Raw genomic sequence first — 72,089 nt, 5'->3', positions numbered from 1 at the left:
GATCAAAGCTGGTTGTCAGGCACCTTTGGGACATGATGTTAGGGCTCTTTCAGAACAACATTAAAATAGCGTTCAAAAGTAGTCTAAACAGCTGACATGGTAGAAGAGTTATGCTATGAATAGCAGAGAATAAAGACACCTTTATCCTTTTCATTATATACAGTAGCTCTTCCTGATATACCACGGGTCACTTGCTGTTCAGATTGCAGATCTGGTTGTCAAATCTGGATTAGCAAAACAATCCTAGAAGATGGTACCCAGGGGCCGAAGGGACACTAGTCTAAAGTAGCCAATGAATCCTGGTCTGATCTTTAGGGTTTAGCTGACTGCAATGCTGACTGCAATGTTGATAAACCATATCAGTTTGCACTCATGGTAAGACAACCATGTCTTGTTGCCTGCCTAGAGGGCAATGATTACTTTAACATTGGAAACGCTAAGGATGACCTTGCTAACAAGGATTGGAAATAGGATAAAGACAATGCTATAAGACAATTGCAGGGAAAAAAAGTTAGATAGGCATGTTTATGCTGTGGTTAACTGGAAGTGTGGAAGGGCTTCTGAGAAACTTGGAGGAAGAAAGTCCTTAAAACAAATGTGAAGAACAAAAATATAATCTTTGACAGAAGCAACACAATCAGATGCAAAAAACAAATTTCAAAAAGAACTTGCAAGATCATTAAAACTCATTATGAAAATTCTTTAAATAGTTCTAAGAAAAACTATTTTGAGGCTACTGAACTGTTAGATGACATGGGTGTTAAAAAGTGTGGAAGAACAATAAAGCTGAACATCTATCTAGATACCTATTAGTGAACTGATTTTCATGAATGTGAATCTGAATATATGTTTCATTTGGTTTAAAATAGGCATTACAGTTTAATATATGCAAGTGCAAATGGTGTACAAAAAAAGAAAACAATTCTGAACTTCATATATTCTTTACTGTTCATGCATTTTGTTCATCCTGAACAGAGATGCTTAGGTCTCTCCCAACATGGTTTGGACTGGCAGAAGAAAGCATTTTTCTTGGAATGGTTCTATCTCTATGGAATAGTTGATTCCTGGAAATGTGAATGGTGCTTAGAAAAGTGGTGAAGACAAGATCCTTCCTTTTTTCCTTTCTCCCTCTTTCTCACAAAAAGGATTATGGCTGAATAAGAGATGCTGGATTTGGTTTTTGTGTATGTATTAGTAGGATTGATTGTATTGTAAACTATTGGAAAAAATTGGGAGTGGTTTAGATAAATAAAACCTAAACAGTCAAACAAATAATTGAATCTGAACTGGCAAAGACAGACTGAAAAGGGATCTAGGTCCAGGATCTGTGATAGCTCAATGAAAATTGTAGCTTAGTTTGGGGAGAGGAGGAGATGCTTTCCAATAGGAAAGGTATTAGAAGAAGGGCAGTCTTTCCTTCTCCATGCCCCACTTTTACCACTCTTTCAAATTTTGCACTGCACTGAATGTGACTCACCAGAAATACAGTTTTGCCTAGCTTTTCCTTGTTAATTTATACAGAACCAAAGAATAAGTCTTCTTCATCTGTTCCTGGCTACCTTGGGCCATTGAGTGGCTGCTAGAAACACTGGTATCTGTTGCCTTTTGTCAGGACTTAAGAGTCAGTGTTTGAAGGTAGCTAAGCAGACTTGCTTGGGAAGAAATGTTTAACTTTCAAGGATGACAAAGCAGAAAAAAAAATGCCTATGGAGCCTTCTGATAATCTGAAATGCATAAGAACTAAGAAGAAATTTCCTGAGAGTTAGAACAATTAATCAGTGGTACGACATGCTTCCAGAAGTTGTGAATGCTCCGACACTGGAACTTTTTAAGAAGAGATTGGACAGTCATTTGTCTGAAATGGTATAGGGTTTCCTGCCTAAGCAGGCGGTTAGACTAGAACAGGGCTTTTCAACCTTTTCACCCATTGTATTACTTTTAGGATATGGCAATATCTGAGTACCACCAGTCACCTAGCAAGGTGTCAGAAACTTGATGATAAAAAAAAAGGAAAGAAAAAAAATAATGAAGTACAGGTAGTTCTCAACTTACAAAAGTTCGCTTAGTGACTGTTCGAAGTTACAATGGCACTGAAAAAGTGCCCCCCAAACCACAGCCAAGCAAGACACCTGCCTGCCCGCCCGGCTGCGCTCTTCCTCCTGTCTGAGGTTTTCATTGTGAGCATTTCTGTTGAGGATTGGCAGCGGGGGTGGGGTGGGGGTGTTTGGTTTTTATTCCCCCCATCTGCTGGGTGGTTGCAGCAGGTTTTGGTCACTTCACATGACCCTGGGACGCTGTGACCGTCATAAATATAAATCAGTTGCCAAGCATCTGAATGTAAATCACAAGAGCCTGGAGATGCTGCAACATTCCAGCTGATCGGCACTTCTGCCAGGATCAGTGCTGCTTTCCAGTTGATCGGTGCTTCTTCTGAGCTCAGCAGAAGTGCCAGGATCAGCGCCGAGCTCCAGCTGGAGCTCAGTGCTGATCCTGGCGCTTCCGCTGAGTCCTGACAGCCCTGCAGCTCCAGCCATCTCTTGCTCAGGCTTGTGCGGTGTTGCCACCGGTTCAGCTCATTCCCCTCCCCTGGCTACCACTTTTCTGGGATGGTCATGTACCACCTGCCAGGTGCCAATGTACCACAGGTAGTACCCATACCACTGGTTGAAAAGCCTTGGACTAAAACACTCCAAAGTCCCTTCCAACTATTCTGTTCTGTTCTATTCTATTCATAGAGAAATACAGTACATTATTAAGCTTTTGTTATTCTTGTCTCATGATTTATTTGAGATAAATTATTGTAAAACTCCAAAAAATTCTAGAGGAAGTACTGATATTAAAATAGTAACAGTGGATCACTATACTTTCATATTTACAATTATAGGGGAATGTATCTCTACAAGAGAGGCAAAACGGAAAAGTAAAAACACAATTCAAAATAGCCTGACCCTGACCTTGTTGTCCTCACAAAAGGAGCAGTGGATATTTGGACAGGCTTTCAAGATTGTAGTAGCATATCTCTTTTTCAATAAAGTAGCATTCCTGGAATCCATGTGATGTTTGTTTTTTGAATTGACTTACTTTAAAGTGCTGACAACAATAATGCTTCCAGTATAATGGCTGTAATATCTTCATGGTGGGCCTTACAGTTTTATCCTCTTCTGATGTCGCAAATACATAATATTTATAAAATATTTATTGAGAGGAAATCTGATGTTAGGGTATGTATGAAGTGGTCAACTGGAAAGCATTATGCTGTAAATCAATTGTCTTCTGAATGCCTTTTTTGTTTCAAGATGTAGCTGAGAATTTACTTGAGAAGGAAGTTCCAAGTTATATTTTTGATTCAATGAAAATGAGCCCTTTTAATAAGTATTACTCCTAGTTTACAATAATATTTTTTCCTTTTTTTCTCTATTCAGATTAGATGGTCAATGTCAGGAAAATTGGCCATGATAGTATTTTCTTAATGTTAGCCTGATCCTATTTTCATAGGATTGCTTGCAGTTATATTTGAGACAAAGTAAATAGCTTCAAATAATAATAATAATAAGATTAATAATAATCTTATTCAATTAAATGAGTAGATAAGACCCCTATTTCTAATTAAGCATTGAAAAGCAAGTATACCATCTTGCCAGTTTTTTATTTCTTCACAGTCTGTTTTCCCATCCCCCCAAAAATCTGGAAAGTTAAATTTAAATATATTTTTATTTGGTTGGAAACAATTCTAAGTTTAAGCAACAGCAGCTTATTGCTCAAAACCCTACTAAAGATACTTGTATTGTACTTCAAGAAAAAACTTGCTCCTATGGAAGAAAAGATATGCTTGATATTTAACATGTGGATTTAAAGGGCTTTTTTTTCCTTTCAAAATGAGACACGTTATTTCTCATTGTAAACACTCACATTGTAATATTGTGGCATGTAGCTGTAGTTTGCTGTTTCTTTGTGGTTTTAGCCATTATGAAATTATGAAGCTCTGTGGTTTCTTGTTGCCATGGTTTTTGAGTAATGCTACATAAAGCTGTTTTATTCAGAGACCTGTGTGCTGCATGTCTTTGGAAAAGTATCAAAAACATGGTTTGTTTGAGGGAACACATCCAATATACTTTTGTAAATGACATGTGATTTCTAATTAATTTATCTCAGAGAAAATCAAATGCTGAATTTTTAATCTCTACAAACAACCCCTAAAATTTGAGATAATTAGGCTATGTCAGTTATAAATTGGGAATATAGACTTATCTTTGAACAAAATATTGAAGCTGAAAACTAAATGAGATTACACAATTGCACACTTGAAAATACTGCATTGCTTGTTTACAGTATGAGCTACTGGACCCAGTAAGATATAGATATTGCTTATACCAAGGCTTTTCAACCAGTGGTACGGGTACCACCTGTGGTACATTGGCATCTGGCAGGTGGTACATGACCATCCTAGAAAAGTGGTAGTGAGGGAGGGGAATGAGCTGAATAGGTGGCAGCACCGCACAAGCCTGAGCAAGAGATGGCTGAAGCTGCAGGGCTGTCAGGGCTCAGCGGAAATGCCAGGATCAGCGCCGAGCTCCAGCTGGAGCTTGGTGCTGATCCTGGCACTTCTGCTGATCTCAGAAGAAGCACCGATCAACTGGAAAGCAGCACTGATCCTGGCACTTCTGCTGAGCCCAAAAGAAGTGCCGATCAGCTGGAATGTTGCAGCATCTCCAGGCTCTTATGATTTACATTCAGATGCTTGGCAACTGATTCATATTTATGACGGTCACAGTGTCCCAGGGTCATGTGAAGTGACCAAAACCTGCTGCAACCACCCAGTAGATGGGGGGAATAAAAACCAAACACCCCCCCCCACTCCCACTGCCAATCCTCAACAGAAATGCTCACAACAATGAAAACCTCAGACAGGAGGAAGAGCACAGCCGGGCGGGCAGGCAGGTGTCTTGCTTGGCTGTGGCTTGGGGGCACTTTTTCAGTGCCATTATAACTTTGAACAGTCACTAAGTGAACTGTTGTAATTTGAGGACTACCTGTACTTCATTATTTTTTTCATTTCCTTTTTTTTTATCATCAAGTTTTTGCCACCTTGCTAGGCGACTGGTGGTACTTGGATATTGCTATATCCTAAAAGTGGTACAATGGGTGAAAAGGTTGAAAAGCCCTGGCTTATACAACATAGGTTGCAAGTTCCTAGAGGGGCACATCAAACACTCAATCTATGCTTTAATATTAGTTCAAGATGCTCTGCTTATAATTTCACTATAATTCAGCAGCCAAAAGTACAAATTCTCTCTCAAACCATGTTGACTAGCTGTATTTTTATAGAAAATTGGGAAGACATGCCTCTTCTGCCAAGCATTTGTGGGATAAGAAAACATCCAGAATGTTTTTAAATTACCTGTTATTTTACTTGGTTAGGATTTTTTTGAATAAACATTTAATTTTTTTATATTTATTGTTTTTAAACATTGTTAACTTTATTTAAAATTGAGAAATACAAAATGAATTTCTTTCAAAACAAAGTCCATATTTGGAGCAAAAAATCGTATGCATGGTTTGTATTAGGCCATGTTCACAGTTGACCACACTGCTTATTCCTTAGCTGAGTGATGGCGAACCTTTTAGAAACTGAGTGCCCAAACTGCAACCCAAAACCCACTTATGCATCGTCGGGTGCCGGGTGGGTGTGGCCCATTGGGTGAGCATGGTTGCAGTGGTAACAGCAGACTGGGTTGGACTAAAAAGTTCAATCAATCAATTCCATCTTTGCAAGATCTTTTTTTTTTCCCGTGAGAAGTTGAAATTGACTGATTGAACCTTTTTTTTTTTTTGCACATGGCAGTGGAGGCTTAAAGCGAAAAGGTTTTATAAAACCCAGCTGAAGGTCTAGGACTGGGGCGATGGCGTGCGTGCCCACAGAGAGGGCTCTCAGTGCCGCCTCTGGCAACCGTGCCATAGGTTCGCCACCACTGCCTTAGCTCATCCTTGGGGGAAAGTTTATGCACTAGCAAATTCTGGCAATGAAGAAAATTTGGATCTGGGCCCTATACTGCAGCAAAGCTTTCCCACTTACGCAACATTGAGCCTTAAATGCTGCAGGACATATTGGCCGCCTTGGGACATCTGTGACAGTCGGTAGATTGGGTGTTAGTTATAAATTGCTTTCTAAATATAAATATTATCATGCTGTCTAAAAACAATATGATTGGACTATGTAATGCTTCCTGAAAAATTACTTAACTGAGCCCTGAAATGCAATAGAAATTATAGTACACAAATCAGGTCCCATACATTAAATTGTCACGTGTAGTGATGTAGTGATCCATTCTTAGTAGTGGATGACAGTTTCCAGATAAAACCATGCACACTAAAACTCCTTTTATGGAATGTTTGGTTATATTCTTGTAAGATAGTAAAAATCATATTGCATATTGTTTATATTCTAAGGAAGTACTATTTTCTCTTGTGGTAATGAAAGAAGAAAATCTTGATCTTGCATTTCTTTGCTTCCAGTCTAAGAATATAGTGATAAACAAGTTTATATAACCAATGATTCTATATAAAATGTAATTTGATATGTGGGATAATCATATTTGGTGGTTAAATTTTCCAGTAAACAGAGCTTCAGATATTTTATTACTACTATTCTATATTTAGAGCACAATCTTTGGGAATAGGTTCTATTAAGCTCAGTATGTCTGATTTTAGGAATATAATTGTTGAATATTTTTGTGGCAGGTTTTAGAAAATACAGCTGTGGCTATTCACTGTCCCTTTGACCAATACTGTCTCAGTCCACTTAATAAATTACATAGAATTTTGGTAAATCATCTTTGACTGACATCTCAGTCCATATTGTACATTAATTACATATAATATATCTATATACAACTATACATTTCTGGTCTCTATCTTATCTCTTTACTGTGACCTCCATTTTTTTCCCCCTCCATCTATAAAATTTATTCCATGTTCGATAAAATTCTGTTTCTTCCTGATTTTTTAATCTTTTAGTTATCCTGCCTAGTTCTGTGCAATACATAATTTTCTTTATTAGTACTTCCCCACTCGGTACTTCCATTTTTGAGCAAATAGTATCCTTGCCGCCGTACCCACGTGAATAATTAAATATGTGTCCTCTTTATTTACATTTTTCTCTAGTATTCCTAATAGTAATGTCTCAGGTTTGTATTGAATGTTTTGCCTAGTCATTTCTATTGCCCATTCCCAGACCATACGCCAGTACACCTGTGCTTCTCTACATGTCCACCATACATGAAAAAAGGTGCCCTTTTCTTTTTTTACATTTCCAACACATAGATGAATATCTGTTATACATTTTGGCTAATCTGGCCGGAGGGAGATGCCATCTGTAAACCAACTTATACAGGTTTTTTTTATATGATGTCGCCAATGTGATTTTGTTATTTCGTTCCCATACTTGCTACCATTGATCCATATTTATATTATATCCTAGATCTATTGCCCATGTCACCATTGTTTCTTTAACCTGCTCCTCATATGGCTTATATTCTAACAGGTGTTTATAAATATTCTTTATTTGTTTTTTTCTCTGGGCCTAGCAATATTTACCTAACCCCATATCTTATCTGTTAATATCCCATTCTTGCTTATCCTTCATGTATCTTGCTTGTATCTGGAGATAAGATCATCACTCCATGTTTATTCCTTGTTGTTTTAGCTCTTGTTTTTGTTTTAAATAACCTTCTTCTGTCAAGATGTCTTTATATATAATAGCCTTGTCTTTCCTATACAGATTGGGATATGTGACTGCCTCCAATGGCAATAGCCAATCCGGAATCTTTGTGTAATATTGACATTTAACTATATTCCAGCTTTTTATTAATTCTTGCCGTCTTATGTCTTAAAAAATATTTGTGGTTTCTGCTTTGCCCCATCCATATGTGAGCATGCCAACCCTACTGGAGGTCATAACCCTCTAAATGTAAACATCTTTTATTTTCTAAGGTTATCCAGTCTCTAATCCATGTTAGGGCTGCTGCTTGGTAATATAGCTCCCAATCTGGGAAACCTAAACCTCCCCTCTCTTTGGCATCCTGTAATGCCTTTAATTTTATTCTTGCCTTCTTACCGGACCACACAAATTCTAAGATTAATTTATTCAGCTCCTTGAAAAATTTTCTGTCTAATTGAATTGCAATATTCTGAAACAGAAATATCATTTTAGGTAGGATGTTCATTTTCACTGCAGCATTTCAATTCATTTACCATGTTCAATGTTTTTAATTCTTTTTTTTCTTTGTACTCAATAAAAACTTTAAAAAATATTTAAAAAATAAAAAAATAAATTACATAGAATTTTGAATGTTTGTACATTGTTTGATGCAATAAACACGACCCTAAGTAGAAACATTCAACTCACTTTTTTCATTAAACTTAAACCCATATATTATTAATTCATGCAAAATCATCTTGCAATGCACTTTATGGCATTTTATAAAGTACAATCACTTTATGCAATTCAGAGTTGTTAATTGAACAAGAGATTGCAGAATGTGACATTGGAGAGATACAGTGGTTTATCTTTCTCCAGTCCTAAAAAAGATACATTTGGAAACATTCAAGTAACTGAACTGGAAAAAACTGGAAACGGCTTGGGAATCTGACATCTGCAATATTAAATAAAACCCGCTTACCTATTGCTAGCAATATTCTATAGGCTGTTTATAAGTATTGTATGGAGGTGTGGTGTCCTGTGTTTTGCCAGCATCATCCTGGTACCATAAGATTTTGGAAAAAACATTTACTCCTATGTTTTAGTGATGCCTATTCTCCATGCAACAAATTAGAAAATACTTTTAAAAAGATATGACCAAGGCTTTTAAATGATCAAGAATATGAGATAAATTATTGCAAATTAATTCTTGAGCAATACTTTCCTGACTACGATGTGTGCAGTGCAGTTGAAATTGCCAAGACAGCTGTCTGAAATTGAAATTGGAAATGGAGTTGGAATTTAAAATAGTGAAAGAATTTTCTGAGTCTTCTATGAATACCACTAACTATTATTTTAGTCATGGTCAAAATAATATCAGTTAGATGTATAATCTGGATTTATAATAATTGTTGAAATGTGAGTAAATTTCACCAACTTCCTGAAATATGAACTATATAGTGAGCAAGCTAAACACTGTAATTTAATATTCACCCATCATATTTTAAAATATTTTAATTTTAGTGCTATTTATTTATTTATTTAGATGCACAAATGGAAAATGTATCTGCTGTCTTTACTTCTGCTGGCTAATCTGTTGAATCCAGAAGCATCCAAATTGCAGTGAGGTGCTCATTTCCATCTGTGACACTATGTGTATCCCAAAAAGAACCTTCTGATGTTTATATGCCTTAACTAAAAATTTGGAAAGCACTAAATATCTTCAGATAACTGGACATTTGCAAGAAGCATAGAGGACCTACAGATGTACAGGTGTGCATATTTGTTCTCCAATCTATGTAAGATAAGAGCATGATTTTAAGTCAGGCTGCCATCTACAAATAAGTACTTATGTTATGAGGACAGTGGGCAGGTTCAAAGTAAATTATCGCCTGCTGAGATGAATATATTCCACAAGAATGTAGCAGCTTGCTAGTAAATATTATTGGACTCAATTAAGTAATACACCAACTGTGATTAAAGTACATCTCCATCTGTGTTGCCCAGTTATCACCCACATGAATAGTGTGCTTGAGATGCAGTTGGGCAATAGAAAGGGACTAGATAAAATGAAAAAGCTATTAAAAATCCTACCTAATACACTTTTTACATTAATTAAAAAAATGTAATAGAATCCTGATGTGAAGGGAAAAGAGTAACTTCTATCATAAAAAACCTTGTTGAATTATATGACAACATACAGTAAACGTAATTGCTTACTTTTTACTATTCATTTGATTAGAAACAATGATATTCAGTATACACATAAATGGATAACTGTCAAAGAAGTAAAACATATACACCTTTGATGTAAAAAGAACAAAAACATTCACCAAATTGAGGTGAAAAGAACACTGAAAAATCAAAAGGACCAAATCTTTCCAAAGTGCTTGAAATTCATGATTTTATAATAGTAAATTTATATAATGTGAAAGAAACCTGCATACAGATTGGGATAAAATAGTATTCATCCAGTTTCAAAGAAATTAAATATGACATTTTCCCTAAATTAAATATTTATTCGTGAGAAATGAAAAATGGATAATACAACTCCAGTTTTGACATAAGAGGGAAAAGGAATATATGAAATATTAGGCTAATGAATTCTGTATCTATTTCATGTGAACTGATGAAACATAACACAGCAGATTATAACAAACATTTATATTTTCATTACATATTGTCTGTGTTTTAATAATTTGTGCAGATCTTTCCATGAAATAACTGGCTTGGAAGATTTCAAAGGGACACAACTATTATCAAAACTTGATTTATTTGGTAAATTTAACTTAACTGAGCATTGGCAGCCTAAATATTGGTTCAGATAATTATTTGTGATGGAAATAAACAACTAAAGGAGGATTCCATATCAAACACTCCAACTTCTGAATATTTTCCAGGTGCTTAATAGGTAAGAAATATAAAATGGTTTTATACAGTTGTAGAAATGAAGGCATCATGATGAACTAACCTGGTCTTTTTTTAAAAAATCCTAAATCATCCTAGCATATTTAGTACCAATTTATGATGACATCAGTTCAGTTGATGAGGTACAAACCTATCTTGATAGAGACACTGTAGGATTTTTCTGCTACAGTATAGAGTCCCAACTGAACAAATTAATGTAGGGGTTCCCAACCCCTGGGCTGTGGACTGGCACCAGGCCGTGGCTTGCCAGAAAAAGGTCCACGCAAACAAACAAAGCCCTATCATTGGGATGCAGGCAGAACAAGAAACCATGCCCCACCCTCTGGTCTGCGGAAAAATCTCCACTGAACTGGTCCCTGATGCCCAAAAGCTGGGGGGGGGCACTGGATTAATGGCTATTCATGTTAAATTTGTTATGCCATACAATAAAACAATATGTCTTTCAATAGGATTAAAAATGACTTATATAATACATGCCCATCACCTATTCCCTTTCTGGGTAAGTCCCAAAGGTGTTTTTTCACGAGGCAATTGCACTTTCTTTTTTTCTTTGAAGATGTTTCGCTTTTCATCCAAGAAGCTTCTTCAGCTCTGACCGTATGGTGGGAAATGGAAGGAATTATACTCCTTGTAGAAAGGCTGGTCATTTGCATTATTTTAGAGAGTAGTTGATGCCACCTGGACGCTTATCTCTGTCATCAGGGTCACCTGAGTAGTGCAAATGGGTGTGGAGCCTTCTTGGAATTGATTACAGGATTGTGTTGTAGACTGAAGATAGATGTTGTATCTCTCCCTCTCTTTTTTTAAATAAATATTTTATTAATTTTCTACTTTTACAATCATAAGTACATAAGTACATAAACAACGTGTTGTCTTGGGTCCATTAGTAATTCAGTGGTACATATTAGCTTCTTCAATCTAGGCCCAATATTACACCATCCAATGCTTCCTCTCTTCTTCCAGTAGTACACATTTTCCCACATTAGGCAAATACAATTTTTATTGTTGTTAATACATATATAATTGAATATCAACATCTTTGTTACATTTTCTTAATAATATCAATAATGTTGTTTTAAGATATCTTTTCTAACCAAAATATATCTTAATTGCATTTGCAGTTAATATCCATTTGTTCAATTAATATCCTGTTTTCCCGCTTTTAAAAAACATTTTAATTTCCCATCAGTGTTCAAAATGTCTCTATGCTTATAATTTCTCATAATAAGTTATATTTGGGTAACCAAAAGCTTCCCTTATTCAAACCCTCTTAGCGTTTTCATATTTCCCTTCTCATACTAAAATATAATATTCTAGTTATAAATCCTATCTTTCTAGTTATAATACCTCTATTTCTAACGATTATCTATTCTCAGCCATGTTCAAACATCTGATTAATAGTATAATATCCCATCTAATGGGTCAAAACATCTATTTTCTTCAGTCTTACTCTAGCTTTCTTCTTTTGCCAACTAACTTTCCAAGTCAATGCATTTGAATCAAATAATTCCTCCTCTATTTTTTGTATATTGTTTGGAATAAGAAAGACAATTTGATTAAAGTATTTTTGGATGGATGCTCAGCTAATTGATATTCATTAAACAGCCTCCCTCCTTCTCCAATTTCCCACAATTATCCTAACATCTCTATCTTCCATTCAATTAGCTCTTCTTTCTTATCCTCAAGTGTGTTCTGAGATCTTGACAGGTAAGATATCTTTTCCATTTCCATATTATTGCTATATCTTCTAATTCTTCATTTGTCTGAATCTGTCTGTTCTTTAGGTCCTCCATTTTTGGATCTGCTTCTCTGATTTTCTTTCTATTTTCTGGGTTGCTAGTTCCTTCTTTGTAATCATTTTCTGAGTTTGTAGATTTAGTTTAAAGAATTGTTCTTTTATCTCCTTTGTATTATTTTGTATCATCATGAGCTAAGGCAATTGTCTCTTTTATTGATTTTAACATAGAATTTCTTTCTGAAATTCATCAACATTTTCTTGTTAGTATGTCAAGCTGGGGACTTTGGGGACAGGTGTTAGGGATGGTTTTTTTACCATTTGAAGCTAAGTATGGACATCCATTTTGTTTTTGTATGTAGTCTTTACAGTCCAATCTATTTAGGGATTTAAAAAGTTTTAGTCAATTGTCATTTGAACTCCTAATTATCCAGCTGGCCTATCAATCTGTCCTTAAGTCTCCCCTCAGCAAAATATAAAGAAAGTTTGAATTTTTCAATTTTTTTTGTCCAATGAAAAACACAACCTTTCTGTCCAGAGAGAGAAGAGCAATTAAAAATACTTCATCAATCAAAGGTTTATAATCCAAAGTAATTCCATTATCTCAATCAATAATGCATGTTTCTTCTATAGGGAAATAGCTTCATGACACAGCTCTAAAAGTCAGTATTTATATTTATAGTCCAGGCAGGCCAGTTTCAAAATAGTTTATTGTCTCTGCCACACATATATGCAGCCCAAGAGGTTCCCCCCTTTTCCCAGCTGCAGTCTTCAAAAGTGAAAGTTTCTGAAAACAACAGAGTCTTTTCTGAGTCTGGGCTTCCAGCCAAATTTCTTTTAGACATAATAAATTGTAGTGCTTTAGCTTGCCACTAGATGTCATTGACGCTGTCTTCCAGCTTTTTACATCCAAACTTATATTACAAGCTTTTAAAGTCTTTTTTTAAAAAAATCAAAAGCAATTTTAGTCCCCAAATTTCAAAGTTATATATGTGTATTGCTTCCAAATTAATCTTGTAATTTTCTCTATTTTCTCCCAAGCAATTAATTCACTGCTTTTCTTTTCCTGAAGGAATGGGGTGGAAATTCCCCTCCCTTTCTCATCAGGGAGGATTCTTTGCTTTGGGCATTTTTTTCCAGGAAAAAGTCTTAAAGTCATAAAGAGAGGATAGGGTCTCACCCAGTTCCATCCACATTGCTCGAAAGTTGTTGGTTAATGCTTATTTTCTTTGGTTGTCAGCAGCTTCTGATTGGCCACACAAATGTGGCCAGTCTTTTCCCCGTCAGTTTAGAGCGCTTCCTCGGATCAAACTGAAGGGCTGCCACCATCCCGTGATCAACAAGTATTGCCTCCTTGTCTGTCGCCTCTTCGGGGTAGCTTTTGACCTTTTTTAGGTTCACAGCGGGACAAAATCAAATGCAGAAGACAGAGTCCCATCTTACTGTGTCTATCACACCACGACGTCAAACCAGAAGTCCGTATCCCTCCCTGTTGATCTGGATGACTGAGAATCTTCGTAGACATTTTTCTGGATAAGCAACATAACACAAATCACAACAAAGGAGTCAGAAGAAATGGAAGAGAAGCATAAGCAAGAAAATGGGTTTAGTCTATCTCCATTCAATATTTCTTTCCATTTCTTTTTATACTTATAATAATAATAATAGTAAAGTTGGAAGGGACCTTGGAGGTCATCTAGTCCAACCCCCTGCTCGGGCAGGAAACCCTACATCATTTCGGACAAATGGCTGTCCAGTCTCTTCTTAAAAACTTCCAGTGTTGGAGCATTTACTGCTTCTGGAGGCAAGCTGTTCCACTGATTAATTGTTCTCACTGTCAGGAAGTTTCTCCTTAGTTCTAGGTTGCTTCTCTCCTTGATTAGTTTCCACCCGTTGCTTCTTGTCCTGCCTTCAGGTGCTTTGGAAAATAGCTTGATTCCCTCTTCTTTATGGCAGCCCGAGATATTGGAATACTGCTATCATGTCCCCCCTTGTCCTTCTCTTCGTTAAACTAGACATACCCAATTCTAGCAGGCTGGCTTTTCCTCATTCTCAGGACTATATAAACATTTCTGAAACTCCTATTTGTGGGTCTTTCATCCCTTTCTCTCTTAACAGCTTGTTTGTAGTTTCCCTATACCTAAGGTCAGCTCTAAATTCCTTTACATAGATTTGAGTTATAACTAACTAGCATTCTCAAAGATATTGGTAAAAGTCTACAAATATTAGAGTTGTAGCAAGATGACTGTTCAAGGGACTTGAAATAATCACTTGAATGTTTCTTTTGTCTCCCTGAATATTATCTTCTTAAGACTTACTCACTTTGCCCTACTTTTTTGCCTTGAAAATTTATGCACTCCAAACTAATATAAAAGGTGCACGATGTGATACAATTGTTCTTTTGTTGAATTGACTGTGTCAGCTAACATTGGGCTGAGCAAATGTTTTATAGAAGTTCTTCATCATTACTGTATTAATAAATTATGGACTACTAATTTTCTGATTACTATGTTTTCTGATACTGTGGTTTATAAAGGCATATTTATATTCTTATTGCCGATAATCTTTTTTATATTTATTTTTTTTTCATCAAAGATTAAATCTCCTTTGAAAAATGAACACATTCAAAAACATCCATTGGATTTCATATGTATGGTTACAATTTCCAGTTTGCAAAAATCTAGATGAAGGAGCAGAGAGATACAAAAGCTCTAGATTTTTTCTGTCATCTGGGACAGAAATCATGCGAGATAGGAATACCCATCTAATTTGGCTATACTAAACTAGATTAATCTGGCTAAACTAAAGACGGTATTACTGAAAATCCATTCATACCAATCTTGCTGTGCTCAGCTGAGTATCTATTCAACTATACATCATACATTGTCAGCAATACTATTTTTAATTTGTTTCTAATAAAGCCAGGTTGGTGAAATGGTTAAGGCACAGATTAGAAACCAAGAAACTAGGAGTTTTAATCCCATTTTAGGCATTAAGTTATCTGGGTGTCATTGGATCAGTTTTTGTCTGTCCACCTTAGAAAGAAGGCAATGGCAAACCTCTTCCAAAAACTGCATAAAAGTGCTGTGAGTATCTTCAATCCTTTCTCATAATGATCAGATTATTGTTCAGAAACTAGCTTGTTGGTTTTCTCAGGAAACAATTATCTTAATTATACTTGCCAGCTTTATATATTTGATATATTTGATTTTATAATGTAGTTTCCCCCCCCAAAAAACCTTCTAACATATGAGAGCATTATCTGATCATACAACTCTTTATGACTGCCTTTGAACAAGCCAGATATGAATCTTCTATATTTGTTCTTCTTTTCATCTAGTTAATCTGTATTCTCTGATTTGATCAGTTCTGCCATTATGCTATATTTGCACAAGCATTCAGGTGTTTCCTGGTCTATTTTTCAAATCTGATGTTTTTGCAGTAACATTTTCCACATCATATTTGGATATTTAGGTAATTTCTTCTTTTTATAAATATTTGTATTTTTAGGCTAGCATATTGAAAACTATGAGTTAGCTAGAGGGCCAGTATCCCAGCAAGCTATTTTCTCTTCATAAAGTGAATAATTGCCTTTCTGTTTTAGCTTGAATTAATAATTTCTCAATGTTTGCCACTGTAAGGCTTGCCAAGCTAATGATGTTCCATTGTTTGTAAATCTGAATACAAGATCTGAGAAGATAAACCCCACTTGGGAATCAAAAATTGTCATTTCCTAAATTGCGAAAAAATAACAGTGTATATTGAATTACTTCATACATGCCATTTTATTATTTTTTATTATATTAACTGTTCAACTGTTTCACTATTAGCCATACATTTATGCACATGTGAGTTTGTACATATGTGATGAGATGTTTAAAAATTATGTTTGTTCAATAATTATAATCTAATAATGGAAGATCAACATTGGATGCAGCTCAAAGTTCTAGCCAACGATCACCAGGACATAGTACGAACTGTAACTCTCAAATACAGTCTTAATGAAAGCATGGATATACACACATACACACATCCCTACACACTTATAGATGCATTGGCAGTCTCTGAGAATCAGACATGGTTGAACAGAAAAAAAAATGTTAAAGAGTATTGCACTGTAATCATTGCTATGTATTGATATTATTGGATTAGTGCTGCAAAGCATATATGCAATGGGAAATTTACAATTAAATTTGTTGAACTCCTTAATTTTTCATGTAGAGCTTCCATATCAGTAAAATCTTTTTACTTTATATGAAAAACACCTCCTTCTTAGTTCTCTATGCATAAAAAATGAAAATTAAAACTATATGTTTACAAAAATTTTTTAGTTTAATTGCTTCAAACATACAATAACACTCTTAATGAGGATTAAAATTTAAAAGTTACTATAAGCACCATAACCTTATAGATAAAAATATACAACCAAGATAAAAATTATTCCAAAAATTAAACCAAGTCTCAGAAGGCTCACTAGTATATTAACAGCATATTTATGATAGTTTACTTAACAAACAGACTTAAGCCTAAATATTTCAGAATTGTATTTACAAAAAAATCACAGAGTTAAAAATATATCAATACTATTCCCATTTCTACTACTAAAATTTCTGGCTTTCCTCAAATTTAAAGTAATATTCCCAATTGTTCAGTAACATACACCTGAATCCAAAAGTCAATTCTTGCCATTGTAATTTAAGAACTTTTTATACTGATTATGATTACAGTATATATCCAATCCTCTGGATTCAGACATTTGAGAAAGTCACTGTATTTATTGGAGTCTATAAACAAGTATTTTAGAGATGCGAATTCATAGATAAACTTCATTTACTTAAAATCATGACTATTCAGATGGAAAGATTACACTGTATCTTTGAAAATAAATTAGGCCAGGAATTTTAGAGAATTGTTACTTATATATGAAGCAATCAAGAATGTGATCCCAACATGTACATATAATCAACTGCAGGTACGATTTTCAATTATTAATACTTCAAGGCTGACACTTATCATCTCCAACTCCTAGAGCCAATTCAGGATGTTCAGAACTATTAAGAGTATTTCCACAATTTACTTTAATCTTCTTAAGATTTTTTTAAAATAAAACACACTGCATAATTATACATTAATTAATTAAACTTCATATTTTACTCAATGCAGTTGGAAATGGTATCACTCTGTAGCCTTTTGGGGGATGGAAACTGTTCCAGAAGTGAAGAAGTTGATGACTATTGGAGAAAATCTGTTCCATAACCCTAAACTTAGGTTTTCCCCAGAAATGCAGGCAAAGCAGACTCCCAGTGATTTTCACTAACTTCTGGTTTCAACTTTTGAATCAGACTGTAATCTTGCGCCTTGCTTTACGTTTCAAACACACACACTTAAACGTGATTGCTATGGAGATTAACAATTTTACTTCAAGAGATAAACATGAAACAAAGAATGTAACAAAACAAAAGCTTACTTGAAGAGTTAATTTTCAATAGGTGCACGCACAAGAATAGTCCAAATCCAAGGCAGAGTTCCAAGAGCTAGGTCAAGGTTGCTCGCCAAGATGTCAGATGTTCAAGGTTTCTTACAAATAGAATTTATAGGACAATCATGTAAGAGTCAGGAATCAGACGTTTTCAACATGGATCAGAGGTGCTTCTGACTTTCTCTTTCTGACCATCTCTTTTCTCTCTCTTCTTTTCCTCTCATCTTCCCACATTTGGGGAAAGTGGGTTGATGATCACAAAACATTAGAAACAGTAAAATATACAGACTTAAAGCTGTAGGTTTTCCTTCCTTCCTTCCTTCTCCTTTGTACAGGAATCAATTATTCTTGATTCTATATACATAGGTAGAAAATTTTAAATCTGATTTTTGTTTATTTAACATCAGCTCTTAGCATAAACACTGTTGATCAGTAAGGCAAACCAATGAGTCTTTTGAGGAATTTCACAGACATCCACAAATAAAAAGATGTCTAATTGTCTCTGTTGAAATATTGACCACCATAGGCACTGTATACATTTCTCTAACAAATTTCTCCCAAGTCATATCCCATATATCTTAAAGTACATAATACATTTTACTACAAAAAAATCTTTCATGAAACTCCTGAAATGATTTCAAGAGGTGGAAAGCTGAGACTCAACATGACCATTATATGCAATAAGTACTGGATATAAAAACATCACACTGAATTCCAAAGCTGAAGAGAAAAAATATTTCAACTGAACGTAAGCAGTTAATATGTGAACTATCTCTACAGAAACCATTAAGTGTGAGGTAATAGTTTGTATATTTATTTTATACATACCAGGTAGAAGTTGAAGGTAGTCAGTAAAGATTCACTGCTCTATGAATACTGATTCATGAAACTACCCACGTTTATGTACAGATTGCAAATACAGACTCAAAGCACCAGGCCATCTTAACAGGTATTAGAAAAAGCAATCTAGCATTTTTAATATGCAAATGTTTTTTCATTTCAAAATGTAATAAAAATTAGAAAACCCAAAAAACAAAATGAATTATTGTTGTGCAGCTTTATCACTGTTATACAGGAGAGCTACGATTGTACATCATCTGCATTCTTTAATCCAGAATTGTCTCTATTTTGTTTTACCACTTACATACAAAATAGGGAACAGAAATCCTTAAAAAGGAAAGAAAAAATAGCAAAGAAAACAAAACACGATAAATCCCAAGACCCAGTTGATGGCATAAATGTAGATTATCACCATGTCCATGTCAAATCGCCAACCCCGGCTATCGTCCTCAAAATCCATATAATCCATTCTGTGGGCAGCATGTGGAAAATGCCTCCGTGTAAAGGAGTCTGTACTCTGTAAACCTGCTGGATAAATATAAAAACAATTTAATAAAACAGCTTTTGGAAAATAATTTGGTTTTATAACCTTTACAACTATTTTGTACATATGCACAATACATGGAAATGAAAATGCACAAAGAAAAAGAAGGAAACTTGTGTGGGTTAATAATTTATGGTTAATAATTTACTAGAAGCCAAGAGTGGAATAGGAAAGACTCAGAACTTTCAATCCAAAGTACTATAGCAATAGAGCAATGGCTACTGCCCATAGTTCTTTATAGCAGTGGTCCCCAAACTTTCTAGCTCTACAGACATGCATTGGAGGCAGCAGCAAGTGGCGACTGGGGAGGACGATTTTGCATATGCAACCTAGATCCCGCTTGCATACATGAAGCTTCATGAGCTCACCTGTTGCTTGTGCAGCCCGATTCCCTTTATTTAAACAAAAGACTTCATTGTGCAGGTGAAGTGTGATCTCAATATATCCACTTGTTATATATTTTAATATGTATTAAATGGCTAACCCTATCAATTGAATTGATAATATCCTATGCTGTTGCTACTAATTAACTGTACTTATAATGACGCCAATTAAATGATAATAATAATTTGCTTAAATCTATAAAGAGAGCTTGAAACCAACCCACTTTAGGCTTATATATAATTGTGTCTTGATCTCTAAGTTAAATGTACCTTTTAAGAAAAAAACCCTTCTCTTTCAGGGGTGATGCATATCAACATGATGATATCCATGTTTAAATATCCTGGACCAAATAAGGGAATCATTAGATGTTCTGACTAGGTCTGGGTGGTGAAAAATATCTATTCATTTTGCCTATCCCAGGCAACTGATGAACCCAATGTGGTTTCAAAGGGAACTTGGATTTTTTCACTGAAGCATGGTGCATGGTTCAGTTAAGGCCTTGGTTGCAACTTGGAATGAAGCCTATTATACTTTTTACTTAGGTTCAATAAACTACAGTACTGAGAGAGTATCAGTTACACTTGTGATTGATTACTGGAGTATTCGGGATCAGGATGATCAACCATCCTCAACCTCTCAGATCTCTTGGCAGTCTTCAATACCATTAACCTTTTGGACTGGCTTCAGGGAGTGGGGAGAACTGTTTTACAGTGATTCTGTTTCTTCTTCTGTAGTGGTGGACAGAAGGCCTGATCCTAGGCTCTTCTAAATAGGGGTGTCTCACTGCTTCTCTTTTAGTATCTACATAAATCCTCCTGGTGAGGTCATTTGGCAACAGAGTGCATCAGCATGCTGATAGTACCCAATAATCGTATATTTTCACTCCTGGCTGGGACGGTGACATTGTTCAGGTATTGATTCAATGCCTGGAGTCTATAAAGGCCTGGATGGGGAAGAATCAGCTATCAATCAGCCTTAATAAGACAAACTTGATAGGTGTGAAAGACCAGTCCACATATGAAAGTCCAATTAAACTGATTTATTGCTAAAAACCTATGCATAGGAATATTTTAAATTAACAGGTCCCTATTTGAATTTAGGTAAGAGTCAATGAAATTCAAGGTGGTTGGATTTAGTCCACTTGTGGCTACATAGCGATTCTACGCTGCTGCCTCTTTTGATTCTGCACCCTGGTTCTGCTACTCCTGCTACAGGCTGGCTTTGGATTTTTAGCCCTTTTGGATCTGGTGAGATGTAGTCTCTGATTCTCAATGGGTAGCTCTCTCCTGTACAGAGCTGTGTGCAATTGTGGAATCTATTTGGAGCTTTGTTAAAGATCATTCAGAAGTTACAACTGGAACAAAATGTGGTGGCACACACAATTTCTCATGTCTTTTGGCTTGCCCACATTATACCACTGCTGCTTGAGCTGCACTGGCTTCCATTTTCTTTCCAGGGAGAGGTTGTCTGCAAGACTGTCTCTCCCTGACAATATTTGTCCATTTGCAGTTAAGATGGACATGCTCCAGATCCTTTCCCTAAAATATTATCTAGTGGAACCTAGGACATGTTCCTTCTCAGTAAAAGTTCTCACTGTGCAAACACCCTACCCTTCTAGTCTTAAAAATCTCTTTTCTCCCCGAAATAGTGGGATAGGCTTGGACTACTGTCCAATGATTGTGACCGTTGATGTACTGGGGAATGGTTGTTTTAGAGTGACGAGAGCTGGAAGATTTTGAACAGGGGAGCTCATTTCATTGCTTATTTTGTGTTTGTTATTTAAGATGGGTGACTATATATGTCTCATTAACAAAGAAACAGGTTCAGACTCAACCATAGAAGACAGAATGACCGTTTCTTTAGAAGGCTGTTGACTCTGGGGTTGTACCATCTTAATGTAATAATGGAGAACAGGCTGGCAATTTGGAAGTACTTCTGAATTCTCCTGCTGAAAAAGAAGATGGAGACCATGGTCAAGAATGACTTCACCTGGCTTCACTAGTGCAAAATGAGGCACTGAATATGGTCACTCACAGGCTTGTTCCCTCCAGCTGGATTACAGTAATTTGCTTTATGTGGAGCTGTCTATGCAGAGCATCTGGATACTCAGTTGATGCAAAATGCATCATATGCTTGCTGAGAAGCCTCATTATGTAATATAATATTTCTGCTGAAGGCACTGAATTGGCTTCCATGTATAATTCAAGATTTAAAATTCACATCACAAGCAAATTTCACTATCCTGTTCAGTCTACCTTCCAAGAAATAAAATGGGAGGGTGCTCAAAAGAAGATATTCTCTGTAGTAGCTTGCCACAGCAAGTATGTCCTATGTTCTCCTAATTTTTCGGAAGCTTGAAAAAAATTGACTGTTCAGAAAAGCTTTTGAGATTGGATGATCTGGCACCAGTGTGCATATTATTATTTCTAATAATAATATGTTTAATTTAGTTGCATTTATTGAATTGCCATTTTGACATTTCTTACATAAATAAAAATATCATTATGCAGTGCCATTTCTTTGTCATCTTCTTAATTCAACATGGAAAGTGGTGTTTCCACCTCTCTGCACAAAAAGAAGGAAAACAGGTCATTCCATTTGCTTGGCTGAGAAACTTCATTTGGTCCTCTAAAATGTTTTCATTCAAGATGCTTTGAATTTACTAACAAATGAACTCTTAATATAGAAACACAGAAAACTGATGGCAGAAAAAGACCCAGTGGTCCACTGAGTCTGTCCTTTGAATTTTTGTTTTCTTTTTATTATTTTTATTTATGATATCCCATTCAAATGATTATTCAAATCAATCAAGACATCACATGTAAAAAAACATTTTATTGCAAGTTTGTCAAATTTAATTTCATAATGTAGAAATGGAGCTTGATATTATCAGAGGCATTGCCTCAAACATGTTTGATGTACTATGTTAATCTAGCTTTTAAGATTTAAATTACAAAGATAAATATATTTGACTTTCTATCTGTCCTTAGTGTTTCAAATCTGTGTTGGCTTACATCCTAAAGATTATGCCTCTATAATCTGTTTTTTAATTTGATTTCCAAGAAATGAATTTGTAGCTACAGCTGAAAACACTTTACTATTTACTGACCACATATAAATCCTCTATATATGATATATTCTCCAGAAAACTCAAATCAAATTGCCACAAATGATTCTTTTATTTATTTCCACTCTTACAGAAAATAACACACAAATATGCCAAAGGGCTATTTTTGCATCATCTTTGAATCTTTTTGCAATCTCTAATCAAAACATAGTTATGCAAACACTTAGTGTTATTTTATGATGTTGCTTCAGCTGAAATTTGAATGAATAAATGTAGTAGTTGATTTGTAACTCTATTGGATTTCCTTTAAGCAAATCTACATTAAATTTACCCTAGATTAGACTTTATAATGTAATCATTCTTCATTCAATAGTAATTTTATTACTATAATTGTTCTTGCTGAAGGAACCTGAGATATATCTAATATTGCATTAGTTAAATGCCTGACCCAATTTTTCTCACCTGAGAACATGCAGCGTTCCTCAAATGAAGAAAACAAACACAATCACAAATCTGAAGTATAAATTATAGGCTCACATTTTAAAAAGCTTCAAAATTTTAACACATGCTTTGCTTTAACATCTGTATCATGTAAGCACATTAAGGATATTTTGGACTCTCCAGAGGATTTACATGTAAATGGGCAACCGATAGAATATTGGCGAGTGGTTAGATCCATCCATGCCAAAGTTTGTGGTTCAAACAATGATGATGTGGTCATGAATAAGCAGAACTTTTTTCAGATGGCACATTTTTTCTTAATTTTATTTTTCATAATGATTTTAATATATTTTTTCTAAATTTCTTTTACCCTGAACCTTAAAATTAGGCCATATAATGATTCAATTCAAATTAAGACTATTATGTTTTCAGATTCTAAAATCTACTTGCTTATGTGTAATGTTGGAATAAAGAATTCCAAAGTGAGCTGCTTTTACTGAACTGGAAAGAGTTGGGCTTTGCTCCAAGATTGGAACTGAGATTCAATTAACAGTCTGCTTCCATCTTCTTTCCTTCAGCTCCTTTCATTTCCTTGCATTGATTTTTGTAGCATTTAAGAAAGGAACAATTCTACTCTATGCACTCCCAGTAAAGAAAATGATAGTCAAAAATCCATGGCATTAAGGAAGATGATATAAAATGATGACAACAACATAGCATTCTCATTTTATTAAGAACTGAAGAATGGCACACAGTGAAATGATGGAAAATATAATGGATATTATTTATTTTAAATTGCTCAACAAAGTGAGCCAATATTTTAAAACATTCTCAGCAACATCTGCATTTTTCAGTTAAAAAGTATTTTTATCAAGTGAGATTTATTGTATGATAATTGGGCAAAGCAATTTATATTTAGATGCGACTATGGTGTGATGTTGAGGAAATCACGTGGAAGACAGTCACTCAAATTCCTTTTAGGTTTCACATAGCTACAGTTGTTAATGAACATAACTAATATGAGTGAAGCTTTATAGAAGAAGAAAAAAGAAAAAAATAGATACTACCTGAAAGTTCTGTTGAGATGAAAATATTAATTAAGCAATTGATCAATTTTTCAAAGAGGAATACCATAAGTATGAAATGCAATATTAGCATGAAGAATAGAGGAAGCGGACATATAACTGTGCATCTGCTCCACTGTTCTCTATTACTGGTAACTCTCCAGATTCTCAACATAGGACTTTTCCATAATTTACTATCTAATCATTTTTTCTTTAGATGCCAGAGATTAAAATTAATAGTATCTATGTGTAAATCATCCTGAATTGTTTTTACTGACCAAGCATTGGTCATATTGCATCTTGGGAAAAGCAATCTGCTTTTGAGAAGGAGAATCATTACACTTGGAGCCAAGATAGTCAAGAGACAGGATCCACATAAAAGCTATCCTCTTGACTGATTGTGTCTTTCCCTCTATGTTTGTGTTTGTGTGTGAGTGAGAGAGAATTTTTTTTTTCATTTTAGGAATTGCTACCTAGATGGAAGCTGTTTAGACTGGAGGGCCAGAACTCAAGAGCAGATCAGACTATACCAAAGAGCAGCATACCAGAGGACATCAGCATTTGTGGTTTTGTTCTATTCGTTTTCCTGGCCTTGTCTGACATTGCATTTGTCATTTCTCAGCATTTCCAACATCTTGTTAGCTGTGCCTGCAGAGCCAGTTTTGGTGGGTTGCATTGTGCCATGCTGTTGCGGCTGGACAATGGTTTTTTGGTTCAGGAGGCTAATTTTGGGGACTTGTTTTTGGGAAGATGGCTGTTGCTGAGGACTGGATTGCTGTTGGATGCTAAGGAAGGGCTGATATGGATTGCTGTGGAATGTTTCTGCCAGACACTCTTGGGCTTCTGTTGGCATTTTTGCTGGGGACTCTGTGCTGGATGCCGTTGGCACTGCCTGGTTTTTTCTAAATTTCTGACTTTCTTCCTTTGAGGGATGGTGAAATGGCCCCAAGAAGACAGGAAGTAAGAAGGAAGAAGAAATAACATTATCTTCATCTGTTTTTAAGCTCCTTGCCTTTAAATGTTTTGTGAATGGACAGTTGACTCCACTGGGTAAGAGCCAGGGAGGAATTGGTGGTGAATGAAGGTGAGAAGGGAGCCTTGTGTGTTGGAATGTAATGAACATGCTGTAATGGGTATATATGTTTTGTAGTGGATGGGGAGGTAGTGGCTGAGTATTCTGATGATGCTGAGAGTTGATGATGCTATAGTGCAGTGGTGATGAACCTATGGTACACGTGCCAGAGGCGGCACTCAGAGCCCTCTCTGTGGGCACACGTGCTATCGTCTCAGCCCTGCCTCCCCCCGTGGCCCCCTCATCATCAGCCCCCCAGAGGAGAGTCGCCCCCGGGTGTGGATCAGCGCAGCCAAAAACATGGCACCTGGGCAGCAGGGACAAGACTCCGCCCTCACGCCCCATCACACGCAGATGATGCTGTTGGGCACGGATGGAGGGCGTGTCCATCATGGTGCTGCAGGGCTGCCTGAGCGATTTGCAGCGAGCTGTGGAGGCGGTGGGTGGCCTGGCAGGTGGGGTGGGGGTGGAATGGGCAGGGCAGAGCGACTGGATGGGGGGTGGGTGGGCAGTTTTGGGGCACAATCTCTAAAAGGTTCGCCATCACTGCTATAGTGTCTTGGGGCAGGGCTTCTCTGGATGGCTGAGGATGACATTGAGAAGTTCCTGATCCTGGGCCTGGTGTGGGGGAATGGGCTTCCATGGATGGGGAAGGGAGACAGGCCACAACATCATGGTGATATCAGGCATGGGAAGGTATGGCAGGAGATTGAAAATTATAATAGACTTTAACAACTTCAGTTTAGGAATGTAATGGATCTCAAAGAGGGAAATTCTTTGACTATTGCCAACAGTAGCTATTAGGATAAATACTACAAATAGTAGATGAATAAGTGTATCTTTCAATGATTTGGTCAATATGTACAGTATGTATACATCCATTTTCCAAGTATTTACATTTAGATTACAAATGACATTAAAACATAAATTTGATGTGTAATCAACATGGAGATATAGTATGTTTTTTTGTTCCCTAAATTTAACTATAGCTAGTCCTTGACTTATGACCCTAATGAAACCTGCTCATCATGGTTGTAAATTGAAACAATCATAAATTGGGTCAGAAAAGGGTACTACTTCACAAATTTTGCTGTCAATTTATACTGAGACATCAATTTATATTGGAAAATAATGTTAATTTTGCACTACAGATTATTCTTTTCAACACTGATTTTAAGAAATAACTACCTAGAAAAGTAAAAGAAATTTAATAATGAGAATATAGGTTATTAAGAAAAAAATCACAATGTGTAGCAATAAAACCTATGTACTCTGAATGTTTTGAAAGTCTAGAAAGGTGAGAAAAGAAATACAATCCATTATGTTTAAAATATAACCCACAGAGCCTCTGGGAGGAATGACCTAAAAGACTTTAGAGACGCTATAAATATTTTATCATTGTAAGAGATACAATTTAGAAAGAATAGATGCCAAGTAATTTCCCAATAAGTATACAGCATTACAGAGATACTCTTTGAAGATTTTGCTTTTTGATGAACACTAATTTTCATTAATCCTGTAGATTTGTATCGGTGCTGCTAAAATGTGTAACACTGGCAGTAGTTTGAAGGATGGATTTAAATTCAAATATATATAATTTATATTTAGAAAATGTTTAATAAGGAGGAAAGTAAGTGTTGAATAGAGAAGGGGATCACAGGCTGTAAGTTGAATGTATTAAAGAAAACAAAGTATGGTATCGCTTTCAATTGGCTACGAAAAAAGATAGCCAAAGACTTCTAAACTGTATTTGGCACAAGTTCAGCTTTATTTAATTTTTCTTCCAATTTTCATAAAGGTGTTTAGAAGCTGGAAAGATTCCCCAAACAAACAATTAAAAAATATTGAATCCGAATGAGGAAAGTGTAAAAGTGAAAAAAGTTAGGATTATTATTATAATATTTGTTGAAGTAGACATTCTAGAACAGTGGTCACCAACCTGCGGTCCATGGCCCACTATCAGGGCTGTTGGCCACTAGGCTGTGTGAGTAGCTGGCTAGTGTTGTGGCGTTGCACAGACACTAGCAATGCCGTGAGCATAGTGCGGGTGTTAGCATTGCCACAAGTGCATCTCCCCACTCAGTCTAGATGCTGGTGCTAGCGTTGCTAGCACAACATCCCCATTCATGCTAGCATCACAGCATCGTAAGGGCGCTAGCATCACCCGAGCATTGCACAGGTGCTCGTGCCCCATTTGCGTCACATGCTCAATCATGGCCCTGTTCATGCGCATGTGGCCTCGTTTGCGCATGCGTGTGCTTGCATGCATAAAGTGCCCTGGGCCACCAATCCAGAAAGGTTGGTGACCCCTGTTCTAGAAGTATGAAGACTGCTATTCACTTCAATGCTTATTTTGCTCTTATTAATAAACAGCTACCAGCACATTGGTTGGTATATAATATTTTTCTACTTTTGATTGGAGCTTCAAAATGATCATAAGGTTTTGTGAAAGGATGAAATCCTTTTATTACAAAGATTTTCTAAAATATGAATACCTCAGACAAGTCTGGTTTTGGTTAGTTTTCCCTGAAGATAAAAGTAATAAATGTACCATAGACCACAGTAAGTTCTTCCTATTTTCAGTCTCAAAACACCAGTCACGACTATCCTAATTAATGTTCTGTTCTGGGAAACAGTTTTATATACAGTGGTTGGTTTTGAATCTTTCAGCAAAAAGTTTGGATGTTTTAGAATGGAGTGTCAAATAATGCTAAACCAGTACCTGACTTAGATTCAAATATTCAGTTATAAATTCACATTCTGACAGTACCAACAAAAAATCTGGAAGGTTCTAAGCCACGGTTAGCGCTTGCTTTTATTTGTCATCAGTCAAGAAATAATATAGATATTTTAGGCTAATAAACTCCAAGGTATCTGATAATCCCAAAGACATACAGATCAAACAGATTAGGAATATGGCTACAGTTAAAATTGTAGCTTTCATATTACACTTTTAGTACTATAAAGTTATGTTAATTATGTTATGTTAATTATGAATTGTGGTGCTGGAGGCAACTATTACGCATCCGATGAACTGCAAATATAACAAACAAAGAAGTCCTAGGCCAAAACTCGCTTTGCCTAACAAAGGCTGTCATATTTTGGTCCTGTCATGAGAGCTGATTCACTCAAAAAGTCAATCATGCTGGGAGTCAGCGGAAAAAGGAGAGGGGAACCCCACTAGTACCAGCTGGCTGGACATTATAAAGGATGACGGGATGACCATGGTGGATCTGAAGAAGGCAATATGAGACAGAGGATTATGAGAATGCTGATCCATAGAGTGGCTGAGGGTCAAACATAACTGGATGGCTGACAATGACAACAATAAAATTAGACAACTCTTTATAGAAGGCAGTAGGAGGAAAAAAAATTAATGTGATTCCCAGAGAGGTAACTGATAGCTCTACCCACAGATCATTGCCTACTTCTACACCTATAATAGGAGAAGTGAGAGTCACTTGATGTTCTTCTGCACCAAATCTTATGCTGCTTTAAGATCCTTAATAATAATAATAATAATAATAATAATAATAATAATAATAATAAAGTTGTAATGGACCTTAGAGATCTTCTAGTCCAACCCCCTATTCAGGCAGGAAACCCTATACCATTTCAGACAAATGGTTGTCCAGTCTCTTCTTAAAAATCTCCAGTATTGGAGCATTCACAATTTCTGGAGGCAGGTTATTCCACTGATTCATTTTTCTCCTTAGTTTTAGGTTGCTTCTCTCCTTGATTAGTTTCCATCCATTGTTTCTTGTCCTGCCTTCAGGTGCTTTGGAGAATAGCTTGGCTCCCTCTTCTTTGTGGCAACTTCTGAGATATTGGAACACTGCTATCATGTCGCCCCTCATCCTTCTCTTCATTAAACTAGACATACCCAATTCCAGCAGCTGTTCCTTATATGCTTTAGCCTCCAGTCCCCTAATCATCTTTGTTGCTCTTTTCTGTACTCTTTCTAGAGTCTCAACATCTTTTTTACATCGTTGTGACCAAAACTGGATGCAGTATTCCAAGTGTGGCCTTACCAAGACATTATAATCTAGAAGGCTATTCATTTTTTTGCATTATGAAGAATTACTCTTTATTATTGTGCTTATTATTTAGCGTTTCATGATCTGGTTTGAAATTTTCTTCTATTTTTGTAGCCTGTTGTGCAACCTGCATACTCTTGTTTAAAGTGATGACTCACTACTATGTCATTCAGAGCACTGTTTTACCTATATTTGTTTGTTTCTACATTGTTAGAAGTTTCCTTTCATCTCCTTGATGTTTATGGAGCCTTATTTTTACCTGTACTTATTTTTCTTTATTGTATCTCAGCTCTCAATCTGTCTCTTATCCCTTATCCCAATTTCATCACAATATCTTGCTGGCTGGGTAACAACTATTATATACCCGGTGTACTAGCTAGCAGTAAGTTTACCTCTCATTTTAGTGGAGCTATCATGGTTTTTACTGCCTTCTTCTAATAAATTTAGCTATCAGATATTTGTTGATCTATACTCTGTTTGCAATTCTTAATTTTTACTCAGTTTTATACACAAGATTTAATGCAGGTCAGCAATACTATCTTCTAATCTTCATAACTGCCTACTGAGATATTGTAAGCATATCTTGTTACTCACTGCCTTTATGATGCAGTATTGCATATTTGCAACTGTTGGTCTTTGAATAGTTATCCATGCATTCAGCAATTTACCATTCTTACCACATAGGCAATAACTGTCTTGAGGTTTTGCATCAATTCAAGGAAATAAGAAAATTCATGAGTTTCCCTTTTCGATACTGGCACATGTATTAAAATGGGATATCTTCTTGCCTTAAACAACTCAGCTAGAATGTTCTGAGAGTGCCTACTCAAGCATGCAAATGTATAGTGTAAATTCAAACAAAAACTCAACTTGTATTGTCTCTACTGCAATTCTATATAGGTCATGGTATTACCTTCAGATCAGGCATAGATAAAAATTCATTAAAAACAAATCCTCATAGAGAATAAAGTATGATTAGGTCATGCATGTCCTTGAATATTTAACTTTTAAATTAATGAATTTCTAATGTAAAATAATCATTAACAATTTACTTACCATCAATAACTCTGAATACTTTTTTGCAACTGGGGAGAGGCCAATTTGCTAAATTTGATTTTTGAAAATTTTCCTTTAATTTTGAATATTCCATTGGAAAGAAAGTTTCTGTGGAATTGTTCAGTTCTACAATATATAAGAAGAAAAAATATAGAACGTGTTAGCAATCTTTATTTAGTAATAAAAATATTGGTATCAATTTTCCATTGTTTTTCACAATGTGTTTAATGTGTTTTTCCTCTTATCCAGAAATTTTTTTAATATGGAATAAGAAAAAAATCTTCTTGTCTTGATAAAAGTTCCCAAAAGATAATCTATGATTTTTGTGTATAGTGGACAATGCAATAAATAATTAGCTAGATGTTCAATTGCTATATATTGCCAAGTACTCTTTCCACTGTTACTGCCTTAGAGGCTTATAGTTTGATTTGAAATACTGCATTTAAAGATTATATTCTACTTCTACACAATTTAATGCTACTAAAGGGGAATACTTTGGTGGTAACTTCATTAGCTCTTGGAAAAAGGTAGATTATTATGTACTGAAGGCATCATATGCATGTCTGGATTTGTTCAAACTGAAAGAGTTGAAGATTCCATATTACTAGGTTTTTAATGATTATGAGGCTATTGCACTTGAGAATCTGTGGTTAATTTTAATTTACCACAATCTCTATGCAAGTCAAGGAGGCAATGAAGGAAAGCAGTAAATGCTAAAACTAAGCTAATTTGGTAGGAAATGGTTTCACATACTAAAACTTACTTCAACCTACTTATATAAATGGAAGGGGTCTCTGAGAAACGCTTGCCTCATCATAGTTTAACTGCACAAGTGTTTTCTTTTCATTTCTCACTACTGAGAAATCCTCACATATAAGCCTAGTTAAAAATTAAGCTGACTACAGGCACTTGATAGAGAGATGGGCAGCATGTACATTTAATAAATAAAACAAAAATATTTGGAAGGGCAGACTATGCATATAAATGATAATTGGGAAGAATGTAATACCTGCTACATGCATTCTGGATTTTGCCATAAAGATGTGCCAGTAGCTGAACAATTTTGACTGAAATACATTCAGATCTTTACATATTAACTCTATGTGACATTGCCACTGATGCCACTGAGACAGATATACTTAGAAACACATATCAGCTTGCACCACATCTAATTTAATCCTATTTTCGTTGGCTGTATGTTATTAGTATACATTCCGTTATTTGGAATACAATTAATACTGAACATTTTCTTGAGAAGGATAGATAGTTGGAATATTAGTACTAATTGGAAATATAGGCAATAGTTTATGTATTTTAAGAAAGCTTTTCACCTGATTGAAAAAAAACATGGGTAATTGCAGTACGGCAGAGAGGACATGGGGTGCTAGTTGGATTATCCTTGGCAAGCATACGTAAGCAAGGTTCGCAGAAAATATGATGGCATGGGTAGCACTTGTAAGGATTGAAGTAGATATCCAAGCAAACTGCACATAGGTAACTTTCCTTATCTTTTCTGTGTTCATATTCTTCTTTTGTATTCATTGTCTACAATGGAACAAAACATGGGGCAATGTCACAAACTATTTTAATCATTCAAATTAAAGATGCAATATATGCTGTAATATCATTTATGAGAATGGAATATCTATTCTAAGTTTATTTTGCAATATATTCTTTGGTTTAAAATAATATTACTAAAATAATATGAAAATTATAGTGTGGCTCAAATAACCAAAATGAACCCATCTAATAACAACTAATAATCAATCTACTTGATAGATCACTGTTAACTTTCACTTTATGATTATTAAGTTATAGATAAAATTATATACTTTGATATGGGTATATCAACAGGACTAGAAAAAAACTAGAGTTTTGTCAATATGAGTGGATCACTCATTAAATTAAGTAGTTGGTCACTGATGGAAACAAAAAGCTGGAATAAGACTGGACAGGTCCTGATTCACCATATCTATTCTTACATTCTTAGTATTTCTAGTACTTCCAAAATGCTCTTCTGCCAATTTTTTTTTTTTAAATTGAATATTGGCTTATTTGCTACATGATAATAATGAATAGCCGGTCAGATTTTGAGAAGTTTTAGCTTGTTAAAAGTGGACCCAGAACTTACTATATTTAGTTCTGGTCTACAATTTATGTGACAGTGTTATTAGTGATATACATACATACATATATAATATACATATATACATACACATTAACACACACACACACAATTTTGAAAATACAAAGTTAAAAGATAAAGAGGAAAACGATCTGAAAAAAAAAAAAGCTCAGGCAAGAAAAAAGTGAACATGCAAGAAAGAAAGATAAAAAAATAGTAAATAAATGACTTCTGACTTTCCTTGGTACAAATATAAGTAAAAAAAATAACTGAACACTTATTTAAGTTTAACATTTGTATTACTTCCATAATTCCATATAATTATAATCATCAAATCCTAAAATCAACATTTCATTCCTTTTAGTTTCTCATAAAAAGTCCAAAAATAGTTTCCAAGTAGAAATAACATTTATCAAAGTCTTTTTTTTTTCCATAAAGGTTGTCAATTTCATCATTCTGAGTTGCAAGAGCTAAGTCTTCTTCTCCTGACTCTGTTTCAGTGTGGGGAAGATAATAGCTCATTGGGGAAAAAGAATGAAGACATGTTGCTTTTACTTATAACATCAAGAAACAATGATTCAAGTACCCCAGTAAGATAAAAGGATGGAATATTACAGCAGCGTTCATTGAACATTTATGGACTCTGGACAACAAAGAAGATTAAACTGAAGAAATTCTCAGTTAAAATGTATCTCTATTTGAATTCAAAATATGGCCTTTAGGAAGTTATTTTGGTTTCCTGTTTCGGCTATATTACCTAGAAGATAATGGCTTAATTTAAATGGTTGTTATAAAGTATACCAAGGAATTGCATATAAATCATTATACAGAATAAATTCCCTAAAGCACTAATGCTAAGCATTAAACTTGCACATGACCAAGTATTCCCGTAGGCTCCTTGTTAATAGCTAATAGGACTGCTTGAGTCAATCCACACATGCTTAATGCATTGACTGGAAGGATGTCAAGTGGATATGCACTTCATCAAATAATTGTGATAGTAGCTGAAGGAACAAGAGCTTGATAGAAATAAAGCCAGAGAATATATCTATTGATCTTGAATGAATCTACATCTACAGAGCCAGATGAAATGCATTCTATTCCATTCCAAACCAGTATCCATTATTACTAAGAAGTTCAGGAAAATTAACTTTACAAAGCATCAAATGATTGGAAGGAGGCAAAGATTTTCCCTAACTTCAAAACGGAAAAAAGTCCTTTTCAAGGAATTAGAAACCAGTCCTCTAAAAATAGACAATTGACCAAATTTTGTTATAAATTATTTGTAGAAATTTGATAAAAACTTGTGTCAGATGATTTTTTTTTCCAAACAGGTAACTTTCTTAGTAGACTGTAAAAATACTAAAGCATTTGACAAAATATCCCATGACATTCAACATTGATTCTTAGTGACCAGATAGATTTACTTTCTCCAGAATGAGACATTCAGATAACATGAACTAATAAACAATGCTAACAGTTATTAGGATGATTTGCAGATATAAAAAATGATAGAGTGTTCATCAACATTCCTCAACAAACAGAAATAAGATTATCATGTCAGGTCATAATATTCAGTCAAGGACTAAGTACTTCTTAACATTTGCATTAAATTTTGGATAAAGAGATAGAATATTTTCAAACTGGCAGACAACATAACATTCTGCGGGATAGCTAATATTCTAAAAGCAAAGACAATATTCAAAATGATTGGTTACTGGAATGATTGAAAATACCAGAATGAAATTTAAATCATGATAAATGGAAATTTTTCACAAAACCAAAAGAATTCAAATGACACTGGTCTGAGAATAGCATATATGAAAAGGGTCTTAAAATTGCGATTTATCACAACCTGACAAAGAGTTAGCATTGCAACAATTGTAAAAAGCAAAAGCAATTTTATGTTAGATCAATAAAGGTATACTTTCTAAGTCAGAGAAATAAATTGTTTTACTTCATTCTGCTTTGATAAGATACATTTTCTGCTTTGTTCTAGATACATTTTAAAGAATGAGAGAAACTGGAACAGAGCAGAAACGTGTAAAGATAACTAGAAGATTGGAAAGTAATGCTATGGGAAAAGACTGAAATAATTGGGAATGTTTAGCCTTGCAAAAAGAAAAAAAATCAAGTTCCTTGTAACCTGTCATATAAAAAATGCTTTTTATCATTCCACAGTGCCTGATTCAGTGTAAATATCTTAAGTTACAGGAATACAATTTCTGGTTGAATATGATGAAGAATCTGCTAGTATAGTAAGAGCAGTTCAATAGTAGTACCAATTACCAAAGGAGATGATCCTCTCTTTTGATGTGCTAAAGCAGAATGCAGAAACTGATCTTTTGAGGATGCTTTAATTAATGTCTTGGAGGGAAGGTATGTTGGACTCAATAACCTAAATGTCCTCTTTAAAATAGGTGATTTATTTACCATTTTTAAAAAAATAACAAGGGACAAATTTTCAGAATTAAGTCATTCTATGCTGGTAGTATGATAGGAGGATTTTTAATGGGATTGTGACCTAGGAAGGAAAGGTTAATTTGTCTGTTACTGCATGTATCAATATTGAATTATTTCACCTCCAGGGTTCCAATGAAATTGCAAACATCAAGTAATACTTCACTGTCATATGTACTTTGTTCAAAGGGATTCCACAAAATCATTTTTATTCAGAGTTGTATACAGAACATATGGAAAACCTCCTCAAGAAGCCTTCCCTGGACCCAGCTGTTTTGAAGAACTTTTGTCCTGTCTCCAACCTCCCCTTTGTGGGGAAGGTTGTAGAGAAGGTGGTGGCATCCCAACTCTTGCGATCCTTGGATGAAACGAATTATCTGGACCCTTTTCAATCTGGTTTCAGGCCTGGCTACAGCACTGAGACTGCTTTGGTCGCACTGACCGATGACCTCTGGCGAGCCCGGGATAGGGTTCATTCCTCTATCTTGGTGCTTCTTGACCTCTCAGCAGCTTTCGATACCATCGACCATGGTATCCTTCTGCGTCATCTCGGAGAAGTGGGGGTGGGCGGCACCATATTGCGGTGGTTCTCCTACCTCTCTGACAGGTCGCAGTTGGTGTTGGCGGGCGGACAGAGATCGACCCCTAGGCGCCTCGATTATGGGGTGCTTCAGGGCTCGGTGCTGTCCTCCCTCCTTTTTAACATCTACATGAAACCGCTGGGTGAGATCATTTGGCGACATGGGGTGAGATATCATCAGTATGCGGATAATACCCAATTATATATCTCCATCCCGTGTCCTTTCAGTGAAGCAGTCGACGTGATGTGCCGGTGCCTGGAAGATATGAAGGTCTGGATGGGGGTGAACAGGCTTAGACTCAACTCTGACAAGATTGAGTGGCTCTGGGTCTTGCCCCCCAATGGTCATTCTGATGGTCCATCATTAGTCCTAGGGGGGGTAAATTTACCTCCCTCAGTGCAGGCACACAACTTGGGTGTCCTCCTGGACTCACAGCTAAATTTGGAACAACATCTATTGGCTGTGGCCAGGGGGACGTTTGCCCAGGTTCGCCTGGTACACCAGGCTTGGACCGGAAGGCTCTACTCACGGTTACTCATGCCCTTGTCACCTCAAGACTGGATTACTGTAATGTGCTCTACATCGGGCTACCCTTGAAGAGCGTTCGGAGGCTGCAGTTAGTTCAGAATGCAGCCTCAAGAGTGATTGTGGGTGCACCAAGGTACACCCACATGTCACCTATCCTCTGCAAGCTGAACTGGCTTCCTGTGGGTCTCCGGACGCAATTCAAGGTGTTGGTTGTCACCTTTAAAGCCCTTCATGGCTTAGGACCAGGTTACTTACAGGACCGCATACTGCCGCATAGTTCCCAGAGACCGGTTAGGTCCCACAGATTGGGCCTCCTTCAGGTCCCGTCGGCCAGACAATGTCGGCTGATGGGCCCTCGGGGAAGGGCCTTTTCTGTGGTGGCTCCGACGTAGTGGAATCAACTTCCCCCCGAGATTCGAACTACTCCCACCTTGCCAGCCTTCAAGAAAGCCATTAAAACTCTCCTGTTCTGGCAGGCCTGGGGTTGATGTCCCCAGGGGGGGCGGGATACGATTGGGGCATGCTGTGTGAATGTACTCATTTTTATTGTTATATTTATTGTTTTAATTTTGTACGCTGCCCTGAGTCCCTAGGGATTGGGCGGCATATAAATTTTATTAATAAATAAATAAATAAACAAACAAACAAACAGTAGAAAGGACAGCAGAAAGACTAAATTTATTTTGCAACCATTGTGAATGTAAATAGCAAATATGTTATTTCTTTACTATGAATATATCAGCAAATTTTATAAAGGCAACTGAAATTTAACTTTTACAGTCAATTTTTAAATAATAGATTTAAATGTAATTAACATTTCTATACATTTTCCATGTATAAGTAGCACCAGCAATAAGAACGCTTTCACGGTACCAACCAAAGAAAAACATAGGAATGAAATGTTCAACTCTGCTTTATATGAACAGAGTTATCTATATATTGAACCTGATGCCTAAATTATTACTGGCTTAACTTACAGACCACAGATTCCATGTCCTTCAATATTAATTATTTCATTTGCAACTGCTATTGTTCAATTATTCCTGTACGTATTAATTCAATTATCTCAGCTTAACATTTAGAAGGCTTTAGCTTTGGCTCTCCAAAAACAAATCCTAAATTATTAGTTGAGGAAGAAATGTGCCCATCAATGTGGAGCTGTGTAGAAATGTCTACACACAATAGGTTTCATTTTATTAATTAAATTTTATGCCACCCATCTCTCCACCAAGTTATTCATGCATAAGATGAGATAGAGAAACACCTTGGCACCTTTTCACAAATACAGACTGGGATCAATCTTAACTAACTTGATTAATCTCTATACTTCTTCCCAAATTTATTATTTCTGTACATACTCAATTTTTCGCTGAATATCCTTTTTAATTCCTTAGCATTCAAAGCTTTTTCTAACCAGTTCCCATATTTTACTGTCAATGCAAAGTAAATATGTGGGGAAAAATGCACGTGCAGCAAACTGCTGTGCTTCCCCCCCCCCCAAACCTCATAAACTTTTGATACCCTTTGTCCCAGTGAAGCAGCCAGAAGGTCATACCCTTATGACTTAATGCCTCACCTACCTAAACAGATAATATGCTTAAGTTCCTTCCCATCTCTTCCTGTCTTTGTCAGTTCTTTCTTCTTTTGATCTACCTGTATTTGTTCTTACCTGGTCTTTGATCATGTAATGTGTTACTAGAAAATAGTTGCTTACATGAAGACATTTTCCAATGAAGAAACCTTTGTCAGCATCGAATGGTTAAGCTGGTGTATGTAACAAGTATATAAGAAACAATAAACTCAGAGTTTGTCAAGCTGTGTCCTGCAGCTTCAAACCTCTGCTCAAGACATGCCTGTGTCTTTTTCTTAGTGTCTTACATAAACAATCATATAAGTTTGTTGTTGTATTGCATTTGCTGTTGGAGAATGAGAATCTTAATAACAACAGCTTTTTGGTAAGGCCTTTATAGTTTTCTATTTACCATCACTCAAAGCACCCTTTAAAGCTTTGCTACTCACTTAGCACTAAACACAAGGTCTGATCAGACTGTTGTTATTATTAAGAAAGAAATGTCTGGAAGGAATGTATAAATGGAACATGTTTAAGAATTAAAATTCAGCTTTAAGATAAGGGGAAACAGCAATACTGTTTCATAAATACAATTGCCAAAATATGTTTTCAGACATCTGTCCATTTGATTTCTGTTTTCTAAGTGCATAATTCTATTTTATTCTCTATTAAATGTTATTCTAGTACTTTTCAGCCTATTTCTGCTGAGTATTATTTTTGTCCTCTAGGGCAGGGCTTTTCAACCAGTGGTATGCGTACCACTTGTGGTACATTAATGAGTGGCAGGTGGTACGCAGCCCTGCTAGCCAGAGTAGTGGGGGAGGAAAAGAGCCAGCACAGGCAAGGACTTACTGTGAGAGAGTCCTCTGGAGCTGCAGAGTGGCTGAGGCTGAGCCTCACCCCAAGCTTACTTCTGGCTCACCCTCCCCCATGAGAAAGGAGAAGGAGGGGGCAGAGACAGGAGAAGCTATAAAAGGAGGCAGTTTGGGCAGGAGAGGGGGAAAAAAGCAGCCTCGGGAGGATGTCGAGTCAGCTCTAGCTGCATTGGAGGAGGAGGGGGAGGAGAGGAGATCAAGGAGTCCAAGCAGGCTGGCCATGAGCCGATCTACAACTTCTGTGGCAGCCACCTGTGCTGGCAGCAGCAAACAGGCAAGAAATGCAGCAGGGGAGGGGTTGCCCTCCAGGAGGAATGAAGAAAGGTAGCATCAGCCGGAGGCAAGACACAGAGGGAAGGAGGGAGGGAGATGTAGAGTGGAAGGATTCTTATGTGCTTTTGTGACTTTGAAGTTCTGGGATTTGTGCAATGAAGGCTTTGTGTTCTTAAGGAGTGTTTGGCAATTTCTATTTGGCTGATGGCTGATGTCTCCTGTTAGCTTCTATTGTTCTGCTATTGTTAGCTGTAAGTTTTGCTGCAAGGGATTTTGAAGTATTTTTCTCCTGAATGGATTTTGCCTGTAGCATTCCTTTACTTATGAATGGAGCCATTTGGGGAGGCTGCCTTAGCCGGCAGCCAATACTTACTACATTTTTTTTCTTCCTTAAGTGCTGGCTGCACTCATTAACTTTCCTTTCTAGCCAGTAGCTAATTCTTAAAGGGGAATGTGCCTTTTTAAGCTAGTTCCCTCAGCAGCTTCACTTTTCTTTCTCTGGAGGCTTTTCCTTGTTTGATGAATATATGGAAAAGGAAAATATGGGGGGGGTTCAAATTCTTCCTTCAGAAGGAGGTGGGCATGAGAAAGAGGGAGGCAGGGAAGGAGGGATGGAGGGAAGGAAGGAAATCCCGCCTTAGCACTTGGCCACTAGCAGCCCTGCCATTGACTCTGCTTGACAAAAGGTTGCAAAAAGGGATAATATGATCCTGGAACCCTATAATCATAAATCACATGACCCTGGGCATGCTGCAATGGTCATAAGTGTGAAAAATGGTCATAAATCATTTCAGTACAATTGCAACTTCGAACAGGTTTTTGTTTTTTTTGGTCATCAAGTTTTTGACACCTTGCTACGTGGTACTCGAATACTGCCATAGCCTAAAAGTGGTACAGTTGGTGAAAAGCCCTGTTCTAGGGTATTAGTTTACTTCTCTTTTTCTTATCTTTTATCACTTTTTGAAAATTTTAAACACAAGATTAAGACTAATGCAAAGTAAAATAGTATGAAAGAGAGAAAAAAGAAAGGAAAGAAGGAAAAAGAGTAGCGGAAAAATAGAAAAGAAAGAAAACAGATAAGAACAGTGGCTTCCAATCTCCTTTATAGAAATATAAGTACAATTATAAATTGACCTCTTTCTCTAAAGTTACATTCTGACTCACTTCTTTCTAAAATCTAGCCTATCTAACCATCAATGCCATGAATTGTGTTCATTTTTTATTTTTTTATACAAAAAATTCCATAAAGTTTCCAGTCATGAATAAACATAGTCTTTTTAATCAAGCAAGTTGGTTTGGCCTATCAACTTCACCAACTATTCTTCTACCACATATTTCTATTGTTTGTGTGTAAAATAATCTTGCTGCAGTTATCATACATAAAAACAATGTTCCATGATTTTTTTTCAAACTCTCCATCCCATTCCTGCAAATACAAAACAAGCGTAGCAAGTAAAAGGACAGATTAGAATTTCTATCCATTTTTTTTTAATCTGCAGAGTTTGGGTGAACACCTAAAAGAAGAATTAGCTATCTGTAGAACTATTCCTGCTGTATTATACATTTCAAGTATAATAAAGTTATGTTACACAGAGCAAATGATGAAAAGAGAACATGCACTTGCACAGAAGATATACAGGAAACAGTGGCTTAAAATAAATACTTCTGCTTTTTCTTTCTTCATTTTCATTTTATATTTTAGAAACTGGCTAACTTGTTCAGTCTTGGCTATAGAAATCTACTGTGTCCCATACAAAAAATGACTGTGAAGCAAAATTAGCACACTGTATGAATCTTGACAGCCATGGGATATATCACATCAGATACATTCAGTGCATTCCTGCATAAGGGTATCATATCTCTCAGATTCTGAAAGTTCAGTCCACTTCAGTCTGCATACAAACTCAAGCCATCAGGGTGTATTCCCAAAGCCATCAAACTACCGATTACCTGCTGATTCCAAGGAAATATGAGATAGGCTTTAGAACTATTTTAATAAATCTACATATATTGTTGGGCTCATATGTAGCATAAGCTCATTTGCTTGTGAAGGATGATGCTTCATCAGTAACTTTATGCAACAAAACTTCATATAACAAATTTTCTTTTATTTTTCTTCTAATTCTCTGTAAGAGAACTTCTGTTTATTATTGTGAGGTTCACTTTACAAATCTATAATGTAAATTCAGTATATACATTTATTATTGAGTATACCATTCATTTCAAAGCAGTTATATGAATTTCCCATTTTAAGATTCTATTCAGCATACATACTACTCAAGAATATTGGCAGATGGCTCTTCCTTTTGCTCTGATACTAATAGTTTCTTTGCATCTCTTGCCATCTCCTTAATTTACTATGCTTTATCATCCTGTAACAGATGATTTGCAAATGATTCTTGAATAACCTAAACAAGATATATTTCTTGTGTTTTCATAGTTTCAGATGTCTTCCTGAATCTATTCATGACAATTTTACTGGAATTACACTATTCTTTTCTATATAAATTTACTGTCCAGCACACAAGAAAAGGTAGCTATAGTATATTTTCAAATCCTACATCCATCAAAAACTAGGTTAGCACAGAATATCTGATCCAAAGAGACTAGCCTTAATAATAGATGACACTGTATTTTAAAAATGTGAATACATCGAGGGGCAGCCATATGTTAAATAAATAAAACAAAAAACTAATACTATATATATATATATATATATATATATATATATATATATATATATATTACTAATATATATATATGCTGGAAAATTTGCATAAAAATACGACTCCTGGGCATGTCTATGGTACAAATAAAATACGAACACCAGGAGATTATAAATATAAAAATATACTTTACTAAAAGCTGCCAAGCTTTCGTTTGGAAACTCCAAACATCATCAGCCCTGATGATATATATATATGTATATGTATATATGTATGTATATGTGTATATACACGCAAACATACATACACACACACATAACTTTTCCACTCTTTTTCCCCACATTTTTGCTTCATAATTTCCTTTTCGAGTTAGGATAATCAGAACACTATATTAAAACCATGATTGTATCTTACATTTCATTACAATGACACTTTTACTTGCAATCCCTTTCCTATTTTTTTTTTTTAAATCCAAGAAGTTAATGTCATGGAAATGAATTTCGAAACAGCATGGCAGGAATGAAGACTGCTTTCCTATCATTTATCTTACTAACAATTGCATTTAACTCTTGAAACTGCAATTATAGCACTGCTGTAATTATCTGTACAGCAGAACCCATTATCACCATTTGGTAGAGAAATGTACTTACTAATTGTGTATCCCTTGTCGGTTTAATAAGTGATACTGTCATGGGTCACATATTTTTGTAAGTCACCATTTCAAAGAAAGCAAACATTAAACACACAGAATATAAACCTGTGAACTGAATAATATAGTTCATTCTATTCTGACAGTACTTTTGAAAAATCACCAACATTTTATTTCAAATGAAAGTAGGCCTCTGCCATACTGATTTAATTATTTGTGCTACTATATATGCCTCCCTTTTAGATAAATTTTACAGGTAACTCATGCAGACATCAGTATGTTCTTTCTTATATATGCATTTCTGTAACTATGAGTAAAATGTTGTGCAATGTACAATAATGTACAATAATGCCCAAAACAGTCTCTGTTTTGGCCTCGTTTATACATGGCCACAACAACTTTACAGTCATATTGAAACTACATTTAATAATTATTTAAATAGTGTTTTAGTTGTAAACCAAAGAATTTTATTAATGACATTCATGTTTTTATTCTCTATTATCAAGTTATTAACAATTGAACTTATGCTTGGTTTAAATTCATTATTAAATTCTATATAGAAGAAAACAAAACTAGAGTAGAATTAAAGTAGTGTAGCAGAAATAAAAGCCACAATTAATAGCACAGGTCTCACTTAGTCAGTAAATGCCTAGACTATAGGCAACCATTAAAGCACTTTAATATTGTTGCAAAAAAATCTCTACTAACATGTCCGTATGGTCAGCATATGTTAAGCATGACTTAGACGAGATTTTACATTTTTTTTAGCCTGTACAGATAAACATGTTTAATAAGGACCTTATTTAAGTCCTATCAGTATCACTTTCGGGTCAGTGTTAACTTAAGTCCCTGAGGTTTTCTTAGAAGTGATTTGCCATTGGTTCCAAGTTTCTCCTTAGTTCTAGGTTGCTTCTCTCTTTGGTTAGTTTCCATCCGTTGCTTCTTGTCCTGCCTTCAGGTACTCTGGAAAATAGCTTGACTCCCTCTTCTTTGTGGCAGCCCCTGAGATATTGGAAGACTGCTATCAAGTCACCCCTCATCCTTCTCTTTGTTAAACTAGACCAGGGGTCGGCAAGCTGAAACACTGAAAGAGCCACTTGGACCCGTTTTCATCACAAAAGAAAAAACTGAGAGCCGCATAATGTGTGCGTGCATGCGCACAGAACAGGGGGCTTGATTAAAGAGTGGAGCCTAAGGCAAGACTTGCACTGGCTCTGCCCCTGTCCAGCTCCGTCCTGGCTTCTCCTCCCTTCAGAAAAGACTACTCTCCCCCCACCCCACGCTCTCCCTCTCTGGGACTTTCTTCTTTCCGCCTTTTGGCACAAAGGTTCCCAGGGAGCAGAGGAGGAGGCTAATGAGGAGAAAGAGCTGCTGCAGCAAATCTTCTGAAGCGGCAGCAGACGGCAGCTTGGGCTCGCCTATCTCAGCCTGCTGCAGGAGGCTGGAGTTGAGGCTTCTGACTCGCTCGGGGAGGGGTGCTCAGAAAAGAGAGGATGAGAAGCGGAAAGTGGGAGGAAGGATGTCTTCCACCTCTCTGGGGTTCTTTCGCTGGGAGGGCGAGGAAGCAGCAGTTCTGCTCTGCAGGAGGTGGGAGCAGGCAGCCTCTCCTTCAAGCTTCGCCAAGTGACTCCAGGAGTGAACCGAGGTCCGAGTCCCCGGAATGTCAACTTTGTGAAAGAGGGAGGCAGTGGTGGGATTAAAATAAAACATGGGGGGGGGAGGAGGTTGAGGAAACCCAGCAGACGCCTCTATCAGAGGGCGAGCAAGAAAGGCAAGATCGGGGAGAGGAAGAAAGCTTTCGGGGCTTGCCCACCAGGCAGTTTCCCCCTGCTCTCAGAAATAGCCATGGCAGGCAGGAACTGCGAGGAGCAACCAGGATTGGAGGAACAGACGTCAACACTGCCAAAGAGGAGGAAGGAAAAGTGGGGGTCTTTAATAGTCATGCCTACTTTTCCTCCTTTTTTTTCAGACATCCACGTGTGTATGGGTGTCAGGTTTGGAAGCCTCCGTTTAAGTCTGTGTGTGTGCACAGACATAGGCTGACTCCTCATCTCCAGCCCTTGCTGCATTTCCTGTGGAGACACATTTGCGTCTCTGTGTCTCTGTCACTCAAAGCCATCCCGCAGCTCGATCCTTGGAGCTGTTTCAATTGGCCAAGCATCCCCATGGAAGTCAATAGACAGCATGACTGAGATAGGCAGCGGCCCCAACTCTGGTCTGGGGAAACAAGACTGGAGGGGCGCTGCCTATCTCAGTCACGTGGAAGAACAGCCGTGTAAACAGCACCAGATGGCACCACCGCCGCCAGCGGAGATGAGCAGGCTTGTGGAGACGCGTGGCTGGCTCGGCTGCCCAGGGACGGCCCAGGGAGTGATGCCCCTGCCGGCCGCCACCCCTGCCGGGACTGCTGCCCGGGGGGGCTGCAGGAGGAAGAAGGGGAGGAGGAGGGCAAGGAAGCTACCGCCGGGACTCCGCGCTGCCCGGCCTCGCCCTCCATCCATCCAATGTAGCTGCGGCGGGGGCTGGTGCCACCCGGGCCAATGGCCCTAGCTGCAATGCTGCTGCTGCTCTGCTTGATCAGCCCCTCTGCCGGCCCGGCTGCTCCTCCTCAGGCATCCCTCTTGCCCTGGCACCTGCCTGAGCCACCCAGAGGCCAGCAAGAGGAAGGGGAGGAGGAGGGTGAGAAAGACGCTGCCGCCACCCAACCAGGACTCTGCGCTGCCTGGCCTCGTCCTCTGCCCATCCGATGTAGCCGTGGCAGAGGCTGGTGCCGCCAGCCCTGGCCGAAATGCTGTGGCTGCTCTGCCTGACCAGCCCTGCCAGCTCCTCCGCCGGCCCAGCTGGCCCCCGGGTGTCCCTCTTGCCCCGGTGCCCACCCGAGCTGCCCTTGGGGCAGCAGGAGGAAAAAGGGGAGGAGCAGGAGAGCAAGGAAGCCGCCGGTGGTGCTGAGCCCCAAGAGGAAGCTCTCCTCTCCTACCATTGCTGCATCTCCCTCTTCTTTCCCGGCAGCCGTGATTCCGGTGTGCCTGGCCGGCCAGCGGGACCAACAGTCACACTGACTGGGGATCGCAGGGGCTGCTCTCCCTTGGGCTGCGGCTTGCGAAAGGGCTGGCCTGCTCAGCGGAGCCTCCGGCGGGCCGCTCCCAGCGGGGGTCCCGTGGCTTCCCCATTCGGCTCCATGGCCATGTGCACCTCGGATGGGGCCAGCCCGGGAAAGAGACTTCCTGGCCACGCTTCTCCCAGGGGGTAGCGCACCTGGGCGTAGGGCCAATCAGGAACCCTGCGAGGGGGGAGTCTGCACGATACAGAGAGAGAAAAGGGAAGTGCAAGTGCCTCTCTGTCTCTCTCTCAAATGGCAGAGGAGGCTCCGGAGCCACAGGTGATGTCTCAAAGAGCCACATGTGGCTCCGAAGAGGCGGGTTGCCGACCCATGAACTAGACATACCCAATTCCAGCAACCGTTCCTTGTTTTAGCCTCCAGTCCCCTGATCATCTTTGTTGCTCTTCTCTGTACTCTTTCTAGAGTCTCAACATCTTTTTTACATTGTGGTGACCAAAACTGGATGCAGTATTCCAAGTGTGGCCTTACCAAGGCATTGTAAAGTGGTGTTAGCACTTCACGTGATCTTGATTCTATCCTTCTGTTAATGCAGCCTAGCACTGTGTTGGCTTTTTTGGCAGCTGCAGCACACTGCTGGCTCATATTTAAGTGATTTTCTACTAGGACTCCCTCTCACAGTTGCTACTATTGAGGTACTTACACGATACCTATACATTTGGTTTTTCTTGCCTAAATGTAGAACCTTACATTTTTCACCATTGAATTTCATTTTGTTAGATAGTGCCCAATGTTCAAGTCTGTCAAGATCCTTCTGTATTTTAAGCTTGTCTTCTGGAATGTTGACTATTCCTGCCAGCTTGGTGTCGTCTGCAAATTTGATGAGTTCCCCATCTATCCCCTCATCCAAATCATTGATGATGATGTTGAAGAGCACTGGGCCCAGGACAGAGCCCTGGGGAACCCCACTACACACTTCCCTCCATGTAGATGCAGTTCCATTGAGGACCAATGCTGAGTACGGCCGGTCAGCCAGCTACAAATCCATCTGGTGGTGATGCTGTCTAACCCACATTTTTCTATCTTATCAAGTAGTAGGTTGTGGTCTACTTTATCAAATGCTTACTGAAGTTCAAGTAAATTATATCCACAGTATTCCTTTGGTTCACTAATTTTGTCACTTGATCAAAGAATGCAATAAGATTTGTCTAGCATGACTGTTTTTGACAAACCCATGTTGTCTTTTGGTAATGAGTTTGTTTGCCTCTAGATGTTTACTGATTTGTTGCTTGATTATCTTTCCCAAGATCTTCCCAGGTATTGAGGTCAGGCTGATAGGTCTGTAGTTTCCTGGATCCATTTTTTTTCCTTTTTTGAAGATGGGAACTACATCAGCTCTTTTCCAGTCCTCTGGTAATTCCCCAGTGCTGCAGGATCTTTGAAAGATATAGTTCAATGGTTCTGAGATCACATCTGCCAGTTCCTTCAGAACCTTGGGGTGTAGTCCATCTGATTCTGGTGATTTGAACTCATCTAGAGTGGACAGGTACTCACTTAACATTTTCTTTCCTATCTTTACTTGTGTTTCTAATCTGTTTTTTTTTACGGTACTGTTTTTGATAGGTTGAACTGTTGTTTCCCTTTGTGTAAATACAGATGCAAAAAATGAGTTGAGTAGTTCTGCTTTCTCCCTGTTGCTTGTCACCTTCTTGCCACTTTCTCCCATTAATGGACCAATCATTTCCTTAACCTTTTTCTTGTTTTTTTACATGTTGAAAGAAGCTTTTTTTTTTGTTATTTTTGACTTTTGTTGCAAGCCTTAGTTCATTTTGAGCCTTAACTTTTCTCATTTCACCTTTGCAGGCTTGCACTATTTGCTGATATTCTGCCTTAGTTATGTGCCCCTTTCCACTTTTTATACTTGTCCTTTTTGTCTTTCAATTTATCATAGAGTTCTTTATGCAGCCATGCTGGTTTCTTTTGAGAGCTGTTATTTTTCTTCTTTGTTGGTATGGTTCTGAGATCACATCTGCCAGTTCCTTCAGAACCTTGGGGTGTAGTCCATCTGATCCTGGTGATTTGAACTCATCTAGGGTGGACAGCTGCTCACTTACCATTTTCTTGCCTATCTTAACCTTTTGGATGTCTTGCTCTTCTTGCATGACTGGTGTGTAATACTTGATTCACACTTTCCCCTGTCCAAAACAAGTTCTTCATCTCGGACTACGATCCCCTGCTTATCTGAATTATCATCACTCCAACTACCTTGACTTGTCTCCTTAGTGTCCCTAATAAGATCAGCAAGGACACTGTGTCTGTTATGCAGGGACACAACGAAAGCTTTGTGTTTGTGGTTCACAGCTCTCACCCTGCCAGATCCCACGGTTGTCTATACTGTCTTTATCCTGCAGGATCTTTGTGGTAGAGGGGGCTGATAATGCGACAGCTCAATAGAGCAGACGGGCTGAACTGGACACCTAATTTCTGCCTGAAGAGCACAGATTACAGACCCTAGATAAATAATCTGTCCTTGTAGACTAGTGATTTGTTTACAGATAGGACAGTATCCATGTTTGAAAAGAGTATTGCGAAAGACAGCTGCAAAACAAGTGTTGCACTGAACTAAGCCAGACATTCTGAATTAAAATGAAATCACAATTTCAGATACACTTGCCCTGAGTCTACTACTGCTGGTTTAGATTTTTAGTTATGATTTGGCGCACGGGACGTTCTTTTTGCTCTGCACTCCCTCTTAACTCACAGCTTTCAGCACTTCCCAGCAACCTCTAGGCAGTTCTGATGCAACAGAGAACCAACCAGAAACTCAGTTACCTTTCTGCTCTGCACTCCCTCTTAACTCACAGCTTGCAGCACTTCCCAGCAATCTCTAGGCTAGGGGTGTCAAACTGCTGGCCCAAGGTTGGACGCATCATGTGGAAGCCACGCCCACCCTATTGCTGGCAATGGCGAAACTGTCCCGATACGTTGCGCGATGTCATGTGACATCGTGAGTTTGACATGTCTGCTCTAGGCAGTTCTGATGTAATGGAGAACCAACCAGAAACTCAAGAAATGAATAAACTTCAGATTTATACTCCCTCACCTAAACTTACTGAAAACTAGACAAGTTTATACATGTGGAATTTTAAAGGATTCTGATAGAATAATTGTTTTTTACTCTCTAATATCTGACCTAAGCTATTGCTGCAAGAAACACTTCACTGCGTTCTAAAATAATACACTACTAAATGCTTCCTAGGTTCTATGAAACAAACAATATCTATAAGAATGTAACAAATATTTATTTTTCCTTTAATAGCTTGGAGTTGAATCCCTGAAAGCCAACAAACTGCAGCTGCTACAGTACTCTTGGAGACTTGTACTGGAGCCAAAACTGGCTGCTTCTCCTCATACTCTGTGCATTTGAGTTCACCCTGAGGCAAACTTTTAAAATCAGTTGATGTCCTTGGATATCACTTTACTTTCTTAGTATCTCAATTCTGTTTCTCCATTCAAAAGAATGCCTTTCCAGGGAAGGTAGGGGCCAATATCTAACCTAATGATGTTAACTAACAAATGCCATTTCCTCTGCTTTCTTCTCTCTTAACAATGACAGTGGTTTTTGAATTGAATCTTTATGTTCCGAGTTGCTTCTTTAAATTACTTTAATAGATTGTTTTTGCAATATTGTGCAAATTCTGGAGCATTTAATCTAATAAAAATAAGTACTTTCTAACTTTCTAGAAGAAAACCAAACTTCCTATTTAGGTTTTCCAGGATGCAGTCTGAGAAATCTATATTCCTATCAAGTTTGATACAGTTGAGGATCTGGAACATGGAATATTTTCATAGCTCCAAAAATGACTCTGAGTACAAGTTTTCATAAAAAAAAAATAGCTCTCATTGATAAAGATGTAAAGCAGGGATTTTCAACCAGTGGTACATGTACCACTAGTGGTACGCGACCACCTGGCTGGTGGTACGTGGCGTCGCCTTCCTCCCCCCACGGCATCGCCTTCCTCCCTCCCTCCTTCTCAACTCACTTGCTTGTTGAAATTGAAAACATGCTGCTTGGTAACGGCCTGTAGGAACCCTACTGAGGGCGCACGAAGAGCACAGGTGCAGAGCGAGGCCCTGCCTTCCCTAGACACTCGTGCAGGATCCGTGTCGCCCTTTCCCCCGACTTCTTACTTCAGAAGCAAGCGTGAGCCTGAAGAGAACAGAGCTATCCACTCACAGGTAGGTGTTTGAGACCGCTTGCATCGCGGCCCTGATCGCCAACCTCACAATCACCCCTCCTTTTCCCCCTTCTCTCTCTCTCTGTTGCGGCCTCACTTTCTTCGATTTTCTTTTCCTCTCCCCCCTGCGAGCTTGCGATACCCCTCACGTCCCTCACGTTGCCTCCCGGGGCTCGGGTCTTTTCTCCCTCTCCTCTTCCTGAGATGCCCAGTTTTACAGAGGGGAAAGCAAAGCGGCCAGATGGCATGTGCCCTCCCGGAGGACTCATCCCGTGGCAACAGGTGGGAATCGAGGCCCACGTTTGTTTTGCTGATGCTGATCAGAACGGTGACTCGGGGGCCGCTCATGGGGAGGCTGCTTCCTTGCTCCGGGTTTGCTGAGCTCAGTTCTCTGCTCCCCACTCCCGATCAAACTGGCCACAATGGTGCTGCACACTCAGTAACCACCCCTCAAGCGCCACCCCCCACCTGGCACTCATTGGCCACTATGCGATGCCTGTCAGGTGCAACGTGGTCTCATCAGGCTGCGGTGGTGGCTCGAGGCAATTGCCGACACCTTGTTGACTCAGGCCAGTTGCCCGATAGGCATCTGATGGTGACTCAGGGGACAGCCGTGGGTGAGGGGGCTCTCCCTTGCTCTGAGCTTGCTGAGTTCTGCTCCCGATACCAATCGAATGTTCCAATGCCCATACGCTGGGAAACCAATCCAGGCACCGCAGCAGAAGGCGCAAGCTGTGGGAGATCCCTGCTGCCGGAGCCGGCCACAATGGAGTGCCAGCCAGCTGCTTCAACCAGGTGCCAGTGGCCTCCTTGGGATGCCCTGCCTGTTGGTGATGTTGCTGCACCACGTTCCATGACACCAGGGAATCCCCGCCGCTGCTGGAGCACCGGCCAGCTGCTCTAATCAGGTGCCGGCGGGTTGTCCTGGGTGCGCTGGTGTCCTGCACGCCGCCCGGTAGGTTGCCGTCAGCTGTTCCTCCTGCGTGGCGTTTCTGGCGACCTACTGCATGCTTCGGCGGTCGTCTGCGTGGGTCGCCCCCCCTCGTACGAATGTCGAGCCCATGGGACTTGACAGCCACAATGGTGCTGTACACTCAGTAGCCACCCCTCAAGCGCCACCCCCCTCCCGACACTCATTGGCTACTATGCGCTGCCTGTTGGGCAGAGCGCAGTCTCATTGGGCCATGGCGGTGGCTGGAGGCAATTGTCGGCACCTCAGCTCAGGCTGGCTGCCCGTCAGAATCTACGTCCCGCGATTGGTTGGCTCCTTCATCGTGTCCCTCCCTCTTCATGCAGGCTTGTCCTCTCGCGGGGCTCCTGATTGGCCTGCACCCAGGCGCCCCACCGCTTGAGAAGTACGGCCAGGAAGTCCCTTTCCTGGGGAGCCACATGATCCCGGCGCTACCATAGGCCCTGCTGGCTAGGAAGGCGTGCTGGAGTCCCGGCTGCTGGTAAGGTGATTGGCCCATTCCTCTCCCATCGCCCGCTCTGCCCAGCTGGAGCCTGGCTGGAGCAGCATTGGTACTTCCAAAGGTGGCCGCTTCAAGGTTACACGAGCAGCCCTCGGCTGCTCCCCTCCCCTCTGCACCTCCAAATCGATTCCCGATTGGAGAGAGGGAGAGAGGGAGAGAAAGAGAGAGGGAGAAAAAGAGGGACAGAGAGAAAGAGAGAGTGAGAAAGAGGGAGGCAGAGAGAAAGAGGGACAGAGAGAGGGAGAAAGAGAAATAGAGGGAGAGAGAGAGAGAAAGAAAGAGAGATTAAATTAGTAACATGGTTGTGAAGTGAATCTGGTTTCCTCACTAACTTTGCTAGTCAGAAGGTTGCAAAAGGTGATCACATGACCCTGGAACAATGTGACCATCATAAATATGAACCGGTTGCCAAGCATCCGAATGTAAATCACATGACCCTGGGGATGCTGCAACGGTTATAAGTGTGAAAAATGGTCTTAAGTCACTTTTTTCAATGCCATTGTAACTTTGAACAGTCACTAAGCAAACTGTTGTAAATCAAGGACTACCTGTACGTTATCTTTTTTTTCCAGGTTTTTTGGTCAAGTTTTTGACACCTTGCTAGGTGATTCGTGGTACTCGAATGTTGCCATATTCTAAAAGCGGTACAATAGGTGAAAAGATTGAAAAGCCCTGATGTAAAGTACCTATTAAGATCTTAAGAACAGAAACATGTTTTATATCTTCTGTAAAGCTCAGTCAACGATTAAATGGTATTGAGGTTTTTTGACATTGGCTTTTAGGAAACAGAAATATTCCTTGACTAAGATGCTACCCATATTTATCATCAGCATTTTGAAAATGCAATAAAACCAGTCACAAGAGACAACTTATTTTATAAAAGTTAACAGATGCTGCATTTCAACACCAGATATAAGCATTATGATGTTTAAACTCTGCAGCCAACAAATGAAATAGTGTTAAATTTCACTTTAAAAAACATTTTCAGCACAATATAGCATGTGGCATTTTATTTATTAAAATTTACAATTTTTTGTTGCTTGGCAGCTTGAGGAAATTTGGTGCCCCCTGCTGTTAGGAAAAAAAACCCCAAACTTCTGTTAGTATGTTACTTAAGAATTTTATACAAAAAAAAAAAAAAGGTAACCAAAGAGAAAAAAAAATGTAACTCAGTCATATGATTAACTTATAGCATGCACACATGCTACATAATAAATGGCAGCATTACTGGGACTTTTAAAAATATATATATAGTTCTTATATTCAAGAAATTGAAATAATTACTATTATGTGTTAACATGCTAAAAAGATATTTTTAGCATGGGAATTTCAGTTTGGACTATTAACATGAAAACTGACAGGAATGCTGATACAACTGTACATGTCTTTATATTTTAAAAATGTATAAGTTTTTAATTTACAGGATGATGGTTTAACTAAAAGGATAGAAAAAAGGGCGAATGGAAGAAGTTGAATGTCCAGCATACTACACAGGAGTTAATTTCAACACAATAAAAACAACATTCAACACAACAAAACAACATGATGAGCTTCTTTAATTCTCACAGTGTTTTATCATAAATGAATGAAACATCTTTTTCATTCATTCCTTTCCATTTGTACCTACAAACAGACTTAAAGCCTGCATTTGAAACAGACCTGTTTCTAAGCAGATATTCAGCAAACAATCATGATTTTCATTCATTCTTGGGTCTCCAATAATTTTTTCTGTAGTCTCACATACCCACCACACATTAACTTTACTAACCTTTCCCTCAGATTGCATAAACCTGTATAATTTTTCTCAAACTATATTTTATTTATTTAAACCATTTATATAGCCACCCATCTTAAAACAAACTCTGGGCAGCTCGCAATCAAGAGTCATGTAACAGTTTCTTTCATACTCGCACTCTGATGTTGGACATTAATTTGTATCACAATATTTTGATGCATATTTTGTCACTTGCCACCCCTTGTGTTGTAAGAGTCCAATACAAATAGCTGATCAGGCGAGCATTCATCTAAAAATTAGTAAGTTAATAACTGTTCTATTATCACTAATATATCACTTTAGATAGCTGTACTGTTTTTTAATATTGTCTTTTCAACATCTATTTTATTCTCCCTGACATTTCAATTTTATTTGTAGTGAACATGTTAATATTTTCCTACGCTGGAATTTATTTTTATTTCTGCTTTTGTGGCCACTGTATCGAGTTTAATTCCTAATGTCTATATGGACAAATGCTTGCTGTGCTCCAAGGACAGTCCTGTAATCTCTTTGATACTATTCATCCATTTTACTCATTGTTGCCATTGTCTTCTCATATTTACAGTTGCTGTTGTATATTTTAACCCACTTTTATATTTTAGTCACAATTTCAAAATATCTAAAAAAATACTAAGAAAGCATTTATATTTCAGAATAGATATTCAAACATAAATACAATATTGAATGTATATTTCATGAGGATTATAGAATAGTTCCACAAAACAAAATGCTGGAATATTGAAATTAAAATTGAGATAAATAAATGTTAAATATGATAGGTTATTTTTATGTTTAGAAGTTCCAAGGAAACTTTCAGAAATAATTTCACAATACACCAAAGCTCCACTTAGTACTCATAGAAATATTCTTCATTTAAAATAATCTATAAATTATTATTATTATACATACCTGGTCTTGCCACCTATGTTTTTTCTCCAAATTGTTCAACTGGTTTCTTTTTTTCTTGTACAACTCTTGATCAATAGTTGTGAAGGGCTGAAGAAGATAAAAAGGTATGATATGCAGCTGGAGAGTATTTTCTTTTGCAATAGTCTTTGATGAAGGTAAAAACAGCTGTTGATCAATAACAGCACTCTCAAGATAACTTTTTGAAGCTTTCCAAACAGGATTAAACCCAGTTTCTTCTTGTGCTAATATTCTGTAAGACGTAACTGAAAAATTCTTTGAAAGCTTGGTAGTATCTGATTCAAGTTGGAACTGAAAATAATTATGTACTTTGTTGGATTTCAGTGGTAAACAATCTTTTGAGTTAAAATGCTGTGTTTCATGTTGCCTAGAGAAAACAGGTCTCTCAATTGTGGATATTCCATATAAAGTGGGTAGCAAGACAAGCCTCTTTCTCAAACTCTGTGGTATTCTATGAAAAGCTTTTACAGTGTATCCGTCATTCTGAGCCAGTGAAGCTGAAATACTTGCTTTTAGATTAGACACTTTGAAGCATAGTTTTTTATTATTCATCTCAAAGTTAGCTGATCTCAACTCTAGGCAAAGTGCCTCCATTAATCTTCCAATACTGTCATTACTTTTAGCCAGATATGGAACTCTTTGATTTTCAGCTCTCAGAATTCCACTTGTAGCACTCTTGTGTATTTTCTTTACTAGAATCAAAATGGCATTTACAAAGTGACAAGTGCTTCAGTTGTGATTTTGGTAATCTAGTAGCTATCTGGCACTCAGTTTGTCTTTTACAAAGATGAATATCTGTAAACTGTCCACATAAACATGCTGTATTACTGATAAAGTTATATTCTTCAAGACAAGCCTCACAGAATGGGAAGTTCAATTTTCCAGTTGTCCATTTGCCTATGGGAGAAAATAAGCCATTAATTCTTCATAATTCATGAGGTAAGAAATGGTCATGAAGTCAATTTTCTTCCACAAAATAGGAAAGACTATATATTTATCATATTATAACTGAAAAAAAGCAAATAATCAAATAACAAAAGACAAAATATAATACTTTTGAAAAAGTTCCTTGAGATAAATACGTCTGGGAAACGTTCACATGTTAATGATATATTGTAAACGTTTAAAAATATTCTCCGATATTACTAAATACACTCATTGTATATTTATACTGAGTATTTCTGAACATTAAGCAGAATTAAAAACATCTTAGAAATTATAATACTATGTGCAATTAATATTACCTGATAAATAAAGTTCCCGAAGTTGGGAGTCTAGTTCTAGATCAAAACTGAATAGCTTATCAATGCTTTTACTGTTTTTTTTCCCCTGACGTACTTTAGGAACAGAACCATCTAAAGTGGGCATTGTAAAGAGATAATTAAGAAAAATGCTTAATCAAGTTAAAATACCCAGTACAACAATAAGCAGTATAATAGTTTCAATGCAAGATAACTAATTTAATATATAATCTTAATAATATATCAAGATTGGGCCTATTGCAAATCCCTCTCCTTTTGAGCTAGATAGATCATGGACAAGACAACAGGCCTCCGCAGTGGTGATCCACAATTTATGTAGACCAGTGTTTCTCAGCTTTGGCAACTTTAAGAAGTTGGAAGTCCACACATCTTAAAGTTGCTAAGGCTGAGAAACACTTTTGTAAAGGTACAGATGACCACATTCCTGTTAACATTTTACAAACAAGCTAGAGTTCTTTCAGCCTGTAGTAAACCCTTGAAATAAATTAGTGTAATGTTAAGAATTCCTATTTTTTAATTAATCGCTTTAAATTATATTAACTAACTAAATTGAGCTTTTATTTTTGTTCTGATTTTTCCATTTGATTTTCTTGCATTCTACCCAGAGTCCATCAGGATCATGTGTCTTATAAGTATTGCTAAAGAAATATCTAAGTAGCAAGATAAAGACTATAGTGTGAGTCATCTGCATGGTAGGTTTTCCCATTTTGAAGTAGTTTTTTCCTATGCCTTCTAAAATATAAAGTATAGTCTGTTCCTTGTGAATTATACATTTGAATTTCCACTCACTCTGGAGTTCTTGTGACATTAACAGACACACATGGAAGTTTGCACATGATGAGAATGAGAACATGTGGCAATGGATTATGATCAAATACAATTCCATAATCTGTAGAAAATATATTATCGTAAGAAGAGAACATAAATTTGGTTTTGAATCAATCATTTAAAAGTCTTTTTAAAAATAAAATAGAGCTACTTCTTAACTAGAGTTACCAGAAAAACTAATGTTCGTAAGACTATATGGGACAATACAAGAAATACAAGATGTGCAAGTTTAGACTTAACTGAAGCATAAAAAACAGATTTTAAGATAGAGGTGTATAATATATGGCTGGCTGTAGGTCACAGTTAACATTTGGAAGGTCCAGGTATCACAGTGGCCAAAATCATATTAAAATCTGAAGGATCTGAATCTTAAATTTTGTTTTCCTGGATTTAAAGGTAAAGTTTTAAGGTATAGACCTCAAAACCTTGTCTCTAAATCCAGGAGATCAGGGGTTTTAAGCTATTTAATGGATTAAGTTTCATGTTTTTCTGAATTTCTCTTCAAAATGACAGCAAAACACATCATCATATTTTAATAGGAGGGAGCTCTGTATACCACAAAAAAGGATGACCACATCCAACCCTAACTCCTCCAATTTCTGTAACTCTACACACTAACTAAATACAAATTGGTTACTGTTAAAAAGCAAAAGCACCTTAAGTCTCACCAAGTTGTCTTATTGTTGTTGTACTGAAGCATTGTTTGGATGGATAACCAAAGGACACTGTGAATATATGCTAAAAGGATTTAACCCCACCAAGGTCACCCAAAGTATAATGATCATCTCAACATATATCATGGGACTAACCAAGGAGTAAATAAATGAATGGGAGTCAAAAGTGGGCCAATAAATATCTGTGGGTCCATTGATGAGTTGATAAATGATAGAAGGTTTATTGATGTCGCTCTGTTGGGATCTCTGGAGAGCTCCATGCCAGTCCCTAGCCTTGAAGGAGAGGTGGCTAGAAAGCAAGAAAGTGTTACTGAGGGTTGGATGATCAGCCATTAGCAAAAGGAGTGTTTTGTCTTTTATCAACTGTGTGTTGTTACTGGCTTCATTTATTACTATTATTATGATTGGTCACACATTCAATCACATATTTAGACTAGATTTGGCATTGTTACTCACCTATCAAGTCTTTTTTCCCAAGGATCTGAGATAGGCAAATGTTGTTTGATGGTATTAAAGATATTATCGCTGAATATAAGTTGTTTCAAGTAAAGCTTGGAAAAATTGAATAAAGGTGATTTTGTCAATGCTGATGGTGTTCAGGTGATGCTCCAGATGTTTTGGGATTATACCCAAGGCACCTATTACTATTGGTATTACCTTTGCTTTGTTTTGCCACAGTTGTTCTATTTCTATTTGCAGATTTTTGTATTTTGTGATTTTTCTCCAGTTCTTTCTTTTCTATTCTACTATCTTCAAAACACCTACTATCCAGACTTCTTTGTCTTTCTTATCGACAATGATTAAATTTGATGTGTTATATGGCAGGAGCTTGTCTGATTGGATATTTCAGCTTCTTCATTTTTCTATTGCTTTATTTTCTGGTCCCAACAGTTCTTTTCTATTCTACTATCTTCAAAACACCTACTATCCAGACTTCTTTGTCTTTCTTATCGACAATGATTAAATTTGATGCGTTATGTGGCAGGAGCTTGTCTGATTGGATATTTCAGCTTCTTCATTTTTCTATTGCTTTATTTTCTGGTCCCAACAGGCAAATGGTATTTATTACAGATCTTCCAACTTAATAAAATTATTATTTAATGAGACATGAAGCAGTTTTATAACCTCTGTAATGAACTGATTCTAGAAACAGGCATGGAAAAAAGGAAACTATCTTTGAATTCAGAAGAATTCAACCTTACATTGGTATGCTAAAGGATGTGAATGGACAGATATTTGAATATAAAAGAAGACCAGCAACAAGGTGAATGGACTCAATTAAAGTGGCAATGAATAAATCATTGGAAGACCTGAAGCAGGAAGCTGGGGACAGATTATCTAGAGAAAAACTATTAGTGTGGTCACTAAGATAGATGATGATGATGATGATAATAATAATATTAATAATAATAATAATTACATAGTGAGGCACTACCTTGACATGGTTGTGGGGCTTGTGTACTCTGAGGAAGATGAGAGATATGCCAGAGGTTCAACCATACTGGACAGGTCTCATCAGAGGAGTCAGACAAAGAGTGTCTCTCCCATAAAAAATATGGTGAGACGTAAATTTCAGAAAGCCATACCAGGTTAACAAGGCCCATGCAAGATGTTGGAGTTCCTGGATATCCAATGAAAAATGGGCTACAGGGCTCAGTCCATATGAATAGCCAAGACATTGCAATGGAATTTAGCTTGGATAAATGGGCCACACTCACTATCAAACAAGGAAAAATAGTGAAAACTGAAGGAATTGAGATGCCCCACGAAAATAACATTAAGAGTCTGGATGAGGATGATTACTACTACAAATACCTGTGTATACTTTAAGCTGACAATATCAAGCACAATGAAGTCAAGTAAAAGATTAGAGGTGAATATATCAAGAGAGTGAAAAAAAAAGTCCAAACTCAATGGAAGAAATACCATCAAGGCAATCAACACCTGGGCAATTTCAATCATTAGATATATAGCTGGAACAGTGGAGTGGACTCAAGCAGAACTAAAAGCAATGGATAGGAAGACAGAAAAATAATGACAATGAATCATGCCCTTCATCCACGTAGTGACACTGACAGACTCTATCTACCAAGGCAAATAGGTGAGTGTAGAATGTTGCAAGTACATCAGATGGCTGAAGAAGAAAAAATGGCTTTGGAAGAATATCTGAAAGACAATGATGAAGATGTACTGAAGTTAGTATATCAGGTAGCTTACTGACTATTGGAGAGGCCAAATTGGCCTACAAGAAAGACCAAATGAAGAACAAAATGAAGGCATGGGAAGATAAAGCACTACATGGCCAGTACATTAAAAAAGTAGCTGGGAAAGCAGATAATAACAAGACCTGGCAATGGCTAAGAGCAGGAAAGTTGAAGAAAGAGACCGAGGGACTAATTCTGGCTGCACAAGATCAAGCCTTAAGAACAAATGCATACAAAGTCAGAATTTGTAGGCAGCAACAGACAGTGAGTGCCGCCTCTGCAAAGAAGCTTAAGAAACAGTGGACCACCTGGTATCCTGCTGCAAGAATATTGCACAGACTGACTAAAAGCAGCAACATGACAAAGTAGCAACAATGGTGTATTGGAAGATCTGCAAGAAATATCATTTGCCTGCAAGCAAGAACTGGTGGGACTGTAAAATAGAGAAAGTCATAGAAAATAAAAAAGTTAAATTGCTCTGGGACTTTACAATTCAAACAGACAGGCACCTGCCACATAACACCCCAGATTTAACAATTGTTGATAAGAAAGACAAAAAATTTGGATAATGGATGGGGCAGTGCCTGGAGACAGCAGAACAGACGAGAAAGAACTGGAGAAGATAACAAAATACAAAGACCTACAAATAGAAATAGAACGACTGTGGCAAAGGCAAGCAAGGATATTAGACACTTTGGGTGCAATCCCAAAACAACTGGAGCACCACTTGAACACTGTTGGCATTGACAACTTCGTCATCAGTCAATTGCAAAAAGTGGCCTTACTGAGAACAGCTTCCATCCCGCAATGATATCTGTAACACCATCAAACATCCACATCTGTCTATCTCAGATCCTTGCTAAGGACTCAATAGATAGATAAAAATGCCAAACCCAGTCTGAACATCTGGTTGACTGTGCGATAATCAATAATAGTAGTAGTAGTAATAATAAAAACAACAGCACAGCGGAAATTAGTCATTTCAGTCTGTATGGAAATACTATGCAATAATGGACTCAATAGTTTAATTTATAATTAAATTGGAGGTCTTACCTTTTCTATTATACAAGTCACCCAATCTGGAAAAGGTTGAATGTTCATGAGCCTTACGTTAGATTTATCCAGGGAGGTAATGGACAATCAAGGTTGCTATAAAATAAAATTCAATATATTATTAGCATTGTATATATTTTCAATTTGTAAAGTTTTTTATTTTTTTACTGCCAAAATTTTATTATATGTGTTCATTGTAAGAATTTTTCTTTCCCCTTTTCACTCTTTTTCCATTCTCAATACTTGTATTCTCAAGCTAGTTTATTCTTAATAAAGTTCTACTTTTATCCTTCTTCCACACCCTTTCAACAAGCTTAAACAAATGGCTGGAATTAAGTATGTCTTGTCTTTGCAGTATCATTCTAATACTTCAGACTGCTTTATTTCCTGCCTTTCAGGTCTAGTAGCAAATGTAAGTTTCCCATATGTTCCCTGTCAAGTCTCTGACCAAGCCCAAGGCTGATGAGTTTCAGCAAGTACTGAAAATGCTTCACATTCAGTTCTTAATATCATAATCCAAAACACATTGCTTTACAATCAGATCCCAAATTATAAGGATGTTTTTTATGTTTTGGTATAAGCTGTCCTGAAGGAATTACTCTAAAATCTAATTATGATTAATTTTTAATTTATAATAAATTATTTTTTCAGATAGGACAGTGGTGGCGAACCTATGGTATGGGTGCCAGAGGCGGCACTCAGAGCCCTCTCTGTGGGCACAGCCCCGCTTCCCCCAATGGCTCCCTCACCAGCAGCTCCCCGAGGAGAGTCACCCCCGAGTGCAGCCCACGCGGAGCAGCACAGCCAAGTTCATGGCAGCTGGGCAGCAGGGACAAGACTCCACCCTTGTGCCCCATTGCGCGCAGCTGATGCTGTGGGGCATGGGTGGATGGTGTGGCTACCATGGCACCGCTGGGCCACCTGGGCAATCTGGTGGGCCATGGAGGCGGTGAGTGGTCCTGTGGGTGGGCAGGAGTGGGTCCGGTGGCACGCAGGCAGGCGGTGGGGCCAGGTTTGAGGCACTCGGTCTCTAAAAGGTTCGCCATCACTGATAGGAAATATACCTGATACCTTAACTAGGTATTACTGAATCTGCAATATGTCCCAAATGAAGTGAAAATATAAACTATATAATGTCCATTGAAGATATACTATAACAATTATACTACAGTATGTCTTATAGTATAATGATTTATTGTGAGCTGAAACATTCCAATTTACCGCCAACTAATGAATATTATTCTTCATTTACTAAATCTTATGAAAGAATTTGAAAACAGTATAAGATTATATATGTTTTTAAAGAGCATAGATTTTAAACCAAATTGTTTAAATGTGGAAAATACTTCGTGTCAACAGCACTTTTCATATAGGATGATTGCTAGGCTTCCAATTTGTTATCCCAAACCAAAATGCAGCTCAGCCAAAATGGTGTAATTTCTGTAGTCTCCCCTATACTAGTATAACATGAAAGTTCATCCTATTATTTTAAATTCATTTAACTGGCTTGTCAATAATGTCAATTTCTACACTGCAAAAGTACTGTAATAATGAAGAGAAATATCTATAATTAGCATATATTTATGGAACTATAAGTTTAATTTTTTGAAAGGAAATGATACCTTTGTCCTTTTTATTCCTTTTTTAGTTATTTAATAACCTCTTCCATGGATATTTGGAGTGCATTTGAAAAACTTATTAAAGATCAGGAAGCCCAACAGGATCTGTATGCTTTAGCCAAGAATATTTTCTTGAGCAATCATGCCTCCCTTTACAAACCAGTGAGATACTTATGTAATTGTTTCTAAATTTCAGAGGGCATCAACTCTAGCACGTTTTAATACTCTCCCCACAGCAGTTCTGGAAGGCCAATGTAATAAAGTCCCACAGAAGTTGCTATTGTGTTCTTATGGACAGTGGACCATTGAAGTCACAGCTCATGTCCTGTTATATTATGCCCCCTATAAAGACTCATGGATTCATTTTATAACTCCTTCCCTGACAAAATATTTGGGAAATATTGATCTCTTTTATGTAGCGCTATTACTATCAGTTCAGTATGATATGGTGTCTTTGAACTTAGCTAAATTCTGCTATACTGTCTGTAAAATTAGGCAAATTTTGGCCACCCATCAATGATCCCACCGTTAATTGTAACATACTATTAATTTTTGTCTTCTATTTTGTTTTATTTTAATGTTTTAATTTTTATTCTGGTCTATAGCTATAATAAAAGATTGATTGGAAATCATTAATACATAAACTAGGTATCCTGCCTAATACTCCATTAACTGGATGTGATAGAATAGAACAGTGGTTCTCAACCTGTGGGTCGGGACCCCATTTGGGGTCGAATGACCATTTCATGGGGGTTGCCAAACAACGCAGTCCGCCATTTTTTTCCTCTTTTCCTTAGCTGTGCTACTCCCTTTTATTCTATTGGCTTTTGAAAGCCAATAGAATAGACTCTCTTGAATAGAGTCTGATTCTATTGGCTTTCAAAAGCCAATAGGAATTGTCCAGGCTGTCTCTGCCCTGCTGAGCCCACCAAAAGTCCCATTCTACAAACGGTGCTGCACCAGTTGAGTAGTCCTCGACTTACGACCAGTTGAGTAGTCCTCGACTTACGACCGGTTGGGGAGGGTCGCAGCATTAAAAAGGTTGAGAACCACTGGAATAGAAAATGCAGAACATTTTTCTGCATGTGATAGAATAGAAAATGCAGAACTCCCATTCTATCGTATGGTCTCCCATTTCTCAGCAACCATTTTATTTATTTATTTATGAGACTTATATACCGCTTTAAGTGCAAGCACTCTCTAAGCGGTGTACACCAGTAAGCAATGTATATATATATTTACATTGCCCCCAACAATCTGGGTACAGGTACAGGTACTCCTCTATTTACAACTTGTCATTTAAGGACCGTTTAAAGTTACAGCAGACTTTTAAAAAGCTACTTATGACCTGTCCTTGAAGTTACAATTGTTGCTCTATCCCCTGCAGTCATGTAATCACATTTCAGGCACTTGCAATCTGTTTGCATTTATGACTGGTTGCCAAGTGTCCCACAATCATGTAATTACCATTTGCATTTTTTAATGCTGGCTTCCCCAGAAAGTCAATGTAAAAACCAACAGGAAAATTTGCAAGTTGTTGCTGCCTGCCAAAGGATCCCCCCTCCCTTCTGTTCATTTGGGGGGGGGGACTCCTATGGGAAGAGGAGAAAGGAAGCTTGGAACATGAAGACCCAAGCTGCTTTTCTCCAGACCAGCACTAGATTTTTCTTCTGTGCATGGAGAGGAGAGGGACTCCTGCAGTAAGCTAGAAAAAGGATGCTTGGAATACAAAAATCAGTCAGTGTCAATTTTAAGAAAAATATAAATGGTCTGGATGATAGACAGCTGAAAGACGGCTTGGAAAATCAGATAGTAATCTTCAAAACTTGAACCACAGTAATTAGAAAACATAACCATCACCTGGAATTTCACAAATTAGAATGATTCTATATTGTAATTGAGACAACCAAAAGTCAACAAAATCCAAAATGATCTTCTGCTTTCTTAGAGTGTTGTTCTCTATGGTTGGTTGAAATTTTAATATAGCAGTCAGAGTTGGAAAAAAAGTATAGTAACACAATCACTTTCAAAATTAGATAATTTAATATTAATAACTGCCTTAAACTGAATCTATATATTATTAAAATGTTCATGTCTATAATCTTTAACTGGGAGAAATGGTGCATCATAGGTCAAAACCTTTTAAACCAAGGTACCTGCATCTCAAATAGGCTAATGTACAGAATGTGTACAAAATTCAGAACTCATAAATCCCATTGAATTGAAATTTGGCAAATTCTATGAAATAATTTATACATAAAAATTATCATGAAGCATTTTATTACATTATATAAAATATAACATTTTCTTGCTGGTCTTTGACTATGCTATACAGTTCAACATAGAATACTTTCAAGGTTGATACATCTCTGAATATCTCCCTCAATTTTTAAAACTGTTCAAGTACATTCTGCCATTGTTGGAAGGTTTTGAGGAATCTGGTAAGGAAATACCTCTGAAATGATGATCCAAGGGGTTGTGAATATCTCGTTTACCCTAAAGATGGATTCAGATTCCACACATCAATAAACATTTAGATCATCTTGCCACATTAGGTGCTAAGTTTGTCAAAGCTATGAAAATCTTCAGAGTTGGTGACCAAAATGATATCTTTGACTCAGAGCCACCCACTAAGGATCAATGACTGAATACAGATTTATTCAGAAACTATTTATATGGAATTATCATAAACAATGTCCAAGTCACATGTTGGTATTTATTGACAAGCCTGACAAGAGTTTTCAATAAAAAAAATATAGAAGTAGCATATACCTCCAGTGTAACAAAGTCTTCTCTCAAGAACATTTGGCACTTGCTTTAATTTGAAATTTGCTTCCTCATATCTCAAGGATGTATACAGGTGATCCTCAACTTATGACAACTGAGCACAAAATTTCTGTTGCTAAGTGAGATAGTAGTTAAATGAGTTTTGCCTCATTTTTTACCTTTCTTGCCATAGTTGTTAACTGAATCACTGCTGCTGTTAAATTAGTAACACATTAAGTGAATCTGGCTTCCTCACTGATTCTGCTTGTCAGAAGGTCGCAAAAGGGGATCACATAACCCCAGGATACTGCAACCATCATACAAACGAGTCAGTTACCAAGCATATGAATTTTGATCAATGATGATGGGGATGCTGCAAAGGTTGAAAGTGTGAAAAACAGTCATATGTCACCTTTTTCAGTGCTGTTTTGAGTGATCAATAAATGAATTGTTTGTAAATTGAGGACTACCTGTACTTCCAAATGACTGAAGGTTGTGGATTAATCCTCCACATTTTGACTCAATAGTTTAATTCTGTCAGATACATATTTCTGACTGAAATAAAATTAAAGTGACTTAAATAGCAACAGCAATAGACTTATATAATGCTTCATAGTGCTTTACAGCTCTCTCTAAATGGTTTATAGAGTCAGCATATTGCCCAAAACAATCTGAGTCATTTTACCAACCTCAGAAAGATGGCAGAAATAACCTTTTGTCAGTCAGAATCAAACTCCTGGCAGCAGGCACAGTTAGCTTGCCATAGTGCATTCTAATCACTATGCCACTTGTTGTTAGTTGTGAAGTCATGTCCGACCCATTGCGACCCCATGGACAACGTTCCTCCAGGCCTTCCTATCCTTTACCATCTTCTGGAGTCCATTTAAGCTCACAACTACTGCTTCAGTGACTCCATCCAGCCACCTCATTCTCTGTCGTCCCTTTCTTCTATTGCCCTCAATCTTTCCCAGCATTAGGCTCTTTTCCAGTGAGTCCTTCCTTCTCACTAGGTGGCCAAAGTATTTGAGTTTCAACTTCAGGATCTAGCCTTCTAAAGAGCAGTCAGGGTTGATCTCCTCTAGGACTGACCGGTTTGATTGGCTTGCAGTCCAGGAGTCTTCTCCAGCAGGCCTCAATTTTTTTAGCGACTGTGCCACTACGGCTCCTTAAACCAACACTGAATTCCATAATAAGAAGTTCATACTAACTATAAAGAATGAAGGTGGTGATGTCATGGTGTGGGAATTCTTTACTGCCTCAGGACCTGGATGACTTGTTATCACTGAAGAAAGAATGCTCTGCTTTTTATCAGAGAATTCTATGGGAGACTCTCAGGCCATTTATTTATTAAGTGAAGCTGAAGTGGAAGTAGGTGATGTAGCAAGAGCATACAATCAAGTGTACATGATGACAAAGAACAAATTCGGTGTTTTGGATGGCTAAGTCCAAGTTCATAGAAATGTAGTTTCATGACCTGAAACAGTTCATGCTAAAATACCTTTGTTACTGAAAAGAAGCAGCTCTGAATTCCTGTATGGCAGTATAAGAGGCCAGGGCAAAACATGAAGAAGAAATATTGTAATTCCACCTACTGGTAAATTCTGTTTGGTATAAGAGAGGTCAAAATGAAACTAACAAGCTTTCAACATTCTTTTATTATAACCTAGAGCAACAAAGAAGCATTCCTGTAATCTTTGCAATCTCAGTTTCCTGACCTAGTCTATCTCAAAAAGCTGATAGTTTGAAACTAATCTGCTGCTGAAGATAAATTCAACTCCATTTTCTCCCAGATACTTTGATTCAGCATTGCAACCATAAGCAGAAACTCTTGGTTTGAGTGGCAGTAACTGTTAAACACAATTGTCAACAAATTTACTAAATTAAATGATGGAGGGGGCATTATCAAAAGGTAATTATTTTAAGATTACTTTTTATCCTGATGGAAATAGTTACACCTTTTAATTATTTTTTTAGATTACTTCACTTGAAAATAACATAACATTTGGGTATTATGCCTCTTGACAGTGATGAGAATAGTGGCTGTTTCAAAGACAGTTGTCTTACTTCCTTGTAACTGTTGTGACTTTAATCATGTAGTGAAGGTCAGTGAGAATCACTCAAACATGATTTATGGATCTATTTTTTGCCTACCCTTGGATTAGATTTCCCCCACTCCTCCAAATATAGAAACTCATCAAACCAGTCCCTTAATGCTGCCAAGGATACCACATTAATGAAGGTCATTTCCACAAAGGTGACCTTACAGCATCTCCTCCAGACATCCTTGAAATAATGTAAACCTCCCCAACTTACTGTTGTTTTGGGACAATGCTGATTAAACTTACAGAAAACTATTAGTTACTTTATTAAGTTAGTAGCCTCTCTTACAGACAGGGATGGGAAAGATGCTGCAGCCAATTGACACTGAACAACTTTTAACCACTACCTCAGAGATTGACTTAAATGTCATTATTATTTTAAACACAAACCCTTGGTTACTTTAAAGTTTTTTCGTACAGTTTACAATAGAAATATCCCCCCCCCCTTCAAACAATACACCTAAGGAGAGCTGAGACATCTTGCAAAATTCAGAAAGCAACCCTTCAAAATAAAGAATATTCCGGAGGGATTTATTTTTTCAGGAGCCCAACCTTAAAAAGGTCCCCGTCCCCATCTCCGCGGCGCTTTCCCGTGCCCTGCTGCACCAAGCGGCGTAAAACCGAGCGCGGTTCTTCCTTCCTTAGCAGCCTTTGCTATAGCCGAAGACAAGCAGCACCTTGCCTGACAGCGTCTTACTTTCACACTCTCGTCTAAGGCCGCCACCGCCGCCGCCACGAGCAGGCCTCCCCCTCGACACAACGACGGACTGAGCCACCGACGCTGCCTGACGAAAGGCCCGCGCCTATTTACCTGTTTAGGCTCCCGCCGTCGCCGCGGCGCGCGGTCCATACCGGAGACGCTTCGAGGGTGCGCCGGCAGGTGGGCGGGCCGCGGTCGGGGAGGAAAGCCAGGAAGGCCGTCTCAGCGGTGTCAATCCGCCGACCCCAGAGAGGGGTACGACATTGGCGGCGGCGGTAGTGGGAAACGGGAAGAGACTGGAGACAAACGACACGAAAAGCGCTCTGTTCCAGGCAAAGCGAAAGGCTGGTTTGCCTTTGCCCACCTTTCTTTCGTCACCGTCCCTTCCCGACTCGATGCGAAGCAGGAGGCAACAGCTTTTCATTTATTGGGCTGCTGCGGGGGGGGAGGAGGGTTTGTCACAGCAGAAGAGGGTCAGCTAGAGGCTTGGCACATACACTTTTAGAGGGGAGGGCAAAGTCAATTCAGGCATTTTGAGGCCAAGGAAGATGCTTGAACCGGGGAACTTGCCGTGGGATGTCAAACCTGCAGGGAGGGGAGTCAGAAAAGTCAAAATGGCGGCGAGAACCATGCGATGGAAGCCCCGCCTTTTTGTAACCGAGGCACGTTTATAAGATAGATCGTCATGGGAAAAAATATCTCCACGTGATTGCTGGAAGTCACAGATGATTCGTTGGCACATAATCACATAAAAAGGGGCGGGGATGGATGTAGAAAGAAGAGGGGCTTCCTTCGCATGGTTTTCCCTGCCATTTTGACTTTTGGGACCCGACCCCTTTCGTCAGGCACCCCTATAAAAGTGATTATACATCCTTAAGAGGCAAATCATGCTGATATTGCTGCCAAGAAAATTATAATGTGTAGCTGTGTTCCTGAAGTCACCAAGAACTGAATGTATGGAGAGTTGTTTTTACCAAAAGTGAATTGGCTAGAAACGATGCTGGGGAAACATGTAGATTTTAAATCTGAACTTTTTTAAATTAGGTATAATGCCAGAAAAGCTTGATAAACAAAGTATATGTTTTATTCTGCATGTGACAACAGCAGCAAGACTTACATTTGCATAATATTGGAAAAATGAAGAAACACCATTGGAGGAAGAAATAATTTAAAAAATATTTGTGCAGAAATGGACAGTCTTTCAGTTTTGAGGTTGAAAGAAAAAGAAGAAACAGATTATTTTCAAACTTGGGACTTATTTTACCAATGATTGGAGAAATGAACTAGGGATTAGGAATTTAATTTGTATTAGTGAATGATGAACTCAGTCGACACATTTGTTGAATAAGCACGGTTGAATTGTATTAAAAAAGCAATAAAAACTTAAATAATAAAAAGAAATCACCCAGAAACTGATCAATAGGGCTGTTTCTGTCTGTTGCCTATGGTTGGGGTGCTTTTTACTTTTTCCATAATATGGGGATTTACCAATATGTTATTTTTACTATTCAGGAGAAGATGTTACAAGGATTATTTGCCCTCTTATCTCCTAATCTAATCAAAGTTGTCTGAAGTTATTGCATGCATGCTTGCAGGTAGAAGTTGACACTGAAAATTAGTACTGAGCAGAAGTGGTAGATCACAGTATGAACATCTGCTGTTCATGGCATCTCTCTGAGATGATAAGCAGATTGGAATGGAAAAGTAAGAGAACAGAATGTCTATGAGATTTTCAGTCATCCAGACCATGGTTTTTCCAAAGGTGCTTTTTCACAAGGCAACTGGACTTTCTTTTTTCTCTTTGAAGAATATAAATAACCAGCTGTCTGTTAGGAGCATAAATCTTTCCATCCCCCGCCATCTAGTAAGAGCTGAAGAAACTTCTTGAATGAGAAGCCAAATGACTTCAAAGAGAGAAAAAAGGAAAGAAAGTCCAGTTGCCTTGTGAAAAAATACCTCTGGGATAAGAGGACCGAAAAACACACAATTGAAAATATACTATTGGCATTGTTCTAATATTTTATAGATAATAAATATATATTTGAGAATATAATGGACCCTTAATGAGGGTCTCAAATTTGAGGTGATTCCAGTTACTGGGAAAAAACTATCCTTAAGTCTTTACAATGATGGCCTCATTCTCTGAAATAGCCCAATCCCTAGACACCTGGACTGCTCTCTCCTTATTACATGTTTCAGGGCTGTGAAAACATAGCTTTTCAGAAAAGCACATGAGAAACATTAAAAAATGTTGCTTCTTGTTTCTTGTTATGTTATTTATTTCTTATATTTATATTTTACATTGATACGGAATATAATATAACTGACTCCTGTGGGTTTCCTATTGTGGAATCATATAAGATGTGAATCTTAAGATTCTTTAGAAATGGAGCTGGAAATGGGGCAGAGAAGAGAAATATAATTTGTTTTAGTCTCACTTCTCAAAGAAAAATTATGTACATGTTAAATATAATTAAAGTACCAATTTAAAAATGTACATTAAAAATAAGATATACACATGAACACACACACGCACACATACACACATCCATCCTTACATATAAGAGGGGAAAAGCAGAGGAGAGATCTGTTTGATATTGCTGGTATAAGAGATGAACTTCTAAAGGGGCATTGAAACTGGGGTATTGCTACCTTTATTCTTATTCTTCCTGGATCAATATGAATTGTCCAAGACCCTTAGCTTGTTTCAGTGAATCAGAATAACCTTTCCATTATTTCTTCAGTCACAGGCAGTTGAATCTTATGGGTAGGTTCTTTTAAATAGCCTCAATGGGTAACAGCAATTAGCAATCTCAGAAAGCTAAGCAGAGCTGAAACTGGTTAGTATTTAGATGGGAGACCATGAAGAAATATAAATATTGTAGACAAGACTGAAAACTTAACTAAAAAATAAAGATCTCAAAAGACACATTGGAAAAGTACTTCTATGTTATTGGCAAGAAGACAACATGGAGTTGCCCTCCAGATTGATTGAGAATCTCCATAGACATCTACCAGATGTTGCTTACATAAATTCAAGGGGTCACAAGTCCCTTCTTTCCAAAAAGGAGGCAGAATGTATCTCCCAGGTTGACAGTTTGTCTCTGCTAGCTTTTGATTTAATTATTTTTAATTTAAAAGATCTAAAAAAATAATCAGGATGGTGAAGCAATAAAGGTCCTATTGATAGTACCATATAGTTTATTTAAGTCACAGAATTTTTCAAGCATTTTCATTTATTGACTTATGCTTTTCATATATGGAAGATGAGACATTAATTAATAAAACAAATACTTAAATAAAATAGTACATTACTTAAGAATTAACTGTCTGGGTTTCTGGTGAAAAGATGGCCAACTGACGACACACCCAGGGAAGGATCCCTGAAGGTCCCCCCCACAGAATATAACTTCTTTACCTGCAGAAGGAATTGGCATTCCCTTAGTTTATATGACTCTCCTGGATTAGCGAAAGTCCTAGAATCACCCCACATGATCCTCCGGTACAGCAATGGGTCTGCAAGTAGCTTCAGGAGCTGTGCTTCAAAGTAACCTGCATGCCAGCAGCTGGGGGAGTGGGGCTGCAATCAGTTCTTTGTTGAAGAAGCAGCCATTTTGGAACTTATTTTTCAAATATACAGTAAGTTGTGCCTTTAATTTCTTAATCATTTTTAATGACTATTAATCTTTATTAAGCTAAAAGAGGCTCTCTTTAACCTTAGCCTATTATTTCTTTTTGAAGATCTGCACCATTTTGGCGATCTCTTCATTGTTAAACAAGGAGGAAGAAGGCTGCTAAGGCAAGCTAAAATAAGGAAGTGTGCACTATTCTTTTAAAAAATAAAATAGAATAGATTAATAACTTTATTGTCACTTTGAATGTACATTAATTGGCATACATTAAAATGAAATTTTATTACATTCAGCTGTCAAAGATTCACCACCTCCAATATACACTACATAAATATTTTGACAAAAATAAATAAATAAATAAATAAATACAGAATTATTGCATATACCCACATATATTATATGACACAGAGAAACAACAGTCTAGTTCAGGTTATGTATATATGTGCATGGCTAGAAAAACGAATCTTGCGAGTTGACCTGACGGATGGCATAGGGAACAAAGCTATTATACAATCGGTTGTCTTGCTAGAAATTCTTTGAAACCTGCTCCCAGAGGGGAGCAACAGAAACAGATCGTAAAGTGGATGTGTGGAGTCTCTAACAATGCTTTGAGCTCTAAGCACATGGCGTTTATAAACAGCATCCTGAATACCAGGGAGTGAGCTTCCTATGATCTTCTTGGCTGTCCTTAACATTCAGCTGTTCTTACCAAAAAAAAAATTGATGGAGAAATATAAGGGCAGAAAGTTGTGCTTTGCTATGGGTGGCTAAAACTTTCCAATTTTTATGACTCCTGATTGGCCAGCAATTCTTAAGTGACTTATAAAAAACCCTACTCTTTGACTAAAGAGGGAGTTAGGAAGAGAGGGGGAGCAAATTATTAGAGATGTATTTGAAAAATCTTTAAATAAAATCCATCATTTCATAGACCAGGATGTCAAAAAAATTATTCAAACTGCTTCAGAGATGCAAATATGTATAGTAAGTTATCAAACCACTGAGGCAATTTGACAAGTCGCTGACAATGCAGAGGAGTCAATTGTAATTTTGGAATATAAACCCAACATCATTTTTTATTATGATGATTTAAATATAAATCTCCCTACACAATTGAAAGAAGAGCTCCAAGAAAATCTGCAACTTTCAAAAGGACAAGTTTGGGACTTTTTCCTCATGGACATTAACAAGGTTGAGAAATCCTTGAGAAAAAGAGAAGCTTATAACTACTTGACAAACATTCCAGAGAAGAAAGGGATTTTATTCCATGAAGACAAATTGGAAGGAATGACTTAAACTTAATGAGTCAATTGGAATTAGGATGGATTTTTATCGGTCTGATATTTGTAATTGAAAGAAAGTCTTAATCTAAAGTTTGAACATGTATGTTTTCCTTTATATATAATGCTTAAGTAATTCCTAAAATTTGTAAAATATTATTGAAAGTATATTTGAAAATATCTATGTTAGGAGAAAGTTAAAGAAAAAGATGTATTAGCTTAAAGAAAAATGTAAAGTTTTAAAAAGGATGTATACAAGAAAAAAAATATTCTATGAGAGTAACTTGGAAGGAGTGATCTAAATTTAATGAGTTAATTGGAGTTAGTTGGAATTTTATTGGTTTCAAAGTGAACTTATATATGTTAAGAGGAAGTTAAAAAGATGTATTAGAATGTTTTGATTTTAGAAACATTTTAAAATAAAAGCTTAGTATTT

The 72,089-nt window shown here is 37.6% G+C and overlaps 1 protein-coding gene across 1 annotated transcript; it reads right to left on the bottom strand.

The window, feature by feature from the left end:
• Positions 1-16,128: 16,128 nt before the first annotated feature.
• RNF180 (ring finger protein 180) lies at positions 16,129-66,894 on the bottom strand. Its single transcript, XM_039364420.1, is given in 8 exon segments — positions 16,129-19,206; positions 30,344-30,469; positions 31,675-31,888; positions 53,522-54,223; positions 54,225-54,436; positions 54,784-54,894; positions 63,633-63,675; positions 66,742-66,894. Coding segments are annotated over 8 exon segments (1,761 nt in total). The 3' UTR covers positions 16,129-19,006.
• Between the last annotated feature and the right edge of the window lie 5,195 nt (positions 66,895-72,089).

The sequence above is a fragment of the Crotalus tigris genome, unplaced genomic scaffold (genome assembly GCF_016545835.1).
Source record: "Crotalus tigris isolate CLP2741 ecotype Arizona unplaced genomic scaffold, ASM1654583v1 scf7180000017592.2434428, whole genome shotgun sequence".
Taxonomy (NCBI): Eukaryota; Metazoa; Chordata; class Lepidosauria; order Squamata; family Viperidae; genus Crotalus; species Crotalus tigris.
Note: the sequence above shows the minus strand (reverse complement) of the source record. Positions and strands in the feature narration are given on the sequence as shown.